Source organism: Rousettus aegyptiacus, unplaced genomic scaffold (assembly GCF_014176215.1).
Source record: "Rousettus aegyptiacus isolate mRouAeg1 unplaced genomic scaffold, mRouAeg1.p scaffold_m13_p_11, whole genome shotgun sequence".
Classification (NCBI taxonomy): domain Eukaryota; kingdom Metazoa; phylum Chordata; class Mammalia; order Chiroptera; family Pteropodidae; genus Rousettus; species Rousettus aegyptiacus.
Window position 1 is genome coordinate 24,931,061 of NW_023416286.1, and position 72,089 is coordinate 25,003,149.

Consider the following 72,089-nt stretch of genomic DNA (forward strand, 5'->3'; position numbering starts at 1 on the left):
AACACCTACTTCAGGGTGGATAGATTATCTGTTGCCATTCAAAACAATTAATAATAAACATATTGAAAAGAAAGGCTTTGTGTCCCGCAAGAAGCATATTGAACTAATTTTTCTTTTTTTTAAATATCATTTATCTATATTAGCCATGAAATATTGCAATAGTTTCAGAAATGTTGTAAGCTAAATGCTTCGCATGGTATTAGCACATACTATACTCAGTTATTTTGATTTTTTTTTCCATTTCTGGGACAAGAATGAGAATGGGGCAGGAAGGCAGACAAAAGAAAAAGAACAGTGTAAAAGGAGGTCACGTTTCTTAATTACTACAAATTATTTCCCAGGCTGGCCCTTGCTTTGGAGTCAGAAGCTGGCACACAGCTCTTATTTATCAGCTGTAGCAGCCACTTCACTTACAGAATTGATACCGTCTCTTGAGAAACGGACCCTCTAAATAAAACATTTGAGGCATAGATTAAAGGCAAACAAACTTATGTATAACAGTTTTGAGAGGATGGAAAATATATATGTATATATAAACACACACCAATATATATCTATTTTATAATGTCCAACCACTCATGTTTCAAATAAATATTGTATCCTTTATGCTTTTAATATAACTTTTTTTTCATGACTACATCTTTGGAATTCTTGAAAAAGAGAATCTAATTTTTTAATAGGTCTCTTAATAGGCTGTTTGAATAATTTTCCAAACTCATGTTATTTATTTAACCAAGCATAGGAACCAGAGAGAATTTTCATTCTGATGATGAGGTGTGAGCGCATAAACTCACCATTCTAGTCAATATTACAATTTTTATTTTTTAAAATATAAATATATTATGGACCTTTTTCTTTTGATATTATAATAATATTAACTCACAACAAGAATTTTTTTCAGTGTTCTTTACTAGATGTAAACGAATTAAAAATTATAATGGATGCCCTTCCCCCCCCCCCCTTTTACAGCACAAAGAAGTATACTGTAGTAGAAACTGGCCTACTGGATTACTGTAATACAATGACCTTGCCTAGATATTTATATCTGGTGTTCAGCAGAATAAATACATTTATTCTTAATAATTTTATTTTTCAGGGAGCTATAAATCAGACATAAACATTTCCTTAAAAATTTATTTTAGATGGAGACGTGTGTCTATGAGAACAGATGTGATTTTATAAGTTACAAAAAAAACTGTGTGAAATTATTTTACTACATTAGAAATAAAAGCATACTAGATTTAATAGCATCTCACCTTTATCCTGAAAATGTAGAACTTTTGAAATAAAAATATGCACCACGTAGACCTCAAATGTTAAATTAGCTTTTAAAAACATACTTTATTTACTATTACAGTTTAATAAGAAAGGTAATATGCTCCCTCCTAAATGCCTATTTTCCCAAAACATTTTGGTGCCAGCATTACTTTCTAATGGAAAGGGCCCACCTAATTTATCGATGGACCAGACAGTTTGTGAAGCAAGTGTGCATTTTCCTTCAATGAAACATGTGCCATTTAAAACAAATGTCTCTGTTTATCAGATATTATAGGATGTGATTTTGTTCAAGCTGTGAGACAAATCTGGCAATTCAGTTAAAATCAACATGAAAGTTTGTGAAGCAATTGTGGTCTGCAGTAAAGAGTGCTGGGTTGATCTCTAAATAAGTAAAGATGTTGTTCCCAAGGGCAAGAAGTATAGGATAATGCAAGATAAGGTTCTGTTTTTCTTCTCATTTCCCAGTGAGTGCAAATTTCAATAAATTAACCTAACACTAGTATGAATGTCACAGGTATTACAGAATTCGTATTTCTAATTTTCATTCATTAACTCATTTCTTTCTTAGCTTTGTTTATCCAACACATATATAGTTGGGCCAAGATATTATTTTAGTTTTCCAAAAGGCATGTTTTCAGTCCATTCTAACAAGATGAAAGAATTGTTTTCTCTCAATTAGTTTCCTTCTTGAGCCAACACACTCCCTACTTAGTTTGTGCAAGTCTCAGAGAGGATAATGGGGCTAGTCCTATTCATTATTGAGCTGTCCAATTAACTGCTTCTTTAAAATTGACCATGACTTTCTAAATAACAATCCTTTTAAAATTAGCTATTTATTTTCTGTACATAGTGGTGGCTTGTGCTACTATATATTTTTCTTTCACCTTTTCTTCATTTACTCACAAGACTAACAATCATCTAAAATAACACCAAAGACTTGACAAGAATAAATATCATTGTATATGATAAGATATCATAGCTGGCAAGCTAGATGGCTAGATTTCTTCAGAGGTTTGTGCATTTCACTCTAATTCTAGAAATCTAATTTAGCTAAACTTGTAATTTAGCTAATGGTGAGTTTAAATTGATAAAAAAAAAAAAACAAAAAACAAAAAACATGTACTCATTGATACTTCAAATTTATGTTTCCTTATGTGGATTGCTCATGTTAAGACAAATATGATGCTACTTACCATTTTTTAGAAAAATAAATTATGACAAAATTCAAGTTGTTCTTTTTAAATTTATATTTGTGAAGTTTAATCAATTGTTAAAAAATTGTGCTAAGATTTCAGTCTCATGAAGGATTTAGCTATAGCATGGGGATACTAACTTTTACTGTGTCCTAATTAATTTTACCAATAGAATTTGGAGAAACTAAGTTTAAGAATTTTGATCATAGTTCTCTATTCGATGATTTTTTGGAGCTGTTTCTACTCTTCTAGGAGCTAGTTTCTTATTCTTTAGCAAATATCCCCTTCTTGTAGATATGCCAGTTGGAATGTGAAAGTAAGATCCATTATCCTTTTTTGCTGACACGTTATTATAGTGTTTGATTCAAAACTCAGGCACTACGCACAGTGCAATTCACACACTCAGCAGCAGTGAGGCCTCTACAAAAATGGAGTCATGGATGATATATGTACATGGATAATGTACTGTCTGTACCCTGAAGACTACTTGTACCTCAGAGTATCTTAGCCATGAACATGTGATAAACACAACTTAAAGACACTACTATCCATAGCACATGCTACTTACATGTATTTTCTAGTTGGAAGTAGCTTCTAGTGGTGGTCCCAAATACCGCTTATTTGCAAGCCCCCCAGTAGCATTCATACTATTGGAAGATTTTTGTTTTTCTTTGCTGAAGGCGTGAAGAAATAGTATTCAACTAAACCTATCAAGTTTGATGTTGACCTAGCTACCTAGGAGAGATCTGATTTCTTAGGAAATATTATATAGTATGGTGGGTAAGAGTAAAAATTATGGAAACAGATTCCCCAGGTTTGAATCTTGGCTCCAATACTTGACCAATGATTAATTATGGAACAATAATGATTTCTCTGTGCCTTCATTTCCTTATCTGTGAAATGGAGCTAGAACTGTTGCTTAAGTCAAAGAATTACCAAAAGTATCAAACAAAATGATGTATATAAAATACTAAGCAATGATTGGCACAGAGAAACCACTCAACAAATGTTAGATGTTATTGCTGCTATTTATATTATTTTATTATTTTAATTATTATTATTACTAAAGGTTGAGGGACTTTCATTTCACAGATCCATGCAGTTTCATTTAAGCATCTTCATTTGAGTGCTTGCTCATTCCTAAACCATGAAATCACAAATTGATTTTGTGGTTATATTCTCAAACTTATGATGGCCCCTATCTGTTTAAATTGTATTACTTCTAGCATATATCCAAGGATGACGTCGTCATGGTTGAGGTGTTTTCCTGGTCCAGTCTATAACAAAGCTTTGAATCTGAGGTACATCTGAATGCTGCAGTTTAAGTCTCAAATCCTAGATAGTTGCCCCCTTTAATGTAAACTTATAGCCAGTATCTCACATGGATTAAACTTTGCAAAGAGTTCATAAAGCAGCACAGTTTAGTAGCAAAAATGTTTTTAAAGAGATATTCCAGTACTTGCATTGTGCTTCTAGGGAAAGGTCAATTAGACTGTAAGTCAAAACTTGTAACAACATTTCTCACAGTATTTTATTTGTCTTCTATTTATTCCTTTCCATCCTGAACCCTCTACTCTTTGCTTTCTCGTTCTTTATAATGTAGATTGACTTAGGTTCTCTTGCTAAGAAACCAAATTGATAACCTCCTTGGTGAGTGAGTGAATGAGTGAGTGAATGAGTGAGAGTGTGTTTGTGTGTGCGTGCGCACGCATGTATGTGTGTTGGGAGTATGGAAGTAGAAGGAATGAGAAGAGAGGCATAGGACAGTCACACATATGTTAATAAACTTGGTCCTGAAATAAACTTGGCAAATCATTAAACATAAAATATAAAACCAGAGAGCTTATGAATTGCAAATATCCATAAAATTGCTATTTTGAAACATAGGAAACACTCAGTTATTCAGGATGTTTTGAGCATTTGCTATGTGTTAAAAATTAAGAAGATTTGTTCTCCTTTTTTTTTCAATTAGATCATAATACAATGGCGGAAATACACAAGTAAAGCAACATTAATTTGATAGTGCAATTATAGTGCCATATGAGATTGTGTTCCTAATGAATGGCATTTGGAGGGGTCTATTTATTTTAGGTAGAATGACAGACAAGGGAGGAAAATCTTCCCTTAGGAGGCAACTCTAAAAGTAATATCTTTGTTATCATTTATGTCAGATGGTTATTACCTCATGTTCTTAGATATACTTCTATTTTTATTTGTTTATTTGATTGGGATTCTTTTTTTCTGTTTCAGTTTTTATGTTTGTTTGTTTATTGGTTTTGCCATTTAAATCTGTCATAGTACATTGATTGCTCACATGTTTTTAATTTTTTAATGAACTTATGTGAAAGAAGTATCTTTTCCATACACATCATGTTCATATGATTGTCTAGATATATGATACTCTTGTATACAATATTATCCAAAAGTAACATTATAGTTTAAGTGGGCTTCTCTGGGTTGACACATACATGACTCATCTGGTATGGCATTGTTTCTAAAGGAATTAAAAAAAAATTAAACTTAGAATGCAGTAGGGGAGACCCTAAGTCTGGAATTCTTAATGCATATTGTCTCCGCAAAGTGTTAATTACTCTGTGTAAGAAGCCTGTGTTTGCTTTACCTTTTGTTAAGTTTCTAACCTGTTAGTTTTATGCAAAATATACCATTGCATATTTTCTTACAACTTTCACTTAATGCATTGACATTTTTTTAAAGTGGGTGTTGTATTTGCTGCTGGTTATTACTTAGATGCTGGATTTATTTTGCCCTCTATACCGTAAGTTGTCTCTTACACTGGTTTTAAGGTTTTTTGTTGTTGTTGTTGTTGTTTTAACCAGCTGATAAGAGAAATGAATTGGTGCAGGTGAAATCTAATCAAAGATAATACAACATTTGTTGCTAATAAAAATGGCTAAATAAGCCTCAAGCAAAATAAGACTCTACCCCCCCCCCAACAAAAATGGAACTTTGAAACATTTTAAGATTAATAAGAAAAAGTGATATGAATTCATTCAAAACGTACAGCAAAGAAAATCCTAAATGTTTCCTAGAGAACATGAAAGAGATACAATTTTTGCACTTTGCCAAATTTTAAAAAATGAACACATAAGCAAATAAATGTGTAATTTCAAATTGTGATTGTTAATATGGAAATTTTTTAAAAGATTGATAAAGACCTTAAGAAAGTAACATCTCATGAAGGTCTTTCCTGATCATCTAAATTAAAATTTAATTTTTTTGTCATGATATCTCATATCAATCTTTTTTTTTGTAGTACATTTAGCTTGCATACTTATATACTTTGTTTGTTTACTTTATTAGCAGTCACTAGAATATAAGTTCCAATAGGACAGGAACTGTGTCTATTTCATTTAGCTTTTAATGTCTACCACTAGAAAATGCCTGGATTGATCAAAATTTACTGAAAGTGAATAAACAAATGTGTTATTCAATGGACACTGGTAGCACTCTAAAGGCTGCATTATAGTATCATATAAAGGATAAAAAGTGAATGTAGTAGTTTTGAATTCTGAAAGGTTAGAGGAAATCAGAGGGCCTAGACTTTGTAATGCAAAGATAGAGCGGGTGGTGGACTTCAGTGCTAGAAAACAAATCATCAGTAGAAGCCATAGAATAACATAATTTGCTAATGGAACTAGAGCCATTTACTCAATGGAAATGAGTTTAGTACCACTAAGTAGTTGATGAGTCTGCTGGAGAGAAAAGTACATTTCATTCATATTAGATTTGTATTGTAGAACCTGTAGCTTGTTTTTAGGGATGACAATGTAATTAGATTCACTTTGGGAGAAATTCCACAAAGGAAGAAATATAAATTCAACACCCATATTATCGATGAGAAATGTATATTTTTCTAAGGTTTTTATGGCGAAAAAACAGAAGGAAGCATATTACATGTCAAGCCACAACTTGTCCCAAACATGCCCATTAGCCTTTCCTTTTATTTATAAAACTTCCTCATACACTTTTAATGCTACCGCAAATTTGTTTTATCTTCGTTGACCCTCACTCTAATCCTTCTAGATTCTTCCTCTACTTCTAATTTTTACTGTCAGACTTCTTTTCCTTTCTTTCTTTCTAAAGGTGGGAAAAAAATCAGCCATTTTTTACTATTTGAGTTTTCATCTGCACCCATCATGTCGCTTAGCGAAATGGTTTCTCTCAGAATTCATCCTTCTTAAAAGATTTGAGCAAAGGAAAAAGGAATTTTAAATGGTTAGCAAAATAATTTAAATGCTTTACCCCCACATTAGAAAACCACATATATTATAGAAACTGTCCTAGACTCTAGAAGGAATATCAGCAAGTTCACCTTAAAATCTCTAGATGCTTCAAGTTCCATTGTAGGAATATAGGGCATAAGAGATTCTTTACATCGGGTCTTCTAAGAGGGCTTGGAGAATTAATAAAGAGGACTTTTGGAATAGTGGATGTGTGTTTAAGATATAAGGCTAAGATCTTTAAAAAGGAAAAAAAAAAGCAAAAAGTTGCCCCATCTTTTTGGAGAAAATTTTGATTTATTTAGGATAATCATGGTTGGTTATTAGTTGGTTATAAAAGGAGGAACAGTTTTGATTGTGATGCCGAGTAGAGTCAAATGTGATAAAAGAGGAACTGAACTGACCATAATTCTTGAAAAAGTTGATTTAATTACTAGAATGGCCAAAATACTCTTCTTTAATTTGATTTTTAAAATTGCAAGGACCTTTTCAGTTTACAATCCCTTATTTATTTATTTTTTCATGCCTATAGCACCTAGTCTTCCTAGGTGGTCTAACATTCAAGTACTAACCAGGCCCAACCCTGCTTAGCTTCCGAGATCAGACAGGATTGGGATCGTTCAGGGTGGCATGACAGTAAACAGTCAAGATACTCTTCAAGATCTTAGTAAAGAGTTTCATTCAATGCTGAGAAGACTCCATCCTCTTGCATTAACGAGAAAATGGAAAACTGCTACAGGGAGACAGACATACAACAGCAACTGTCTTAGTCTATTCAGGCTGTTGTACCAGAAAACCACGGACTGAGTAGCTTATAAACAAAAGAGTGTTCCTGCTTACAGTTCTGGAGGCTGGACGTTTGAGATCAAAGTGTTAGTTTGGCTGGGCGAGGGCCCTCTCCCAGGTGGCAAACTTCTCCTGTATCCTCACATGGCAGAAGGGGCTAGGGATCCCTCCGGAGCCTCTTTTATGAGGATACAAGTCCTGTTCCTGAGACTGGAACTATCCTCCTAATACCCCCATCTTATAACACCATCATCATGAGGGGTTAGGATTTCAACATATGGAAATGAGAGCCAGAGGCGGTGGGGAGGGAAAGACACAAACATTCAGACCACAGCCGTTCATTGAAAGTATCACAGCTAGTAATTTGCAAAGCTGCCACCTTTGCCAAACAGGTAAGTATAACAAAGTGTAAAAAACATTCATTTTCATAACCCTTGGGATTTTTCCTTAATCTGGATTAATTTATCCAAGGTCAATCTAATTTCTCACCCAACAAGAGATCTTCATTCTTCAAAAATTTTTAATATTCAGCATAGTCAAGAATGTAGTATTTAGGGTGACAGAGAGCACTCAAAGTTGTCAAAAGTCATTATGTAAAATATGTGTAGTTATTCAGATCCATTATATTAACATAATTTTTACATAGTGTGGAATTATTATTGATATTGAACTGATGCTAAGTAGATCGAAACATTTTTTTATTTTTCCAAACTTCTCCAACTTTTCAAATACCTGTAATTTTTAAGATCATGTAAAAACGTATATAGTTTTCTTCCGAAATCGGCTTTTAAATTCATTGCAGCTTAGGCAACATTTTTTACTATACCTATTTGAAATAATTTTAAAATAATAAATATGATCTAAATGGAATCAAAGTCTACTTTTTTATAAGTAAAATGCTTTTAATGAAAGCAATTTGTGACATGAATTTTGCTTGAAAGCTTCCTCTCTTTCTCTCCCCTAACCCCTTACACTTTCTTCTATATAGTTCATCATTCCACTATCTCATATGGGACAGAAGTTTGTAATGTAGTTTAGAAAACCATAATAATAACTTTTAAATGTGATTTTTACATAAAAGAGATATGCTTAGATCTCCTTAAAAAGAGATACCATTATACCCTGAATATTTTGATTGTTTATATATTCTCATTCATTCAATAAGTATTTATTGCTTATCTGTTACATACCAACTACTATTCAAGTAATTTGAGGAGGAGTAGTAGTTAATAAGGTATTCTTGAGTATGAAATTTTAATTCATTATTTTCTCAAAAGTCAAATTACATACAAGAATTAACTTTATTTCTACTACTATGTTTAAATCATAGATCAATTTATTTTAAAATAGTACATTCCTTTCAGAAGGCTTATATTACATAAAATGTTATTCTCCTGTATTTAACTACTTTAAAAATTTTAAACTTTCAATTTGTCTTTTATTTAGACATCAGATAATCATTTTATTGATTAATAGGACTCCATATATATGTATAAAACCATATATATAATGATATATATGGAATATATACATAATGCTATCATCCAAGAGGGTCATTCAATAAAACAAACATTGTGGATGAGTTATCCTTTACGTGATTAAAAAGAAACTACTCTAGTTTAAATGCACCATATTTGAATGTAGCTTATAAAGTTTGTCAGTGTATTACTTATTTATAAAATTAACAAGCCAGGATTTAATATACATTTATTTCAAAGCTTTTTTTTTATTTAGTTAAAATAACATTAATCTCTTTATTTCAGTTTAGTTCAATGTAAAAATCCATGAAAGACAGTTTGTTTCTCAAAAGTCAAATCATTCATTATTAATTGAAGTCAGATGTTTACTTTCTGTAATTATACTTTTGTTAAATGAATGAACAAGAAATTATAAAGTGTGAAACAACGTGGTTAGAAGTTCTTTAAAACAGCAGTATGTATGGTGTCAGATCGGTGCTAGACTTATTGGAGTGATCATTTTGTAAGATATATAAATGTATAATCACTATGTCGTATTCCTGAAACTAATATAATACTGTATGTCAACATTAATTGAAAAAAAATAAATAAAAATACAAAGATTAAACAAAAAACCAACATCTGTGATTTTAGAAATTATATGTAATCTTATTAGCTCACTCACTTGGACTTTTACCATTACTCTGGAGAGAGATAAATAGCTTTTTATGAAATTCATTTTGTCCTTTGCAATTTCAAGAATTTAGCAGTTAATGAAGTTTAAAAACAATGTGGAGCCTGAGGAAGAACAGAAAAAAATTTTACGTTAACCTTATTAATAAAGTTTTGATATAAGATACTGTTGTTCAAAATTACTTTCTTGTCATTATTATAGATGACTTTGCATACGATAATTTCTGAGTTTATATTAATTACATATGTACATATAAATTATCTGTACATAGAGATTTAAATGTAATTTTTCAGCTATAAAGATGTTTAAGGTATATTTAAAAACAGAAAATTACTTGTGTAAGTAATTTACATTTTAATATTTCTTAAACTATAATTTTGTTACAGAGTAGTTCATTTTTCACAAATATTTACACTTCAAGGGAAAACAGGCAATTAAAATTTTATCTATTATAATAATATTTGAGTAAGCAGAAATGCTTTTCCTTTATGTTACTGTCATTTTTACACATTTTAATGATATTAAAGTTAATGTCTCCTATGAGATTAAGATATTAATCCTGAATTCTCACTAGTTCTCTTTAATATTTTATTTGTGTTTTTCAAAATTTATTGCCATGTACTTTAAAATTTAACTTTTGTGCTTTTATAATTACTGTGATATATCAAAACAACTAGAATGTCTGTCATCCAAAACAAGGTTATGCTTACAGAATAAACTTAGAAAGTAGTGTGAAATCTTTTGGAGTATATAAAATTTAGATGCAAACGTGCAACTTGATATTTGTTTAAAGTTTTTTGGAGAAACTGTCAGAGCATTCTCCGTTTCAGGGCATATTGTTCACGGTTTGGTTTTACATCCCGATTTGTAGCCCTGTTCAATCAATTTGATTATATTGATTCTATATACGATTACCTTTTAAAAGAACATAAAGCCAGTTCTGCTTAGTGTCTAAGTAGTAATAATTTAGATGTGTAGGGAAATACATAATATCTTTCAAAGAAATAACTTACCACTGAAGAATGACTTAGGAACAAAGAGTAGCAATGTGAAGTGACTTTATACAACAAATAATTTACCCTTATTTCACATACCTATGTTGTTAAAAAGAAGTTCACCAAGTTACAAAATTAATTGTCTGCATTTATAGAACAAATTTTGATGATACCTCTTCTTTTTAAAAAGTATTCCTGTCCAAATCTCCTTTATCATTCTATATTATAGGTCTCTTTGGCACACATTGGCCAGTATATTCACATGATACGAGGATGCGCACGTCTGGGAGTTGAACACATATTGATTCCTAATATCTGGAGATGCTAAGGCATTGATGATGGGTTCTGAATTGCCACCTCAAGAAGGCTAGAGTACTAGGTTCGTATCAGTGAAAGCACAGAGGGACATCATTGCCAAACAGCACTCTCTCAACTCCTCCACCTGATCTAAGCCTCACACGATTTTATTTGATCCTCATGCATCTTTGAGGTAGAGAAAAGCAATCTACCTTTTAGAAAACACATTTTGGACATAATGAAATGTTTAAGTCTTTCTTCACTGAGCAGCATTCAAAGGTACTTTACCTTAAAGGCTAATTTTTTTTTTTCTTCACCTCGTTGAAAAGTAATTTACTTTAAAGTTTAAGTTACACCTATTTAAGCAGTCTTTAAAAATAACTATTTTTGTGTGGAAATAGGCATGTCGATTTCTCAGGTAACTAGTACACTTTACAGTTTACCAAGCACTATATTTTCAAAATGTTTGTTAACCATATTAAGAGACTTAAATGTCACATCGAGCTATTAAATTATTAATAATTTTTTATCACCAATTATTTTGATGAGGACTATGAGTCCCCCCACCCCCTCCCTTTACTTTTAAACTATGTTATAGGAACACAAGAATCTGGTTTATTACTTCATCGTCTCAGAAGTAAATACCAAGCAGGATGAAATTTGTCAGTAATTTATTGGGGAAAAGCTGTAAATGATTAAAAAAAAAAAAAGAAGAAGAAGAAGGCAGAGAGAGCCATAGAACCAAGAAGTAGGTCTGGTATTTGTGAAAGGGGAAAGAGAGAAAACAACTAGTTAGAAATAGCCTCAACTGTAGGGCATTTCTAAAAATGTCACAATCAGACCAACAAGGGTTCTCCCAGACAGTGGTCTATGGGAGAGCAGTTTCATGTATGTCCACGGTAGTAACCCCCACTGTTTTAATTACTGACAGGAGCAAACTAGGGAAAGCGTGGCCTCCGGGCGAAGGCGGTGATGGACCCAGACAGGAAGCACTGGGCTGTCAGTCAGGTGTACACCCTCCAGCAGGTTCTTTTGAAGGAGATTTGAAAAGCATACTTCCACGACTGCAATTTCTGGAAACACTATCAATGATATGTTAAGTGTAACATCCTACTACATTTTATATGCTATATTATAGTAGCTCTGGATATTAATCCTCATCACAAAGGCGTTTTGCTGCTATTTGCTTGCCTGCTTGTTTAGCAACTTGGTCAGATTATTTTAATAAAGTCTATCTCACCAGCAGTGTGAACCCTCTTACACAAATCCTCAGAGAGCACAGCCTGGGGCATGTGCATGGTCACCCTAGGCTTACAGTGGTTTTACAGGACTCTTTTTACTGTCTCAATACTCTGATGTTTCTGTTTAGCTCTCCGTCTCTGTTAGTATCACACTCAGCCCTTAGGTTCCTTTAATTTATGGCTAATTGCTGTGTTGTTTTCAAGAATGCTTTGGAGCATCCATTGTTCCACAATCTGATTCTAATAAATTTGAGCCTGTTTGCTAGGGCATTTTCTGAGATTAACTTTGGAGGTTAGTTCTGACCCCAGAAAAGCTCTTTTTAGCAGTCTCATTCCATGGAACTCTACAGTAAACTAGCTGGCCAATTGTTTATTTTATTTTTATTTATTTATTTGTTTGTTTGTTTGTTTGTTTGTTTTGCTCTCAAGGAGTCACAAGTTTTCTCTAGATTGCTTTCTGCTGGAATCTCCATTGTTTCCACCAGCAAATTTAGGCTTGAATTTACCCACACTCTGTTCTGAATAAACTAAGTCTCTTAAAGGAAAGCTCCAGAGTGCTTTATTTTATAGGCTGTCTGTCTGCCTCTCTTATTGGACAAAATCTGTGATTCATTGTTCTGAAGCGGAGGTCAGGACACTAATCTGTTTCTCTCCAAGTAAAACTCCTGATTTTTGAGTGGGGTAGTAACCTCTGGTCTCTTAAGCTTCCCTCTAGTCCCTGATCCTTTACTTTATAAAGGATCAGGGACTAGAGCAATTGGGGCTCTGAAATTCTTGGCCAATGTTGGTGTAGACTCTGCATCCTAGGAATGGGGACTAAGAGGAGGAAGGGAATCATTGACATTTTGGCTGTACTTACCTGGAATTCAGCTTTGCAATATAGAGCTGAGCAAAGGGTAGGGGTAAAAATGTTGGTGGCCTGCTTCTCCTGGGGAGATGTCAAGACCATCGACTGAGAACTAAGGGAATAGTGAGCCCTACCTTCTTGGCTACATCTTCCCGAAGTGGTTCTTCCATCATTCTGATCTGAAGATGAGGTTAAGGGGTATGAAGAAGGAGCAGATCATGGTTCAAATATATCAAACTCTAGCTGTTTTTACTGAGATTTGGCAGCTTTTTTTTTTTTGAATGAATATTTTTAATTTGTTATATGACTCTAGCACAATTTTCGTTTAAATTGTTGATTTCTTTTCTAATAATTTTCAAAAGTTATGTCTGTTTTCCTGAAGAACAGTTCTGTGAAGCTCCTCATGCATGCAAGGAATCACTAGATAAGTGGTAAATGCAAAGAAATTAGTAAGTGACCCCAAATCGATCAAAATCTCACTCATATAGTGCCCTCAATTCCTCCAGTAAAATAAAAGCATCGGAGTTGTGTACGATATTTTGACTACCTAGACTTATGTAATTGCCACAAAACAAAAAACCCAGATGATTTTAAGATCACAATTTAAAAATTAAAGCTCCTAGAGAGCTATGTAAAAAATAACTTATTAAATAACTTGTTTAATAACATTAAAACAATTTGAGAGAAAGTTTTAAAAATGTGAGAGAGGGGAGAAATGTGATCAGGTAGAAATGAAAAGAGGATTTGAACTGTATTTGATATGTTTATTAAAAAATAACCGAAGAAAATATGTAAATGTTCACATCTGGTAAAATTTCTCAATGTGTGTGTGTCCTATTTTCTCTACTTTTCTATTTGAAATATTTCATTTAAAAAATCTTACAAATAATACAAATTTTATTCTGATCTCAACACGATTAGTTCTAAATGTTCTATACATAATATATCTAACTACGATCATTGGATTAGAGGGAAAATATTTTTTATATGGACAAAATAATTGACCAGTTTCAATATTAACCTCCTGAGGACAAAAGAATGTACAATACTATTCATTTTCCCTCTGGAGAAAAAAAAATTACTTAAACTTTCTCTGAACAGATTTTAAACAATCTGACAGCAGCTTTAACTATTCCCAGAAGACCTGACATTCTGGCTTGGTGTGATGTACATTGCCTTGACGCTAAATTCCTGGCAAACTTATTGAGACGACACCTCAGATAAAATTCTCTTGCAGATAGCTGAAGACTTAATACAATCAAATAATGTATACTAAGTTTAAAAAACAAGACCATGACTATGATTATAATAAATCTCAATGGAGGAATTTGTGTTTAGCTATCCAAGAATATTTACTTCTGTTAAAGTATTGCTTTTGAAAGAGGAATCCTATTGCAATTACATTGAGAATTAAAGAAAACACTTCACTCAAAAATGTAGCTCTAAAAAGATGTCTCTGGATTCTTAGGATCCTGGGTCCTTTTAAAAAGATCTAGTGATTCCTTCAAGATAATCCTTCAAGAATAGCTAATCTCTTATAACTGAATTTCTGTAGTTCATTGGGGATTGAATTACTTTTGACTTAATTGTCAAAGATATATTTAATCTTTGTGAAGTGGAAAGATTTGTTACCTAATTGCCTCAATAGTCCCCAGGAAGAGTTTCTTTCAGGTATTAAAATGTGACCTAATTTTCAAAGATAAATACCATTCTCTGATCATATTAAATGAAGAATTCTCATATTTATCAGTTATCTAAGTATAGGAATTTAGATTCTAGATACAGGTCCTATGATATTAATACTTCTTCAAACACAGACTACTAAAATCCAAGTTGAGTCAAGTTTTATTAGATCATACCTTCAATGACACACCTAAAAGGACTATGTTCTAGCCCAGCCTTTCAGAAACTACATTTGAAACAACGTAATACATCTACTCATTAAAAGTATGTTTCCCAAACATAGCAAACAAGAAAACAATATCTTTTCCATGTTGTTGACATTGTTTTATTGATTTTAAATGGGAACAAAATGAAGAAACCTCTAAAACGTTTGAGTAAATTGTGTCAAAAACAACTGTCACTAAAATGAAATCATTACATTGTGTAAATATACTCCCACAGTAATATATAAGTAACTATTTAAAATTTTTCTATTCAGCAAATCGAGGCCATCTTGTCGTATTAAAATCAAGCCTGTGTTCCATATCTTGCCTTTTTATTAACTATATATGACTTTTATATTCCTCAGTTTTTTCATCTGTAAAGTGTTAAGTGATATAGACATGTCTGCCTTATGTGTAGTAATATAACAAGATGATATAAAGAAAGATTTTGATATGTAGGAGATATTCAGTAAATAGCTATTATTTTCATTTAATTCACAGTTGACCTGATGAAAAATTTGTCTTAAAAAGTCCTATATATAATATACAATATTAAATCTTTACTGCAAATTAAGTTCTAAAATAAACAAATAAACGAAGATGTTTTATTCGCTTGATAATGTAGTTGAAAGTGTATTTTAGGTATGAAGCTGATTGTAAAATTGTATCTGCCCATCAAAAAAAAAGAAATTCTACAGAAGCCAGATGATTTTTTAAAATTAAATTTAAATATATTTTAGGTAAATTTATCAATTTTATTTTAAATGACAATGTTCTCCATGATTTCAAGCAAATTTTTATGTCAATTGTTTGACCTTGGTTTTTATATTTTCTTCCAAGTATACATTTTTATCTGTTTTAGCTACATCTAGGAAGAAATGGACTGACCCAGACAATTCGACAAGTCTAGATCCAAAGTTTTTACATATAATGAGAAATTTTGCCAAAGGCCATTTGAAACATGTGATATTTGAGACCCTGCCAAATAAATATTTTATTAGCATTTTTGTCAAATTCCCTGAGGTCTATTCTTGTATTAAGACGTCATGAACCAAAATACTTGGACCACATTATGGTCAAAAACTTATGATGCTCAAAGAAATAATGCCTTCACTTCTTAAAGATTTAGAGTAATACCCAACATACAAATATTAATGAAAGTGGCAATAAGAAATGCTTATTTGAATTATTTATTTTTAAATCCACAACTTGTCAAGATTATTTATTCTTTTCTGATACCTCAAATATAAGTCTCTTCTTTACTATAAATCCCTCTTTGAATTCGATGGCAGTGTAAAATGTTTGTTTCTTGCAATAAGTTCATGTTTTCCCCTTCCTCCTCCTCCTTTTTCCGACTCCATTTATTTTTCTTTGAGCAATACATTCCAGGAAGATGAGAGCTAACATCAGTACCTGAAGTCACCAACTCAATGTAGACTTTCTGTAACAGTCATTCTTCTGTTCCTTTTTTCTTTATTTTTTCTAATTACTCTGTTTTCAATATTTCAATGTGTGCAAGTTGCCCAAAGACTTTTAAAGTATATGTAACATATCATCCACTAAAATCAACTGCAAAACTAATAAGTTCTTTCTATATAATACAATTCTAGAAAAGTTTTATTTCCTTCTCTTTTATAACTTCTGGTAGTCTCAGAAAATTTCTCTGCAATGTAGTTATAAATTTGCTTCACTGCAATCTAAAATATGTTTCTTTCTTTCCTACTGTCATTACATGATTTCATCTCATCATTTGAAAATACTTTTCCCCCTGATTTTAATTTCTTCTATTTCTTTCTACATGTCTCTTGATTCTAAAATAACAAGTCTATGATTTCCACTACTTTACAAATAACTCTTCAGCTGAATGATCTTGGCCATATATTTCCTTAAGAAATAGTAGCAGAGAAATACTCCCTTATCTTTCTACTCCAGTCAAATATACCTACATTGGAACCATATCTCCTGCCTTTCCTTTTATTTAATAAAAGAATGCTGATACAGAAACTAGTTTTCGCCTCTTGTTCCTATCCCCTCATCTCCTGTAAGACTTTGTGATGATAGTTATCCCCTGTGTGTCTAAGCATTGCTTTCTTTGTTGTATGTTTTCATTCATTCAACAATATTTTATTAAAACCTACTCCCCCCCCTCCCCACCCCAGACACTCTTAAAAGCACTGGGACTACAAAATGGAGCAATAAAGAAAAATTCTTTCTTCACCAAAAATTCTTATTCCAGTTGAGAGATACAGATAACAAACAAATAAATAACAAATTAATAAATGGAACTATATGTACTCTGTTGAGTAATAACACACACCACAGAGAAAACAAAGCAGAGAATAGAGCTGTTGAGTGTCTGCAGTAGTTTGAAAATTTAAATAATGTAATCAGGGAAAGTCTTTCCCTGACAAGGTGTTATTTGTTCAAAGATCTGAAAGATGACAGGAAAGCATATACCAAGCAGAAGAAACAGCAGATGCCTAGGCTTGCTGTCTGTGTTTAAGGGGGAAAAAAGAGATTTGGTTTGGCTGATGCAAAGTTAATTAGGAAGAATAGTAGGAGACAGAGAGGTAGAAAGCCAGAATGGGTAAGTCCATGAGGACAATATCATGACTTAGACTCATTCTCTGAGTATAATGGAAACACTTAGAAGAATTTTGAACACAGAAGTGATGAGATACACATTACATTTTAACAGGATCATTCTAGTTGTTCCACTTAGTATAAACTGAAGTGGAAAAATGTCGGCATTAAATAAATGTTCATGAATCTATCAAAAATGAATGGATGAGTCTTTTATAATACTAACAGAATAATTATAGATATTGATGAACAAATAGTATAATAAAATTTTAAACAAAGCATTATTGAGTTATAAGTTTCATTATAAAGTAATGGCTGTCAGCATTAATCAGCACATTCAGCATGTTATTGTTTCAGTAATGTGTAAAGATATTAGGCTTATAAAATTTTTATTTTATTTTTATTATTTCAAGGTATTTAAAATTACAATTTTTATGTGCATTGTTATTTTTATATAATTTTAAATTCATAGAAAAGTTATTTGAATAGTCAAAGAACTCCCATACACTCTTATTGAGATTTGTCAATTGCTTATATTTTGAAATGTTTACATTCTCTTTCTCTTTCTTTTCCTTTTTAGCTCTAATATTTTTTTCTAAATCATCTATAATCTATATTCAAATTTTATCGATTGTCTTATATAATTATTTTTTCCTAGTTTGACATCTAACTAAGGATAATGCATTGCATTTATTGTACTGTCTCTTTTTTCTCCTTTAATTTCACATAGTTCTTCAGCCTTTTTTGTCTTTCTTAAATGTCGGCATTTCTGAAAAATAAAATTCAGTAATTTATTTATGTTTTAGAATGTCTTTCAAAATTGATTTATCTACTGTTTCCTCATATTATCTTTAGTTTGTGTATTTTTTTCCCCTAGTGGGTTAGGTTGGGAGGGTCAGGAATGCCCCACAATGTTGTGTTCTTCTCAGTGCATAGAGAAAGCACACAAAGTCCGTTTGTCTCAATTTTAGTAGCATTAACTTTGGTCACTAGATTAAGGTGGTGGTTATCAATTTCTCCACTAGAGCATCTATTTTTCACTCTCTAATTGATAAGAAATGTATGGGATAATACCATGTAAATGTCCAGTTCCTCATCAAACTTCCGCCCACAATTTTCACTTACATTAGTAACTTCTTAAATTCCTTATTCCTGCTATATTTAATAGTTGACATTCTACTGTAAGAAAAAATTTTCCTTTATTTACCATTTACTTATTTATTTATATAAGCATAGACTGTGAATTTATATTTTATTTATTTGGTTATATTCCATTACTATTATTTATTTTCATGTTCAAATTGTCACCGATTCCGCCTGTGCAAGTCTTTAAACTGTAATTTTGACAGTTCCTGTCATTTTTTTGAGCACGTCCTTACATTCTAGAGGAATAAAATGTCCCTGGCTCATTTGGTACATTTTTTTTGCCCTACACTTAGAATCAGCTTTCTCTTTAGAAAGCCCGGAGTTCTCTCAATGGAGAATATTATTTATAAATAAAACTTTGAGCAATAAGAGGATTATTGTGTTTCAGCCCTCTGAGGGGAGAGAACTAGGAAATATATTTGTATATACAATATACATTTATTATTGTATCTATTAATTATCTTTAAAAACATTGAAATCTATACATATATATTATATATACTGTGTGTTTATATATAAACATTATATAAATTTGAGTTTCCTCTTCATAAGTCCCCCTTTTAACAGTGAAAAATCTGATTCTCAATGTTCTCAGTGAATTCATTGCTTTTTATAAGCCCGAATACATAGAAAGTAGTTTCAGAATTGTTAATAAAGACCACCAGCAAAAGCAGACTTACTAACTAAAAACAATATCTATTTGAAAGTTTTTTTTTTCTTCTTTTAAGTAAATGTATCTGTACCGAAAAGCAAAATTCACAAATTTTAAGTTCACAATTCAACAACTTTTGGCAAATGGATATCATATCCCTGTCACCCAGGGATACCATATCCCTGGGTGATATTCTATCACTCAGAAATATCCCCCATACCATTTCCCAATTTCTTCACACCCTGCCCACGCTCCCCCAGCCCCCCCCACGAGTGTATATATACATATATATATGTATGTGTGTATATATATATATATATATATAAAACTACCTTATAAGAGGCAACATATCGACAGTTGCTCTTAAATATCCTGAGTGTTAAATGATGTCTTGTACTTTGACTAATAAAAACATGAATGTCTAAAGCCACAATTGCATAATTTATAAAGTCAACATTTTTCAACAGTCTTTAACTGGGTTTTAATAATGAAATGGTATGTAATTTGTTTATTCTAGAGAAGGCCAAGTTCTAGACTGTTCAAGTGAGCTAAGAAGATTACTTCTTAGATCGATGTGCAATGTATTTAAACATACGTGGTTAATGAAGATGTCTCAGTATTTGCCAAAATGTAATTTCAATGGATGAAATTCAGTTATTTTTTCTGTAAAGAGGAGTCACTCTACAAAGCCAAGTCATGTAGCATGCTCTACATGCTGCCTGTTATGCCAGGGCGGAAGCTATTTTACATATGTGACTCTTCTCCCATTGAATATTGTAGGTGGTCTTTAACAGAAAGATCTTAGAGTACCTTCATCTTTTTTTTTTTTTTAAGAAGACCCAAACCTATTGTTTTGATATACAAGCATTCTGTAGTATCTCTCTCACTTTTTAAAATGCTTGCATGTTTCTTCTTGACCCTCTCTCTCTTATTTGCCTAATACGTGTTTTCTGTAGCACATGTGAAGCCTCTACTTTTTTCTTTTCAAAATGGTCCCACTCACAAAACTTCACAGTTCCATTCTTTTGGGAACATACTTAAAGTTGCCAGTCAAATATGTAATAGGTCAGTCAGAATAATGTGCTAATGAATGTGTCAGCCAAAGTTATGTAAATATTTGGAATAAAAATTTTAATACGGAGTGATAGAAATTTACAAAACTGTTGGAAATGCATAAGGCAAAACTTACAAAGGCTCTTTTAGAAAATTCCACACTGCTAGCACAATAGCACTAGAGTGGTCAACTCAGTACTGGGTGTTTGAGAGTCATGGATAGGACCCCATATCTGCCACCTGCTGGTGCTCACCCATGTACCTACACATATTACCGGAAGTTGTGACTTTTTCTTCTTGTGGCTTCAGATCTTATGTTAACTCACATTGCTGTACTCTAATGGCAACAACACTATAGGGAAATAGAGCTTGAAAAATGTAGTCCCAGAGCTTTACTCTCCGCTGGATATCAGGGGAGAGCTTAGAGGGCAGAGATGTTACTGAGCATGGGCAAGTCTGTCTCATATGGTGGACTTTTAAGCGCCTTCTCTCAAATAATGTTATCATTTAAAAGCAATCTTTATTATTTTAACCCGTAGAGATTTGGTCACATAATCATGTAAACCAAGGTGGGCTAATTGCCGAATATTGTTTCCTTAATGACTCAAATTAATACTTAACTAGGTTTTAACCTCCCATAGAACTTGATGCCATTATCTTTTGTATCAAAGACTTAATTAGCAGGTCTGACTATTATTTAAATTTAGATGCCATTTTAAATGCCTTTTTTTTTTCTGAGAAATAATTATTAGCAGAATGGATTAGATTAGAAAAAACAAAATGACATTTTAAAGAGAACTTCAGATTTATGTGATTGCTGTGGTATATTTAAAGGTGTGGCACATAAAAATAAACCTATAAAATGTGCTAAATGAAGAGATTAATTGATGAGTGGGAAAGAAAGTGATGGACTCAGAACCATTAGCATAAAATTTCTAATTCCATGATGCAGTTTCTAGTCAGTGGGTATCCACAAGACCAGAAATCAGCCAAAATATCCAGGTCAGTGATTTAGATCCTGGGAGGCTTGTCAGTAAACTTTACAGACACTCTCATTGAATTGTATAAGACTGGGGTTTCAGGAACAGAAGTAACAAGTCTCTATATGAAGAGGTGAAGGGGGCAGAATAAAAGATCTTGATATGACATATGTGATAAGAATATGGGGTTGGCAAATTCAAAAAAGAAACCTGAAATCAGTGATGAATTGGAGTAAATACACCAGTCTTATTTCTGAGGAAATGATTTATCAAAAACACCTTCAACAGAAGAAAATGGGACACAGTGTGACCACGACTGCAGAGAAATTACATTTCCAAAGTCAGAGCAGGTGAGAAGGAAAAAGTCACTTTGATACTGAATCACTGAACTGCAAACTTCAAGCTCTTATTAACAAAATGATAGGATTCTCTCAAAATTCCTTCTAGGATGTATAAAACTCTTGTTAAAACTGGAACGATGGTGGTCAGGAGAGGCGAATAAGATTATTACACATAGTCTATATTCAGCAAGAAAACTAAGATGTTAATTGTATAATGACAAAAGGCATGAATTTAGGGGGCAGATAGACCTAAATTCATAATTCATGTGTTAGTTAAACATTTTGCGCTGCAGACTATAACATCATTTCATAGAGTTTTCCTAAATTTAAAATGGCATGATGTACATAAAGCATTTACTATAGTACCTGGCACATAGATAATATTTAATAATTAACTCAATAATAATAATACAGTATAATAATTTTGCTAAAATAATTATGAATTGTTGAAATTATTATTTAAAATAAAAAATAGTTTATTTAAAAAATAAATTAAATAAGAATGTATCATTGAAGTTAATTATGAAACTTTTAGCTGCTATTCATTATAGCTACTTAAAACAGAAGAGTATTTATTAGAGAATATTAAAGAATTCTTGTTAGAGTAAGCAATGCCAGTAAGTAAGCCAGTTGCCACCACATTTTATTACTTTAAATATTTCTATATTTAAAGTAATAAAAAGTAAGTTTTTGCTCACATGAGTCTAACACGTGCTTACCTTATACCTTGCAGCTATGTGGTCTTTGGCTACCACAGGGAAGAAAAAGAGACCTATACGATTATTCTGGGTGTTCTGAAGCTCCAGGTCTGTGAGGGGACTACATCAATTCCTTACTCATTCCATTAGACAGAATTGAGTGACATGTCCGCAACTGAACCACAGCAGAGGCTGGGACATCGCGTCTACTAGAGTGCGGGAATGGGGTGTTGTAAACATGAACAGCCTCTGTCATAGAATCTCTGTGAGGGCCATAGAGTGATACTCAGACTGAAGCAATTTCTCATGGATAACTTCCACATTAACGATATTGCTGTTGCCACTGAGCACTAGTGATGGCAGAACTCTGCCCTCTTGAGAAACCAGGTGCCAATGCTACCGCACCTCCGAGAACATGAATTTCCACTCCCTTGTCTGCCCCCTTACATTGTCCTCTTGAAAATCTAGATCCTTTCCAGATGTGACAAATTGACAGAAGCTAGTTTCCATGACTGTCAGAGAATCTGTGGATGTGACTGGTATGGCTGAACTTATGATGTATATAGTGCCATACATAGCAAGGATGGTCACAGATTTAAGTAGTTGCAAATAACATATCCACTAAAAATTGTTAAAGAAAATATTTTCTTAATCTTAAATGCTTCAGTGTGTATTTTCTTTAAAAAGAGGATATTCTCTTACTTAAGCACAGTACAATTACCAAAATGAGTAATTAATCTTGATGCGATAGTAGAATCTAATCTAAAGACCTTATTTTGGTCTCTTTCATTTTCCCAAGAATATTATTTTATAGCAAAAGGAAGTCCAGTGTCATGTGTCATCATGCCTCTATAGCGTCCCTTGATCTAAAATGATTCCTTGGCCCTTCTTTAGGTTTATAACAATGATGTTTTAAAGAATGCAGAGAAGGTATTTGTAAAATGTCCCTCAATTTGGGCTTACGTAATGTTTCCTCATGATCAGAAATAGATTAGGCATTTTTTTGACAGGAATGTCATTGAATGATATCGTGTTTTTCTAAGTGCATGATATCAAGAGGCTCATGGTATTCATTTTTCCCATTACTCATTATGTAAACTTTGATCACTTGGTGAAGGTGGTAGACATCTGCCAGATCTCATCACTGTAGTTATCATTTTTGTTGTGAGGAGATACTCTAAACCAGTGGTCCCCAAACTTTTTGGCACCAGGCAATGGTTTCATAAAAGATAATTTTCCACAAATCAAAGAAGAGGAGAATGGTTTTGGAATGATTCAAGTGCATTACATTTATTGTACACTTTATTTCCATTATTATTACATTGTAATGTATAATTAAATAATTATACGACTCATCATAATTCAGAATCAGATGACACCAGATGCAGCTGCATAATTGAAGTACATCAACTTGCTTGCCACTGTAAAGCCTGCCGTCATAGGGAACTCACAATCTGGACCCTTTGCATATGCAGTTCACAGTAGGGTTTGTGCTCCTGTAAGAATCTAATACTTGATGATGTGAGGCAGAGCTGAGACATTGATGTTAGTGCTTGGAAGCGGCTGCAAATACAGATGAAGCTTTGCTAGCTCTTCAGATGCTCACCTCCTGCTGTGCAGCCCAGTTCCTAATAGGCCACAGACCCGTATCAATTCATAACCGAGGGATCGGAGAACCCTGCTCTAAATTATGTTAGTATCCTGTCATTCCTGGAACTTCCACCTGCTGATGTCAGCTTCCTTTGGTGATTGTGACACAAATCAATTTTATTATGATGTTGGTCAATTGATGATTTCTAAAACCATCATTTAAAATAAGAAAACACTTTAAGAATTTGTGTGTCATTCCTGTGCACGAGTCATGTCAATCTTTTCTGTATTTTTCTAGTTTTAGTACATGAACTTGTCCCCAAAGCAAGTTCACTAAAAAACATATTTTAAAAAGAGAGAGTGGCATTCATAATCTCTTAATCCTTACATAACTCTTCATTTCATCACATGTTCTTCCAGTTGTTGTGTGTATATATGCATGAATCATGTAATCTGTGAACATAATAAATTTTCCACTCAAAAATATATGACTTTTTACAGAATTTTCAATATATTCTTCTATAGTTCTTCAATTTAATTCTTTATAACAGGTATTAGCATTCATCTTTCACTCTATTTTACAAACTTTTCCTCTTCTGGATTCTTCAAAAATAATCCTCTTTTGTGAAGGAAAAATAACCCTCATGCACTGCTGGTAGGACTGCCAATTTGTACAGCCATTATGCAAAACAGTATAGAGGATCCTCAAAGATCTAAGAATTGATCTACCATATGATCCAGCAATCCCTCTACTAGGTATTTACCCCAAAGACTTGAAAACCGTATATCTGAAAAGATATTTGTACACTGATGATCATAGTAACATTATTCACAGTGGCCAGGACATGGAAGCAACCAAAGTGCCCTACAATAGATAATTGGCTAAAGAAGCTGTGGTACATATATAATGGTATATTACTCAGCCATGAGAAGACATGAAATACTGCCATTTGTGACAACATGGATGGATCACGAGATAATCATGCTAAGTGAAATAAACCAGACAGAAAAGTTGAAAATCACATAATATCACTTATATGTGGGATATAAACTTAAAAGCAACAAACAAACAGGAAAAACAGAGACCCATGGACATGGACATTTGACTAGTGGTTACCAGAGCACAGAGGAGGAGGAGGGAGGTAGATGGGGTAAAAGGGGTCAAATATGAGGTGACAGAAAGAAATCTAACTATAGATGGTGAACATACAATGCAATATATATATACCTCACTGTTGAATCGAAACTTTGGATTTCTTTAACCAATGTCGCCATAAAAAACAAAAAACAAAAAACAAAAAACAAAATTTAAAAAAATCATCCTCTTTTACCTCTGTCTGTCTGGTGGGCTAGTTCTTGACCATGAAATGAACCCCAACCCCCAACCCCTTAGTCTATATTTCAATGTAAACCATGTCATTTGTGATATATTTTTATGTATTCTTCAAATTATTTTTCAAATAATTATCACAATTTATAAGTATATATTTCATTAAACTATCATAAAAATGTCTCCCTGACTAGACTGCAAGTTCCCTGAGGCCGAGGCCCCTGGTACCTAGGACAATACTAACACGATCCTTAGATTCTTGGTGCGATCCTTAGATCCTGGTGAGTAGAGATGGAATGACTGAGTGCCCTGTTGCTAAACATTTTAATTGTTTCTATTTTGTACTGATAAACATAGTCACACATATAACTCCTTTCAGCAGTAACATATTTCAAAACTTTAATTGAATTAATCTTAATGAGCCAAAGATACATTTACTTCATTTTATCCTTGGTGCAGCTCAGACTTCAGTAGTCACACCTGATGGGGTTCTCAGCAGTACTGATTTCAACAAACCTTAATTTTGTCTTGGATGCAAGTTCTTTTAATAGTTTGATCGAAATAAAGTCTTCTTCAGTTTAACTAATTAAAGATGCTGCCTCCCTAATGCCTGTTCTTCCTAATCTTAATTGCCTTTTTATCAGAAATAATTCACCTCTTATCAAAAAACTGTCATGTTATTCTGAATTCTAGAACTTTGTTATGTTGCATCCTTAAATTGAAAGAAACCTAGAGATATCTCCTCAGAAAACCTCTTTACATTTAAACATCTTCATAGCTATTTATGTCTCACAGATGTGGCAACCGTGACCCAGACATATTAAGCAACCCTGGGAAATCTGACAGGGAGACCTTATTTTTTTATCTACTATTTCTTTTTAGAGGTCCCATAACTTAGCTTTCCAAAACCATTTCTCTTTGGAAGTGGCCTGTAGTGCTTAGTGTCCTTTAGTACTTTCACTCCATATATATTTTTCTTTTTTTTACGAAGCTTCTCAGCAAATACCATTTCTCTTATGCCGCTTCCCAGCAACTGTGAGCCAAAACCAGAATTGTTAAAGCCAAAAATGTTAAAGCGCAAAGCATCTAGGTTTTACATTTACATGCTGAACCTCGGAACCAAGGATTTTTCTCTCTGTTATTATTTTTCATATGCAACTTCATTTGTAATAAAGACTACGCGTGTACCTAGTGCTTATTCCTTCTCTAATCTCTTGTGCATAAACAATAAAGAATTTACCTAGTTTCAAGCTTTACATTTCAACTATTTTCCTCCCAGTGTTATTCAGGGAATCAAAATATGTAGGCTTGATTTTTTGAAAATGGCCACAACTTCTTTCCTTGACTTGTTTTGATCACTGCAACTATGTTATTTGAGAGCAAAGGTACCTTGAAGAGAAGCTATTGTCTGCTTATCTCTGTGGGATTACACTAATCAATGGGTGAAGTGGTAACATGAGCTTTTTTTTTACTTAATGAAAATTAATTAAGTAATGATTACATGATTTAAATATCTTGTGAACCTTTTTACAATCTCCTACCATCTCCATACTATGTCTACTGAAATACTTGAGCATGAGATTCACTGGTTATGAACAAGTACTCTGAAGATTTTATATTAATTTGATTGTGTCATTTAGTCCCACTGGTTAGGGTTTCCTCAATTAAGGTTTCTTCTAATTCATATCACTAAAAAGTGAAATTCAGTTTTACCAATACCAAAATGCCTACCCTACATCATTTTTATTAAAGCAATAGTTTTGGTTCTTACATATAGTTATCATGAATGTTTAAATGATCTTAATTTATGATCGCTATAATTAGCAATATTTACAGAATTACCTTATGTGATTAATTTGTATTTTTATGTCTGTTTCAAGCTGAAAAGATGATGCGATATTTCTTTTCAAATCATTCATTTATTTTAAAATTATTTTAAATATTCTCTTTCGGGCTAAGCCTGATTTCAAATGTGGTAATAAATGAGTCTCAACTCAATTGAGTCAATGTTTCTTTGAGTAGTCCACAAATATACTATTGCATGTTTACCTGTAGAAGGCAAAACTATCTAGATTTTATTTAAAAGTTTCGCTTAGGTCTCTTAAAAGTTTTGAGGGCAAAGTTTTGAGTGTGTAAGAAAAAGGATAGCTCTGAACCAAGGCAATTAATATTAGTAACAACACAGATCTTTTCACCAATTAAGAATTCCAAATCATTTAAAGCTAAAAGTTTCTGTTATTTATGTTATATTTCTTAATGCTGTAATATGATTTCATGGAACATACACTTGATAATTAATTAAACAGCACAGTTTTTTTGTTTGTTTGTTTTTAGGTTTTGCATTTTCTCATAAAACAAAACAAATACAATCAAAAGCTGAAACATCAATAACACTGTTTCAACAATAACAACAAACATCCATTGCTGTGTTACAAATAATAAGCTTTCAGGGGAGAAGAAACTATGCTACTATGTTGATGACATGAAAATCAAGTTCAGACTCTAGGTGAGGGTTCAACTTTTTTGAGTGAGGATCTTCTTATTAGGTTGAAAATACTTCATTTGTCAATTTAAGGAATATGGCGGTTGCACAGTTCAATTTCATTAGTTTTTTTAAAGGGAGTATTAGTTTACATTTAGAATAAAGCCATAGAACATATGCCATATAAAAACTCTTTTTAGAGCATAAGCATAAAACACAGGTTTGTTATGCATGCTTTAATTTCAGACAGTCATCTTTTTTTTTTTTTTTTTTTTTTTTTTTTTTTACAAATTTAAAAGAAATTCCCTAAAGCACGAAAACCTAAAGGCACCTTTATTGGAGGAGTTTTTTAAAAAAACTTTTCAGGAACCTCTACAATAATTTTTACCAATATTTATAAACCAGTTGAGAGGTTCAGTTACTTAGGATTGTTTTATTTAAACTAGAGCACATAGCTAATCTCCCCAGGACATCTTGATGACTCTGTTTCAGAGGCCCTTCAATAAAAATTAATGCAAAATGGTATTGAGGGTGGTGGTCGTAGGAGGGAAATCAAAGTTATCACCTTGAGGATTTCTAATTGCTGCATAAGCGTGAAGGCAGAATAGTGTGTGTTAGGTAAAGTAGGGCCAAGATATACAATTGTATCCGTAGTGAGTGAAATGCAGCAACTGTGAAGGCAAATCTGTTGATGCCTGAAAGACCACACACGTGGAGAGGTGGTGAACTTTTCAGAAGGCTTTGTTATTCCAGCTGTGCACCAAGAATAGTGTAAGCCCTCTCATATAGCAATTTACTTCATTGAACCTGTAATTTCTAAACTATAAAATAGTCGATCTTTTTAATACAGCAACTATGAGAGATCACTGTTCAGAAATCACTTGGATTATGCAATACTGGTCTTAAACTGTATTAGAACCTATAGGAATTTTGTTGACTAAGAGAGTGAATATGGCATTAGTTGCCTGAGTCAATAGTGCCAGAACTAAGGCAAACTGGAAGAAGGACCCTGTGCAGCACTAAAGTCAGCCCAGCTGCATAAAACACTCAGTATCCTGAAAATGTGTGCAATAGCTTATTCTTTATAAGTAAAATTGCTTTTGATCACCTTCTTTCAATGAATTTCATATTAAAGCAAAAAGAGATTTACTTTCTTCTTGTAGAAATAAATCTTGCAAATTTGGAGTTTGATAGACTTTGATTTGCTTAACTAAGGTTAGTACAAGCTCAGAATTCTTTATCTAATACCCTTGAGACCAATGTCTTTTAGATTTCAGAGATTTTCATATACTAAGAAGGTAATACTGTGTATATGTCATATATTAAGTGATACCTCCAGGGTCTGGGGCAAGACCCTATTCCAAATGCATCAATATTTATGTAGTGAAATGTATGAGTAGTCACAGTAAGTGAGATGAAGACCAAGAATAGTTAAATGTTAGATTGAAATGGGTTTTGCTGTCATAATTTGCCACAAACTTATTATGATATTTATGACTTAGAGAGCTTATAGATATTGGAATTACAGGTCTGTAATGATTCTAATTAGTCACGTTGGGGCCCACAGTTTCTCCACTTTCTATTACTAAAGCATCACAGAGGGAATGTAATGTAGCTTCATGAACTTGGAAAGACTCCTTGCAAAGGAAAATTCTTATCCTCAAGTGACCATAGAGATGGCTTAAAAATAAAACATCTTTGGGAAAGATATAAGATTGATTTAAATTCCCTCCACACTATAATTAATTAACTCTAAGAGAGAGTTTCCTGAGAATGTTTTGATAATATTCAGATGTTGTAAGGGTATCAGAATGAGGAAAAGTAAAGATAAATTTTCTTTAAAATTTGGAATACCCTAAGTTCCCCTATCTTCTTGCCCGAACCCATTCTAATATTTACCCCTCAAATTTTTGCTTTATAAATCCTGTCAAGGAATTTGAATTTCATCCTACTCATAATGGAAATTCGTGCGAAGCTTAAGCAATAATGCGGTCATGTCAGATCCACATTTTTACAAAAAGCTCTGGCATCACTGGAGGGAAAAGAGGCAGACAAAGATTGGAGGGCAGGAAGCTAATTAAGAGGTCATTGCAAAAATGTAAGTAAGGTTCGATGGTCTAAAACTGCCAAATACTAAAATTCAAAAATAATCTATGAAGCGGAACTAACACAGCTTAATGCTTGTTTGGATGTGGGGAATGACACAGAAGCCAAAAATGGCCGCAAGAGTTCTCATTGAATGGTGAAATCTTTTATTGAAACAGAAAGAAGTTAAGCAATTGTGTGCGTAGAGAGGGGAGGGAAGAATCAAGATAATGAGCTCAGTATTAAACATACTAAATTCGAGGTTGTTTTTTTTATGTGGTATTTGAATGGAAATATTGACCAGGCAGATAGTTGAAAGTTCAAGGGAAGTGTATAGACTAGTGTATGGATTAAAAATATAAATATATTTCTCAAGAATATACCAATGTTAAAGATAGTGCAGAGGAAAGTAAAGTGAGAATTGAACCCTAAGGCCACTATTCATTACAATTTGGATTCAGGAAGAGGCACCCACATAGCAGACTATAAAGAATGAATCAGATTTTTAGAAGGAAAACCCAAAATTCAGAGTGGCTTAGAAAGTAAGAAACTGTTTCAAAAAAAGATTATATTGTTAAATGAAGAAATTGACTAGTTATCTGTAAAAAAGAATGAAACTTGTTTACTGGATGTAATTGCAAGGAAGTTCATTAACAGCCACAGTGCAGCAGCTTCAAGGAGTCATGGGGTGGAGGACAGACTGCATAAGGTTTCAGATGAAACGGTAAATAATTTTGGTGTGAGAATGAGAAGAGAGGTAGGATAGTAGCTGTTTCAAAAAAGAAAACATGGAGAGATGAACTTGTTTAAGAAAAGAATATATTGAAAATATAGTAAAGTAGAGAAAGTTCCCTTGGGAGAGAAAGGATTCAGAAAATTTTACAGATTTCATCGCAAAGAATTCTATTTATGGCTTCTCTTTTCCCCCAAGAAATTAGGAGTCGACAGAGAAAGGAAGTGGTGGATGTATGAACGTTGAGGTGAAAAGAGAACATTTGAAATGGCAATGGTGAAAAATAATAGTGAACTGACTAGGGAAACTTAAAATCTCAATGTTGAATTTTCAGTGGAAGTTGTAGCTGAATTGTAGTGGTCTAGCTTAGCATATTGAACTGCACAATTAATAAATTTTTATTTAGCAATACAACAAAGAAAGAATAATGACAATTGCTATATGTGGTAGATGACAAGAGATGCCCAAATAGTCAAAATAAGAAAGTATATATTGGTGAAATTTATATTGATTTTTATTTTTTAAAAAACTCCAGAAATTGTTATTGAACAGAATTTTATGGAAGAAAAGAATTGAGTAAGCATATGTCATATTAAATTAACCTCTCTCCTTTAGTAGTGTCATCAAACTAGTTGAGGAAATAAATGCTATAATGTATATCATAGAGGATGAGGCATTTATTTGCTGACATTATATAAACTCCACAAGATATCAGTCTGTTTTTTTTTATGTTGCTACAAAAAACAACTATGACCACCATTGGCATTAATTCATTCACAATAAATACTGTTGAATGAGTTAATGAATTACTTTGTGATCAAAGAAGTGACTTAGACAATCATTCAGGTTAATTGATACTAAGAGAGTTGGTTATTAGATCAATGTGAGGCTGGAGCAAAATGCCCAGTCATGTATCCTCTTTGATCTTGTCTAGTATAGTCTGGATGAGAAAAAGATAGCATGGTTATACAATTTTTATTTGATATACAAACAAGATGACCTTGAATTAGAATAGATAAGAGAATCCTAGATTTCCATTTAAATTTAACTACACAAGTATAGGGTGCAGGAAGTTAACAAAAGATAGGCTTATCGTGATGCCAAAGGCATACCTATAGAAAATTAATCCAATTATGATTCTATGCCAAAAAAAACACAATGATGCTCTTATTTAGTGTGGCAACACTGTCCTGTGCATTGGTGTGAACACATTTGAAATATTGTTCTCAGTTTTGTGTGACATTCTGGGAAATTAAATAGAGATTATCTAGAAATAGTAACGAAAAGCTCCAAAGCTCTGAAGGAAATGGGGATGCTGAGCATGAAGAATGTGAGGCATATGGAGAAAGTTATAACATGCTCAAATATTAAAAAAAAAAAAAAATCATTGTCTGGTAGACTGTAGAACTTCCCATCCTATGGAGGAGGTTGGACTCACTGACCTTTAAGATATTGTCATACTCTGAGATTCTCTGCATCATTTCTCCTAAAGGAAACCTAGAGGGTTTAAAAAAAAAAGATACAAGTCATAAAATATACATAGCGAACTTGGATCTTACTAATAGGAGAATCATAAAAGCAATCAGTTTCTCTTCAATTGAATCTTTTCAAAAAATATTTTAGTTTCTCAATCCTGTTGAGCCAAATATATTTTTTCTTATAAATTTTTGTTTACCTTGCAATTGAAAGAGTGTCACAGTTAATAGATCCAAATTCACTATGTGAAATCTTGTCTTACCTAGATTTATGGGCTATGAATATTTTCCCAGAAGATAAATTGCTTTCGATCAAAATATTTGATGAAGCATTGTATTCTAAACTTTTCAGGTTTGGTTTTCGGAGTTCTAAAATGAAAATGTAAGTGATATTTCTGTCTGAATTAATTTGAAACATTCACTACTTAATGAGGGATATTTGTGTGTGTGTGTATCTATATATATACACACATATATATAGATACACACACACACATGCATATATACATATATGTATCAATTCAACTCACAAAAATGGTTCAGATATTCAGGTTAGAATAAATATTACTAAAACTATGAAACAATTATTGTGTTTATTTTATATATTTTTAATGATCTTTCTTCGTATAAGCATATAACATAAAAATGAATTAAGCCAGAGTTGATACACATGTCTGACAAGTATTTCTTTTTGATGCTCAAAACTGCACCAATAATAAATCAAATAAAATCTCTATAGATACTTTGTTTCTGATGTTTTTTCAAACAAATTATGTAGCTTATACCTTTAAAGAAAAATCCATCTAACTGGAATTAATGTTAGAAAACAAGAACATTTTGATTTCTATGTTTATAATTACATTTTATTTTTTAACGATTTTTATTTTATGATACATAGTGAGATTTTGTTAAACTGATTATAGACATGTTTTTGTGTCTTAAGTCACTTACTCTGTTTGCATGATTTTAAGCTTAATTATAAATATCTAGTTAGCTATCACCATCTACATACCTGAACTTTGATAGCTTGGAAATAATATGAAGTAAAAATCCAAACTTAAATTTACTTTCGATATATATTGACTAAAGAAATACCTTCGCGTTTACACAGCACTATAAATAATGTGGGCCTAGACAATTAAAATTACATAAGTCGCAATTTAAAAAATATTTCAAGTTAAATTGTATATGTATACACAAAATTTATATATATATATATGTATACACATACACATCCAAGAAGTTTTATTTATATATATGTATATATACATATATACATATATACATATAAATAAATTCTGTCTGAAACACTGAGAACCAAATGCAAAATGAGTTTGGATGAACTTAAGGGAAAATATAAACCATAACTTGGAAAATAGTCCAGATCGATTTCACACATATTATTTGACTTTCCAATGTCATTAAATTTGTCTTTTATATTTTTATTTCTCCTAAATGTGTAATTACACAGGTGCAGTAGAATGAAAATTCACACAGAGAAATCAGTCTAGTGTTTTTCTCTAAATCTAGCTAGATTAACTTCTCTGATTTAAAATATAATTAACTGGGTAAACGATAGCTATTGTGAAAAGCAATGTAGTGAAAATAGTACTAGGTTAAAAGGCAAAACAGTTAAGTTCTCTCGTGCCTTCCATTTTCTAGCTCTCGTATCCTCAATTAGTCTCTTACTTTAAGACTTAAGATTCTTTCATCTCTATAAGAGATAATAGTGTGATCTTAGTTTATCTTTCAGGGTTATTATGGTAAGGTGGACTTATAAAGCAACTGCAATGCTTTAAAACGTTGTGAATATAAATACTTCTGTGCTAAGCACCATCTCTCTTTGTACATGCACCTATGTGTTTTCCTCCAATCTGTAAACTCATAGACAGTATTTTCTGAAACTACTTTGCTCCAGATTTCCTTCCTGTGTCAAAGGAAGTTTCTCATCATATGCATACAATTTTCTTCTAAAGTAATGCAAATAATAGCATGGAATTAGATAAAGCCATTAGAGGCCATGTCTTTTGGACAATGATTTAACTATTGAGTATATTTTTATTTTTTTTAAATAAATGAAGTAACATTGTTTATTCAATAAGAGGGAAATAGCACTTCCACGATTCATTTTTCATGTGACACACAGTATTATTATATGTATTGGCAGTATGTATTGGCAGCTTAATTAAGAAGTCTACTAATAATGTTAAAAAGCTGGCACATTTTCAATTCCAATAGATACTAATAAAGACAAAGACATGTCAATTATTGTCTCATATGTGCCAAAATGGGTCACAGACACTTCATTAAATGTGTTGTGTCTAAAGTGATATTGGTGTCTTAAAACTGGAAAAATCATGACCTATTATTTTTAAAATAAAGATTAAAATTGTTCGTGGAAAAATATTTTGTCTCTTCGCCACCCTGTATATTATTAATGAATGACTGTGGCATTGTCTATGGAGTTACTTATGCCAAGGCTAGCTGGATTTCGATATAGCATTTTCTCTGGCAGATTTTGGAATTGCCACAGGCAATTGCTACAGGAAGAAATGTCAGTACTCCACAGGGTGTGTGGTCTCCCAATGAGCTATTACAGTCTTTCATGAATTCCAACACTCTTGCTAACAACTGATTTTAACATCTAGGCAAAATTCATATCCTCTGTAGTTCAATGGAATTATCTACAGAACATATGAATAAGTCATAAAGACATTTCTACCAATAAAAGTTGGAGCGGAGGGTATGGATTCTTATTTCACTAAACTTCGACATTTACTGCCTTATACACAGAATGGTATAGTGAAACAAGTTCTGGATTTGGAGTTCAAGCTAAAAACTAGGTTCAGAATAAAAATTTTATATGGGCCATTTCAAGTAAGTTACATCTCTGTACCTCAATTTTATAAGTATAGAAACTATATAGTATAGAACTATATAATTTGTAGGTTTCTTCTAAAACTAATAATTCCATGATTCAAATATTCCAGATAAATTTTGACTTTGGAAAACATTTTGTTGAAATCAATGCAAGTGAATTTTTAGTATCTTAATTTCAGCATATATGACTGAGGTTCTGGAATTGGCATTGAGTCATTGTTCGAAATTGCTATTATTTAGGTAGCCTCCTAAATTGAAATATGACTCTTATTATAATGTATCATGCCAAAAAAAAAGAGAAGAATTATGCAAGTTTCTATGCTGTATGATTAAAACAGCTGTTGTTATAAGCATCTTAGAGAAAAAGAGAGATTATATATGTTGTGCTTTTCATGGAGAAAGGGTAATTTGCAACTTAGCTTACTTACTTAATCATCATGCTCAGCATGTAACTTAAAAATGTACTATTCAGATAAATAAATGCTATGAAGTATTCAAAGAAAATTTAAAATACTGCATTTTGGTGTTTAAATAAATATATATTTCTATGAATATATTTATTTATATTCATAAATAAACTATTTCAAAACAATTTTACAAAATATGAATATTCTCAAATTCTTCTCCTTCCATTAAATAAGGATGATAGAATATTTTGTTATCACTTTGACCATAATGCTATTTTTTGTGTGTGTGTATCATTACTCTTTACACCTACTGCACAATCTAAAGTCTTTGTTGGTCTTTCAAGCTGCTCAATTGTCTGGCCTTATTTAATCTACACAGTCTTTTCCTTATTGCTTACCTACATCTACCTGCTTTTCTAGTCAGTCCTCTCTTCCCTTTTCTTTGTCTATTTCTTTCTTAATTCTCACTTCCATGTCTTTGCCAAAAATGTGCTTCCCTGTCTAAAATTATCTTCATCTTCTTTATTCCCATACAAATTATAGTTATCTTTTTTTTAGAATAATCACTTTATTGTTTTTTAATTACACATGCCCATTACAAAAAATTCAGGCAATATACAAACACTAAAGAAACAACAAATTACTCTAGATCTTACCACTCACAAGTAATAAGTATTGACATTCTGTGAGCATTATTTTAGACATGTCTCTATACATCCATGTGTGTGTATATATACATATATACATACATATACATATACATATACATAGTATATGTACATGCACACACACACACTCACACACACACACACACACACACACACACACACTCTGAATAAAAATGTCCTGAATAAATATTTCTCTACAATTAAAAAAAAAACTAAAGTCTTTAAAAAGACAGACTCAGTTTTTCAGCCACGTAGTTCAACTTTATACACTATGTATTGTTTCAATGTATTTTAAGAAGCGTGCTCTCTTTCAGCCCACTATGATGTCTTTTTTTAAATCTCTCATTACTCTACAACGTCTAAGTGTTTAGAACTTGCTGTGCTCTCATTTTTATGTATGTTTTTTTTTATCTGTTATTAAAATTGAACTAGATTTTAGCTGTCTTAAAATAAGGGCTTTGTTGTATTTCTTTGTATTTCTCTCAGTCTCCTGACAGCCACTTAGACATTCAATAAATATTTGCTTGCTGAGTAATGAATAGAATTAGAGCATATGTAAATTTGTATTACACATTGATTTTTGTCATCTCTATATCCCTTCTCCCCCTTTTCTTTGTGCAACAGCCATTCAGTCCATTAATGGCCTAATTTGTTAATATAATATAATCCCTTGTGCCCATTAATTGGTTCCAAAATAGATATATGAACTCTGTTGCTCCAATTAGACTAATGTTTACAACTTTACTTTGATAATTAAGGAAAAGGAAGCCATCTCTTCTGAATGCTCTGATATATGGTGATTCGGCTTGAAAACGCTACAGCCTTTTGTCAGATTGTCAGATTGAAGAAGATGCCAAATGAAAAAGGAGGTTTGGAATAAGAAAATAGAGAAACTAAGCAACAGGAAACTAGATTAATTCACATAGGAAGACGAAATTCATACTACCTTTGAATGTGTTTATTTCCTGAGTCAATAAATTCAATATATTCTTTGTGACATTGAGTTAATTTTTCATGTTATTTGAAAATGCTTTCATCCTAATTGATTCTTACATCCCCATTAATACTTAGCAAAAACTTTGACTTAGATAATTTCTAGGACACATAATAGAGAAGCACACATTCCATATATTTATATATGCATTTATATATGTTTTTTTTGAGGGCCAGAGTAAGAAAATATTATATAATTTATTCTATTGAAAGTTTCCCATGGTACAATGACTACGGAAAACTCAGTTTCTTATTAAGTATATATCTACTCTATGTTCCTGCAGTACTATACCTAGATATTAATCCCAAAGAAATTAAAACATAAATCACCAAAAAGAATTGTTCAAGACTGTTTATAGCAGGTCCATGTGCACACACACACACACACACACACACACACACACACACACACGGAACTGACCAAATACATAATGGAGAAAAACTAAAAAATAATGGTATTTTCATACAGTAGAATACTATTTAGAAATACTGAGAAACAACATAAGAATGCCTTTCAAAAACATTGGGTTAAATACATAATGTTTATTGAACAAAGGTAAAGATAAAAAAAACAAATATGTGGTGACAAAAATCAAAACAGTGGTTGCCTTTGTGCCATAAAAATTGAAGAGAAGAGATATGAAGGCGCTTTCTAGGATAATGAAATTGTTCTAGATCTTGATTAAGATGGTGGCTACCTGAGTTTATGTATTAAGCAAAACTCCTTGAAATATACACTAAAGATCTATGCATACCATATATGTAAATTTTACCTCAATAAAAAAAAAAAATTAAAAACTAAACAAACTAAATTGTAAATTTTATGTTACTTTTCCCTAAAATGTATATGTACTGGCAATAATAAAATACTAACTAAGTTTAGAAATAAAACTATTCATTTTTATTAATCTATTTCTCTCTATTCTTTAGCCTAAAATTACAAGTTAAAATAACAGCATTAAACGTTAATGTACTGTTTTACTGTATCAATTCTGCATTTCACATTTTTATGTTAGAAGCAGTATTTTCAAGGGCATCAAAATATATTCAATTTTAATAGAGCTTTTGGTAAATACTGTTATAAAAATAATAAATTATTAAATAAAATTATAACTATCATGAATATTATAAATGCTATAACAAACAATACTTACTAATTTTTTACTTATTAATACAGAAGTAGAACAACATATATTATTATATTTATTTTTCTATGATTTTAAAATGTAAATTTAAATAATAAAATATACCACATCGATATTTCCTTTTAAGTAGTGATGTCATTATATTTTTTCAGTTGTACTTAAAACAATCCACACTCTTAATTTGGTCCCCATTATAATTGCAACCAATATTTAAAATTTTAGGATAAGTGATTGAGACCAAAGACAATGTTTCTTAAACTTATAAAACGAATTAAAATTACCAGAAAGGAAAATAATAATTTCACTTTACTGGCACCATATTCTCATCTACACTCTACCATTGCCCACAAATAAAGTCTGGTTGGTAGAAACATTTATCAGGGAATACTGATTAACTTTTTGTAAATATAACATGAGGTTCCAAGACATTACTTTACATTAAACAGACATAATACTCACAGCAACATCTATAATATGAAAGAGGAAGAAATTTTTTGAATTATTTTGAGTATTAATAATAATAAAATTATATTTTTATTAATTATTTAATATATTATTTTAATTTCCCAAGTAAGTTTTAATTATACATTTCTAAGATATTCAAATAGAATAATTAGGCAAGAAATTAAAAGAAAATAAACAAAAACATAAAAAGAAGAAGCTATATAGAGAGAGGCAAGACAGGGAAAATAAGCAAGATTTTTTTCAATTGTAGATTTCACAATATTTAAATATATATATACATATATTATATACATATGTATATACATACGTATGTGTATATAATAACTAACTTGTAAGCAGTGAAAGAAAATAACTCTTAAAAGCAAGTTATGATCGTAGTTGCATTCTCTAAAAATTTAGTATGAGTTCTATGCCATAAAATACTATTATGATCATTCCAAATTTCTTAGTTTTAGAAAGCATATCATAAATTCTGTGATAATTTCAAAAAAATTTATTTCTACATTTATTTGTCACATTTAAAGAAAATTTTCTTTAGCTTTAATACTGATATTACTAACCATTTTTTCTTTACTAAAGAGCATCCAAAATTAATTGAAAAAGCCAACAGTCAAATATGTTTGGATGATTTTGGCACTCCCATATCTGGTGAGTTTTCTTTAAACTAAATGACATGTTTTTAACAAGGTTTGTGTTCCCAAACGAGACCAAAGTATGTGCCTTATTTACATTTAAATTGCATATACATTTGATTTTCTACAGTTCTAGCAACTATTATCATCTTTAAATCCTGAGTATTTCATCTTGTTAGAAACTGATATTTCCAGTGAATAATTTTGTCTGAGAATCTTGTTTATAGTTTCTTACCCTTTACCGTTAAATAGCCCCAATGTATAAAATAATACTGACTTTGGGAGACCATTATGCATTGTTTACTGCAAATATCTTCTCATTTTATGCTACTATTAAATAACATGAAGAAAAGAAAACTAAAAATAAGGTAGTAGGCATGGAAATCACATTTATTGACAAATTTTTAACCTAGCTTGTTAATGTCAATGTGAGACAAATAATTCTCATTACAAATATTACATTACCACCTGAGTGCATTGTCTTCCTGATAAACATTTGGAAGCATTAATAATAACATTGATTAGTTGCAGATGAGGCTTCTTTACTGAAAACAGGTTGTCCAGAGTCCAGTCACAAATCTCATATAAAAGACAGCTCCTCAGATGACCAGTGTGACCCACCCTTGAAACTCAGAGAGTCTGTTTCAGCATTTCCAAACATTTTCTTAAAGGTGGTGTCCTTAATAATGCTGTGATTTTGTGCCATACAAAATAAATGTAACTTTCCAAATATCAGTGAAAATTTTAACTTATTTTTTTAATGATTTTTATTTTACTTGTATGCCTACTAGAGGACAGATGTTGGGGGTAAAAAAAAAAAAAGAGAGAGATTACAATCTAAGTCTGTCCCTCAAGCTTCTCTTGAAAAATTAAAGTAACTGTGTCATTTTAGAGGATATTTGAATTTGACATCATTCACTTTTTAAGGATGTTAGTGTAGAATACGGTATTTTTATTTTTCAGTAGTTTAGGGAAAATTATGATTGTTTAACAGTTCAATCATATTGTAGTCAATAGTGTTATTGCAGCTGAATCATTAAAAGATTTGTAAGCAATTTTAATATCACGGAAGTAAAAAAAATATTAATGGTATGTAAAGTAAACAAATATTAATGTTATGTGAAGTAAAAAAAAATTAATGATATGTAAATGCAGTGCTAACGACTCATTAAATAACAGACCATTGACTATGAATACACACAACTGTTTTCAGTGATATATTATGATGTAAAGTGAGACAATGGAGAAATGATTAAGAATATGAACTTTGAAATAAAATGGTCTAATCTATGTTCTAAAGGTAATACCTCTTAGCCATGAAACTTTGATCAAGCACCCTATCCTCTTTGCCTCAATGTGTTCATTTATAAAATAAATAATTGTAGCCAATGTTTAAGGTTGTTACAAGGACTAAAACAAATGATGGTGAATTATGATATAAAGCACAATAGCCAGTATCTATAAGAACTTATTAAATAAATGTCATATATTCTTTTATCCTTGATATTTTAAAAGGTTAAACTTTGTACCCATTTATCTTGATAACTTTTAACATATATTAAGTAAATAGTACACATACCTTTTTTCCTAATAGTTAAAAACAAATTTCATATCTATTTATCATTATAATTTTTAGACAAATATATAAATTAGATTAACTCTAATAACATGTTTCTATAAATTATGTTCTTAACAATTAAATTATGTTTTAAGAATGCCTTTAGAAAGAATTTATCCTTTCAAGATTCCTGGAAACATCCGTGTAAGAAAAGTAAGAATAAGTCTACCCTTTTTCTCCCTAATTTCCTCTTTCCTAGCACTACTACCACATTATAAGTTATACATACATTTATCTGTTTATCATTGCATTTTAGCAGTGCTTTTGTAAAAATGTAGATATATATTTAGGTGCTGCTTTATTTAAAGCATTAATTACATGATTTAAATTGTTTAACTTAACTATTTAAATAGAATTATTTATTTTATTTATTTAATGATTTAAATTGTTACTTAAAGCATGATTAAATTTTCTACATGTTTACACAAATGCTGATAAAGTATAATGATATTAACTTTCTCCATGTGTACAATTGGGTATTGAGAAGGCCCAGTAACTTTAACAGCAAATTTACCTGTCTTGGATAAATTTGCTAAAATTTGGTTCTTTAAAAGACTTTTATTAACTGGAAGGTGAGTCCTTAAGATTGGGCCCAGAAGAGGCACCTCCAGAAGGAATTCTCTCCCCAAGGAAACTGATAGGTATCCTTCTTGGCATATCCCTTGAACTTGAAACTGCTTGATAATAAAACATTTGCAGATCTTTACCAAGTCATTCTTTTGATGTTCCAATTCATTCTTCATCTTTCCTAAGGTCTGATTTCAGTCTAGCCTATTGATAATTTAGCGCACTTGTCAAACACCATTTTCTGAGTTTCATCGTTAACCTTTCCTTGAGGTTTCTCATCTCCTGTGGCCTTCACATTGAATATATAAGGCTTAATTTAGAACTTTAAAGACATCTTGTCTCTGTGCTTCTCATCTTTAGTGGCTGTATTTTTCAAACTCCTCAACTGTCTGCTTAATATTGTCCTTCCTGAAACAGGTTTGGTCAATGAAATTTGGCTCAGTGATAATTCCAGTCACAAGGAAACCAGAAACTGTGCAGGTATCTTCATGACACTGGGAATCATTAAAGTAAGTGATTCTGTGACAACGATGATAGGCCACTGAAGTTTTCCTTATCTTTGTCAAATCCATTAAGGTTATCTCCTCTGGAGAGATGCTTTAGTTCTCTTCTTATCCTCCACCTTGAATTGGTTATATTGCTTATCAATCATCACAGCAAATGGCTAGTGCTTCTAATTTAAATGGGAGATTGCTTAACCAAATCTACATAGATTGAATCATATGCTTGGTATCAGAAACTCTGTTGGTGGAGTCATTACATGTTTCTTTTCAGCAATACCCATCATCATTCTGTGTCAGCAAGGCAATATGACTTAGAATTATTTTATTTTCCTACTCATTGGCAATGATACTTTTCCATGCTGGAAAACACCTATCTAAGAATAGATGATATCAAGATTGTTGTTAACAGCTGGCATCTTTCACATATTTGCTAGGGAAGATAAATGGCTCACAGAAGAGAGATGTAGAGAAGGTATTAGAGCTAATGTCATGTTCAATATATTGGAGATATTTTTAAAAACGAAATGTAAAAGAAACTTAAGAACAATAATCTTTTCAAACTGTCATCAGATTCTTGAACTATACTGAATCCTACTTTTAAAAAGGTGCTAAAGGCTGTTGTTTCTACCAGGCTAGGGAGAGAGATGGAGGTAAGAGTAGCTCTTCCCCATAGCCATGGCCCAAAGGACCTAGGGTTAAGTAAAAAAGTCATGCTTCAACACCATTGTGGGTCAAAATTAGAGAAAAAGAATGTCTTAAGTGAAATGAAGCAAGGGACAATGCTTGGTCACATTGGAAATGGGGAATCAGAGAGTATAAAGAACAGATCAAAAGTGGTAAAGAAAGAAATAGTGTGAGCGAGTTTTAGAAATGTAGAGATGATAGCTCTGTGTGATTCTACACATATTTGTAGTATAGTTGAATCTATGGATTGGACCCAATGACAGATCTGTCATTCAACTGGTACTATGAAAATTTCTGTTACTGGAAATCAGTTCCCTTTGAGGCATTCTATTCCATCTTTATAACCTTTCTCAAATGACTTGGGTTAAAGCACTCTCATCAGCTAATTTGTTCTATAAATTTGAGCCTTTATAATGAAATATCCAAAATTAAGCTACTGTAGGAATTCTCTACCCAATGTATTGTAGATGACTAGTCTCAACTCATTCCTAATTATACTTCGAATAAATTGCAACAAATTTCAGGTTTTTTCAGCAGTTACTTCACAGCCTGGTATTCATGTTGAATTTCCTACCAATTCTATTACTTATCTTTTTTCACTCTGCTAAGCTATAGACATGTCCTTAGTTTGTAGTTATAATCATTTTTAATTTCTCCTATTTCTTAGTTTTAATTTTATAAAATATAATTTGCATATTTATCCAATAGTGAATGAATAATTTTACAAAAGGGGTACCAAAGTTTGATTTTATGGTCAGAAATACATAAAATGAAAAACACTTTTGTATTTCAGATTTAACAGATTTTTAAATTGTTACTCTCTAAAAGCTGAGAGTGATATTTCCAAATGTAATGAATGTGAATACTTATATTAACAGAGCATCTAGTTGGACAAGTATTTTTTAGGAGGACACCCTAAGAAATTTTGTTCTATCCTGTCAAATATACTTTGAATTTGGATTATATCATTCAACATCTTTAAATTCCACTCTAAGTTTGTGAAAATGACACATAAACTTACTATACTGCTAGAACTCCTTATGAATTGACAGCAATTTGGGGGGAACTTATTACCAACCTTCCTAATTGCACTAGTATCCATCTCATATACTTCCTGCAAGGTATTATTAGTGATTCTGTCAAATATCTTATGTGAGTCCTGTTGAATTATTTTAGCATCCTTGTCAAATAAATAAATGCCACTGGTTTAATAAAATAATTATCAGAATAATTCCAGATATTAAAGCTAACTTTAGATTTTTAATTCATTGAATTAACTTTCACACAATCTTTTTCTTAAAAGTTTTTGAAGTTGTAGCTAATTCTTAATTCTGAGCAGTTTATTTATTTGATAATTTCTGGAGATATAAAAAAAAGTCACATACTCATGGACACTTTTTCCATTGAGATTGGAGAGTCTATGCTTCCCGTCCTTGAATCTGAGAGGGCTGGCGACTGTTTCAACCAACAGAATACAGCAGAAGTTACCTTAAGTCACTCTGAGGGTGGTTTTAAAAGCCATGCTATTCCCTTCTGTTTCCCTGGGAATGCCCACTTGAGGAAAATCAATTGCTATATTAAAAGTTCAACTGCTCTGAGATCAACAAGTCTGCAGAGAACACATGTAAGTGGTCTGATTAAAAATCTCCATCTGTAATCACTATTCCAGCTGTCTTTACCAAGGTGCCAGACATCTGAGTTGGAGTCATCTTGAACATTCTAGACAATCTCATTCACCAGCTAAGTACCCCTGAGGGGCTTCATTTGAGGCCATAGCAAAAGAATCATGTCAATCCCCGAGTTACAGAACCCATGTGATACAAAAATGCTTATTGTGTTAAGCTGCTAAATCTTGGGGTGATTTGTTATACAGTAAGAGTAACTGAAAGAAAGAGGATGCTATTTTACTCTTCTATTAAAGTAACAAATGTATCAGTGGTCAGTTTGAAGGCAGACTATAAGTACTATTAATTGAAAAATGATTTCCTTCCACCTAAATTTCTATCGTTTTATATGATGTCACTGTAGCAATTTTTTATTCTTATTTTTGTATATAATGTAAAGATTAAAAATTATAACCAAGCTGAATTTTGAAATTTTCTGTATTTATATACATTATAAAGCATTGTATCAAGAAACAATACTTTCAATTTTACAGATTTAATATATCAGTATTAATATTTTCTAGTTGAAAGATAAAAATTAAAAAATAATAAACTAAAAATAAAATCACATAACAATGGATATCCTGTGTGAAATTAATAAAGTATTAACTGGTATGTTACAGTTATAAATATTTTAATTGGTAATATTTATCAATCTTATAGAGGTGACCAAATTGACATTTGAGAGATTTTATTTTATTTTATTTTATTTATTTATTTATTTATTTTGGTCAAGAAAGATGAGTCTCCTTGAAATGTATTTGAGTTACTTAGTCAAATATTCAGAATTATTGCCTGGCAACTGAGATACCCATAACATGTAAATGCAATCTGACAGCCTGGTCATATTTTATGCCTATTGATAAACTTCACAGACCATTGAGATATCAGAGCAGTACGTGTATCAGCTAAGAGTTTTATTTAAAGTAAATACATTTAGGTAAATCATAATTTGTAATTTACAAAAAAAAATCTATTTTTTTTCTCCCTCACAGTTTAAGTACTGGCCAGAGTTTAAAACTCATGATGTTCAATATGATCTTATCCAAGCCAACTTTTCCCATATTTGTTAGATTCATAAATCCTTACCTACTCAAAAGACATGTTTTAACAATTGTTTCTTCCCCTGAAATTTAATCTTTCCCTTTTCTCCTGAATCATCTAACTAACATACAATAGAAGAAAAATTTCCCATTATGAAAATGAACACTCTCCTTTTATTCCACACTTTTGCTTGGCTACTTTCCATTTTTCTACTCCCTTTTAATGCAGTTCTCTCTGCCCCAAACTGCCCTCCTTTTATTCTCTTTGAAGATTCTGCAATCAGCTGAGTATGTTCTCCACTCCACTGAAACTGTCATCAAGATCACCAATAGGCTTTACATTGCTAAAGTCAGGATCAATTTTCAGTCTTCATGTCACTCTTCTTTTCAGCAGCATATGATGTACTTGATTGCTTTTTCCTATGGAGTCTTCTTCTTCTTTTTTTTTAACTTGCCTTTATGGAATCCACAACCTCTTGGTTTTCCAGCCACTCTTTGGCTACCTGTTTTCAGCCTCCTTTGCTGGTTCGTATTTTCTCCTTTAATTTCTAATGGTTACACTTCTGTCTTCCAACATCTTCCCTTCCCAGATGATCTCATGGCTTCTGATGTGACTTATGTATTCACAAACCCAAATTTTATACCTTCAAATTGAATCTTTCCTATGAACTCCATAGTTGTATATCTGCTTATATATTCAATATTTTAAGCAGATGTCCCTAACAAATCTCAACATACCTAAAAGTCAACCCTTGCCTCACTTCCCTTTAATTTCTTCAGTTTGTGTATATCAATCACTTTTATTTTATTGGAGATAATTTATCTTTGAGTGCTATTTATGGATTTGGAAATTTGTAAAGATCTAATGATTTTACCTCGTAAATGCCAATGTTCTATTTAACCAATTACCATTTTGTGTTGTAATTCTTAATTTTCCTGTTTATAGAAGACAGAAAAAATTCATCTAAAAATATTACATTAATACATTATTTTATAAATTGTGGAAGACTTTTGCATTTTATTTGATCCTTCCTAAAATATTTGATTGGGAAAAAAAGAGACTTTTTAAAATTATTCTCATTTTTCAGTAACACTAGGAGACTAAAAAGTTACATTACTTATCCAGGGTCACTAGAATCCTTTTTCTTAAAATGTCAGTAGGAAGACTAGAATCTTTTTTCTTTAAATTCTAATTCTATGCTTTTCCAAAAATAGACAATTTTATCTATTTGACCTTTGAATTACCAATGCATGGAAATTTCAGGGGCTTCACAAAATTCTCCTAAACTTTTAAATACAAAATTATTATGTATGTTGAACCTATTTCTCTACTTTTAAATTCTATTGCTTTGATCTATTTGTATATTTGTGCATCTAAACTGACTGCTTCAATTATTGGAATAAGATCTGAAAACATGTAGGGTCATTAGTCACTCACTGGATTGCTTTAAAAATTATTAGTTCTTGTTGCACATTTTCTTTTCTGAATAAATGTTAGAAACATCTTGTCAAATTCCATAAAAAAATCCTGTTGGGACTTCAGTTGGGTTTTGCACTGAATTTCTATTTTAATTTGCAGAGATCTGATAACTTCTTCTCAACCATAACATGGTCCGTTTCTTCATTTATCCAAGAATTTGGATTTGTCTTTAGGTAGTTTTTATAACTTTTATAATTTTATTGTTCATATATATTCTTCTTTAAATTGCCTGGCATATTTTATATTAGACTTAGTACACACCCCCTCCTCTTTTTGGAATCTTGATTGTTGAAGTGAATAGGATTATGTTTTATCTTATTATGGATTCTTTTCTCTACTGGAGGAAATTATTAAGTTGTACATGTTGATCTAATATTTGACCATTTTCTTAAACTGAAATATTATAATTTTTTTCATTTAATTACCTTAAAATTTTTAAGTAGATAATTTTAACACAAAACAAATATGGTTTTGTCTCCTCCCTTGTTTTATTTTTTATTTGTCTTATTGCATTGTCTTAATTGTCTAGAACAGTGACGTGGTACTAATAGCATCTTTGTCTATCCAGATTTTAATTGAAAAGTTTAAAGTATTGCATCATTATCCATGATAGTTCATGAATTTCTGGTAGATAACCATTCTCAAGTTAAATACAATCCCTCTATATCTTTCTCTCATAATTTTCATGTCATTTTCATTATTACTGCATTCTAGTCTCCTTCGGCTCAATTTCATAGTTTATTAATTTGATTTTCAAATGTGTTTAATTTCTTCTGCTCTGTTCATTTTGTTTTTTATTTTATAAATAATTATTTTATCCAAGAAATCTTTATTCTCTCTCTTTTTTTTTAACAGCAATCTGAACCTAATTTTTAAATAAATATATTTCCTGGAGTCTCAGCATGCATTCTAATTATACTTATATTAATAATTTCATTTATTTTTTAACATCTTCTTTTACTTTGGATTCTTACTTTTTTTTGAGTGTGGTACCTTTTTTCTTTCTTACAATATTAGTTTTACCCAAATGTTGATTAAATTGCTGTTATCTTTATCATTAAGTACATAGCTGATAAATAGTATTTACTCAGACTCAGTAAAATGTCTTTATGAGAGTGATTGCAGCTTTTTATTATGAGAGCATCTTTGATTGATTCTTTCAGTATCAATAGTGCATACCTTCTCTGCTCTTTGTGATGTTGAGTTAGCAGCATACTTCTCTGGGATTCATTTTTCTAACCGGTAAAATAAAAATAACACCTATCTATCAATAAACAAGTGAAACAATGAATATAATTAAGTAAATATGGAGATAAGCACCTAATATATGGAGGGAAAAAAAAGAAAAATCGAATTCTAGTTTTTAAAAACACCGGAACAACTGAATAAGTGGAATAAATAATGAAAAGTATTTTCTCCGTTTAGGAAATAGCATGAGTTCTATGACCATATATGACCATAATGCGAAACAGCTTTTTCAAACAGTCTTAGGTTTCACACCTATGATTTTAAGGCTTACCATACAACAACACTCAAGAAAGTGTATGTTTTTGTTTATTTATTTGATTTATTTTGTTTTGTTTTGGTGAACATTTATTACATGGTTACGCTGTATTAAGCATTATCCTAAATACCTTAAATGTATTAACTTTTGTAATCATTATAATAACCATATGATATAGGAACTGTAGCTTACAAGTGAGAAAACTGAGGCAGAGAAACATTAAATTACTTGACCATAGTTACATTTTAGTGAGAGTATGATGTTATCCACTGTATCATTTAGCCAGATTATGAAATGAGATATGTATAAATCATTTAAGCTGAATAACTAATTATTTAGTTATTTAGTTACATGAATATCTTCCCCTTAGACTCTGCCAACTGTACATATACCATATTTATCATAGTATCCCCAAAATATGATTCAATGCATGGTAGCAAATATTCTTTGAAAAAAATGGTTATTCTGATGAGGAATCTGTAGTAAAGACCATAGACAGATCTCACACATTACATTCAAAATCTCAGAGGAGCCTCATTAAAAGCATAGGTACAATGTAAAAAATAACCTTACCAACAGAGAGAATGAGAAAATAGAAAATAAAATGCAAAAAATAAAAATAATAATTGTAAACACTAACTTATTTGGCATGCCAGAAAAAAATGAAAGCTAACATCATTCAGGTGAGCAAAAAGGAAAGGGAGATGGAAAATCAGGAGGCTAGCCAATGTCCATCATAGATCTCAAGTATATCTTAGAAAATAGAAAAATCGACATATTGGACACAGGATGGTTGATAGTTTTAAAAAGTTGGACACATTGAAAGTTTCTAAAAGTTAGGCCTCTAGATCTCTAAGCCACCCTCATACTCAGATAACTAAAACTGAACTACATCTAGAGAAGATTGGATAATCACTCTCTGAAGGGTTTGAACCAGAGAAATTTGAGATTAAGAGAGGATTTAGTTGGTCAGTGAGTATCAGAAGGAAGACTTACAGCCCCATCTTGGAGATAAAGGATTTTTCTTTGGTAAATTAGACAATACAAAGAGATACTGCCAGCTGTGATTCCCAAAAAGTAATAGTTTAAAATTTGCCCAACAATTTTATAAAGAGGGCAATCATTCTATAAGCCTCTCTTTTAAATAGATCCAGAAGTTCACATTTATTTTTTTGTTGTTGTTACTTCATTCTTAAATATAAAGTGAGAACCAAGAAGTGTCACATTTTGAGGAAAGTTTTAAACGTGAAAGACAGAGACCAAACCAAAACAAACTAACAAACAGAAAGTACTCAATAAAAATTGTGATATTTCAAGGAAAGGCAGTAAACTTAAAAAATAAATAACTGATACATTCAGAGATACTGCAAGAAAAAAAATATTGTCCATAAAATTAAAACAGCATTTGCATTTTATAAAAGAAGCATTCGTATAATTAGATTCATATGTATATGTACATATGTATATATACATATATAAATACAACTGTGATAGTAGAACCATCAATAGAAGATTTAGATAATAAATTTAAGAAAAACTCACTGGAATTGAACAAAAAGAAAATTAAAAGTGTACCGAAAAGATAGGTAAATAGGAAGATCTATATGAAGCATCAATATCTTAAAGCAGGAATTTCCACAAGAAACAACAAATTTATAAAAAGGTGATCCAACAGTATGTTGCTTACAAGAAACACATTTTAGATTCAAATACACTGACAGGCTTAAAATAATAAGATACAAAAACATATATTATGCAAACTGTATCTAAAACAGAGCTAAAGTGATTATATTGACAAAGACAAGATAACTTTAAAACAAAAATAATTGCTAAAGATAAGAAAGACATATCAAATAATAATGAGTCAATTATCTGATGATGTAATAATTAGAAATATATATAAATTTAACTGATCTAACTGATGATATAACAATTAGAAATATATATATTTCTCTCTATATATTTATTTATACATATAAATTTACTTATATGTATAAATATATATAAACAATAAAATTTATTTATATGTATATATAAATATGTATTTATTTATATGTGTATATATATAAATATATATATAAATATATAAATATGTAAAAACAATAAAGCCTCAAAATATATAAATAAAAAACTGACAGAATTGAAGGGAGAAACAGATAATTTAACAATAATAGAGGTGACAATACTCCTTTATCAATAATAGATGAGACAGTCAGGACTTCCACCAGGAAATAGAAGTCTTAAATATAATGTAAATCTAATAAATATCTGTAGGAGACTCTATCCCAAAACAACAGAACATGCATTTATCTCAAGTGTACAGGAAATATTCTCCAGGATAAACAAGCCTTAATAAATTAAAAAAAAAGAAAATGCAGTGATACAAAGATTGTTTTCTGACCATAAAGTAATTTAATTAGAAATCAAAGAGAAGGGAATTTAGAGAATTCACAAACATGTGGAAATTAAATAAGATATTTCTAATTAACCAATGTATCAATGGATCCAAGGAGATATCACAAGAAAATCATAAAATATTTTGGGATGACTTAAAGTAAAAAATACTGTCCAAAACTTATAAAATGCACCAAAAATCAATGCTTAGAAGGAAAGTAATAATTAACACCTGTGTTAAAAAGAAGAAAACTCTCAGTCAATCTAACTTTCCACCTTAAGGAACTAGAAAAAAAGCAAGGTAAACACAAAGCAAGCAAATAAAAAGAAATAATACATATTTGAGTGGAAATAAATTAAACAGAGTAAAGAAAAGTAATAGAGAAAATCAACAAACCAAAAGTTCTTTGAAAAGATCAACTAAGTTGACAAAATTTGGGGTAGACTGATTAAAAGAATAAGAGAGAAGTCTCAAATTACTAAATTCAGGAATGAAAGAGGAGACATTACTACTGACTTTACAGAAATAAAAAGGATCTTAAGAAAACCCCTATTTTGTATATTAAAAAAATAGAAAACCCATGTGAAATGAACATATTCCTAGGAAGATGTAAGGTACTTAATTGAGTCAAGAAGAAATAGATAATTTGAACAGATCTATAAACAAATAAAGTAATTGAATTCATTATTTAGGAATTTCCCACAAAAGAAAATGCAGGACTAAATGGCTTCAGCAATGAATTCCACAAAACATTTAAAAAAGAATTAATACCAATCTTTCATAAACTCTGCCAAAATATAGAACACTTCTAACTAATTCCATGAGTCCAGTACAGCCCTAATACAAAAATAAGATAAAGATATCACAAGAAAATAGAATTATAGAAAAATGTCCCTTATGAAAATAGACACAAAACTCAATAAAATACTAGCAAACTGATCGACACATAAAAAGAATTATATGTGATGACCACATGTGATTATCCCAGTAATGCAACATTGGTTAAAGTCTACATGTCAATCAATATAATGCACCATACTAATAGAGTATAGGACACAAATAACATCATTATCTGGGTTTATATAGGACAGGGTTTGCAAAGTGACTACTAAGGAATATTGAATTTCTCGGATGATGAAAATATTTTAAAATCTATTATGATGATAATTGCACAGCTTTTTAAAATTCATTGATTATATGCTTTAAATAGGTAAATTTTATATCTGTAAATTATATCTTGATAAAGGTATTTTTTTTAACTTTCAGGAGAAAATAAATAAAATAACTCTTATTCCAGAGCTTATAATTTATTTTCATAATGTGGCATCTCTAGCCGATATGGCCACTAAGTTGCTATTAGCAATGGCATAAAGAGCCACTCTTCACAATAAGATGTTAACACCTTTTAAAAACACGTAATAAAATAGAATACTTCAGTATCACATTAGTGCTCTACATAAGTCATAGCAGCGCCTTCTCCAAAAATCATTTTTCATCACAGAATGGCTCACTGAGTAGTTACTGATGCAAATGACTATCATTGATTTAACATACAGGCTTCCCTGTAAAATCAACTTTCAGATGTTTACAAGGCGTGAAATGTCTTTCGCATTATCATATTCTCCTTCATTAGGTGCATTTGAGAAAATGCAATAGGGCATGCCAAATCATCAGGTTGTGCTGCATTTTTCTGTGCCATAATCCATGTTGTTTCCTTCGCTATTGAAAGTTACTGAATGTCATTTCTTTATCACATGTAAGGCACAATTTGAAGAAGGCTGAAATGTTATTACATAATGAATTATATTGCTGATTTGAGAAATTCTATCCTCTCTACTGACCATCTGATAAATAATAATTGTAACAGCAAATCTTTATTGAGTGCTTACTGTATGCCAGGAACTCCTCTAAATATTTTATAGCAATTTACTGAATTAATTCTCATACAAAAGTATGAGTCAGTATTATATCCAATGTTTTAGAAGTGAGAAATTAGTGACACAGAGAGGTTAAATAAGTAGTTTAAAAAAATTGAAAATTTTATAGTTATAGGTGATACAGACATAAAGATAAAGATATAGACATATTTTTAAGCACTATATGACTTCTGATATGGTTGAAAATGTGTTTATTATGAAAGTCTATGATGTGTTACTTATCGTATATTTATTCTACAGCTGAACTTCTGCATTTTTCTACATTTATTCAAGTTAATAGCTTTAGGTAAGCAATGTTAAATTTTTTAAATGAAAAGATTAATTTTAAACTAATATATTTATTAGCACATAAATGTGTCCTTGGGGTCTTGCAAACTACTACACTACTTGAATAAATTTCAATATGATTTTGCAAACTAAAATATTATTTAAAAATGAAGATTAAGTTTCATCCGAGCTACTAATATGAACATATAATTTGTTTTAAAAGAGCTAGTAGTTATTTATGGAAATATGAATGAGACCAATTGTAACAAGATCATCCTTCAGAAGTAAAAGGTAACAATTTCAAATATTTATGTTTACCTTTTCAGTTTAGTGCTTTTAAATTTAACAGAGTTTTTTAAGTCTGAAGAAATTTCTCTTATAATAAAAATTGCTACTTTATAAAAAAACTCAAAATGGTTGATAACAAATAATATTATATTGGTAATTTAAACAGTAAAATAATAATTTTCAAAATGATATACTTTTAATATTTTTCTAAATGTTTATGTTTCTAAATAAATTCTTACATTTTTCTTTCACATATAAGTAGTTTTTTGTTGATGTTTACTCATTTCAGGAAAATTTAGCACTTACATATTTTTTTATGCCAAAGTAAAGTTCAATCCTTTTTGATCAATTTTTGAAAAAAAATTTAAAAAGGTAATAAAAGCTCTTGGTTGACTACATTTTGAAGCATTTACAGAAGCAAGGTTAGTGGCAATACTCTAAGAAGTAATATATAATACATATTAAATGGTACTGAAGTTGCTGAATTTGTAAGATATCAAGGAAGAATAATTCATGAAGAAGTCAGTTGGATTATGACTCTCTAGAAATGGACAAAAATAAGAGTCTGAAACACTATGTCTAGGAGTTCATCGATCTTATGGCATATAGCAAAGAAGAAAGATTTAACAAAGACTTCCCACAATGGAAACATCAACTTACATATTATTCCTCAGTTTACAATTAATAAAAAAAAATTACTGGATTATCTAAAAGACTCCTCTGTATGAATAACAGCTCCCAAAACAGAATTTTAACAACAAAAATAGCAGCAGCAACAAATGAATTACCTATTTCACAAAAGTCTGTACATCAGATAGGAGTAAGACTGGATTTTGTGAATGTTCTCAGTTCATCGCTTTATTGGGATATTTATTGAAAGAAAAGTGTGCTTTTTTTTTTTATTGACATCTGAGGAAAAAAAAGTTTTCCCCCTTTTATTTCCCCTTTATATTCTCTTAATTCTTTTCTCCAATATCAATTTTCAAAGCTAAACATTAAAATTCCATTTATACCAAAAAGAAAAACAATGACCTAAAAAGGTAGAAACAAAATATAAATGATAAAAAGAACGTAAGATAATTCTAACAAATGAGATTTGAGGTTGAAGTTTGGTTTACAAAAATCCATTTTAATTAAGTCCATGGACATTTTTCTCAAGTCAAACCACCAATTCCAAAGTTAAATTTTTTATTTTGATTATTTATGAGGTTGATATTAGTTGATTTGTTATTGAGATTTATATCTAAGGATTGTTTTAAATGGTGATTGCATTTAATTTTATTAAAGTTATTTTACTAATACAACCCATCTTAGTAGAAAATTCTTTACCTTTCTAATCTGATGTAGATAAAATATACATCTCAAATCACAACCCCTTCCCAGATTTGGCTCCTCAGACAGGAAAGTTTGTTCTAAGGGGACTCACCTTAACCAAAAGGAGCCTCCCAGAGCACCTCTGAGATGTTTGGGTTTGATACTCAGTGTTTTATATTAGTCTCATGGTATCTTTTGAAATCATAAGATCTAATATTCATCGACCGTGTGTACTAATATTTTGGCTATGTACAGAAAGTTAATCTAAAGAGAAAGACAAGAATGAAGTGAAAGAGTGGAAAGGAGCAGTTCCATTGAATCCCGATGTCCAGCAGCATCAACACTTTTTACATACTTTGCTACTCTGCAAGTTCGCTTCTTATTTCACCAATAAAAGCCCATTTTTTTGTGAGCGAATTAAAGTTGCTTTTTATCACATGCAAATAATTCTATTACAGAATCAGTAAATACTTACTTTAGTTTACATGTAAAAAATTTATAATTTTGTAGTTTGAAAACTTTAGGGAATTATAGTATTATTAGCCCTTAAAAATAAGTATTGAGGTAGTGAACTGTTTCTTATTTTCAATACAATTAACTACAAGAAGGGGTGCATTTTCAAGGACTCTACTCAATGTAGGTTTTGATTAATTCAGATTAACTGGTAGTTACTCATCAGAGAAATGGCTATTCAGTTTAATTGTGGATAAAAATAAACATCACCTTAGAAAGCTATATAATTTTGTAAGCTATATGATATAATGAGCAACATGGCAAAATGGAGTGTAAAAACAATCATTCCAGAGTCTATTCTATTGAAGTTAAGTTATGGCTTTGATATCTCACAGAATGTATTGTTTAATTTGCTAAGCTCAGTTGTAAATCAGCATAAATCTGGGGCCGTGTAGACAGCCCCAGATTTTAACCAGTGACAGACATTGGGCAGATGATTTAATCTTTTAAAATTGTGATTTTAACCAGTGACAGACATTGGGCAGATGATTTAATCTTTTCTGTATCGGTGTCTATATCTGTTAATCAAAAAAGATTCTCAAGAGTCATTTTTAGAATATTTCATCTAAGTAACTTTGAGTATATTTAGAAAAAGTACTTTTCGATATTTTTATATTAGCTGATTATCAGCTAAAATATTTGGGGCTATGTCACTTTCTCACCATTGAGTTTACATTGGACATTTTCTCTCTTTTTTCCCTCCCTTTGAACTTCTCTTTCTATGCTCAATGACATAAGCATCTGTAAAATGTCATATCTTCATAGACATAGATCTACCTTTTAGATTTTATCACTAGAGTTGTTAATAAAGGAATTAATCTATGGTCTCAGACAAGGGAATTATTAATAAGAAACCAAATTAATAAAATAATGTAAAGTAGAAATTTTTTATATATATATAAAACCTATCTGAATTAATATTGGTTGACTTGATCATAAAGTTCAATTTATGAATTGGTCTCATAAATATCATACTAAGGAGTGGGAAGTTGAATGGACAAGTTCAAATGACTTTCTGCCTTGGCTCTTTGGAGATTTTTTTAGTTGCTTTTATGACTTTGGAAAATATACTGAAATAAAAGTTGTCAGATCTAGCACAATAAGATCCGTTTATAATTGTTTGAAATTGACTGCTTTTGAGTCTTCAAGGACTACGCAGAAAAGAAAGATTAAGATGTAAGACATAATCAATAGATATGATTTTTAAAGGTACTTTTAAGCTTTTTGAAAAAGGCTACAATAACTACACCTAGAAAAAATAAGCCTAATCATATCCTTAAACTACATTTCATGACATATTTCAAATACTGCATTATTAAATGTGAATAATTTTGAAAATAGTATCATCACAAAAATAACATTTTATTTATTTAGTATTAACCTGTTGTGCACTGACAATTTTAAAAAGAGAGATTGTAAATTATTATTATTTCTACGAGGGGCTTAGTAAGCTATGCTGTGATCTATGATGTTTTTAATAAGTCCTATTTAAACCTTTTTAAAGTGTTTCAACATAAAAATGTTAAAAATGTACAATATACAAAGTAACAATTTAAGGTCAGTTTAATGATGTAAATAAAACTTTTATCTTAGTAAATAGTTCTGTCTTCAGTAACTAACACATCCTATGCAATAAAAATATCAGTTGAACAAATATTTTTAAAAATAAAGAAAATTTCGCAACTTTATAAGAATGTGGAATCTGGGATATTCACCTGCAAAACCTGGAATATTAATGAGGGAAAAACAAATAAATGAAGAGACCATTCTAAAAATAGCTGATGTAATATCTAAAATTGAATACTAAAAAAAAATTTCAGAGATGTAAAGGATCGTGCATTCGCAGTGATGTGAAGACAGATACTATGAACTATGAAATTCTAAAAAAGCAGACCTGGGCTAGAATACAATAGTAATTTCTCAAATGGTTTTTGTGAGATTATAATGCTTGAGCACAGTTCTTCTCTACCAGTCTTCTTTTCTGTGTAATTTGGTTTCTAATGCTTAGTACGTAAGAAATTAATTTGGCTTGCCCTTCTTAGCTCATTTAATTAAACAATGAGATAGTTGGCTCATTTATTCATTCAATAAATGTTTATTGAGAAACTAGGTTCTATATTCTTTAGTGGCATTAAGATAAAGTTCCCGCAGAAAAATAGAACATTTGTCAAAAGTAGAAACTGTTACCTGATCCTAGAAGCCCCGAAATAGTAGACACATATTAGAAAAAGTCACACAATCTTCAGAGATAAAGTGATGTTGTTTTTCTTTTACCCAAATTGATTCAAAGGAGGTTTCTTTCCATAAATGTATACTACCCTAACCAGTCACAAATTAGGAATTATGAACTGGAAAACTGGGCTAAAAAACTGCTACAATTTTAAGAGCATATTTTTCCAGAAATGTATAGTTGTCAGTCATGGAATTACCATACATGTGAGAGGTCTTTATGTCAGCTTATACTACTGAACTTTATTCTCTTTTAAGACACTGGCTTTAAGGACTATTTAGGGAAAATTCGATGACTGTAGTAAAAAATGTTTTCTAAGTTGCATGACTTTCTCACATGTCCACTATAAAATGGTCTCCAAAACTACTTTTATACAAGTCAATGCTTCTGCCCTGCAAGTACAACATGGATGATGTTTAAAGGGTCGAGTTATTCCAATTGTATATATGACCTTTTCGCTGCCATTCGACACAAAGGTCAGCGCAAAATTGATCTGATTTTCCTCTTCGGTGTCCTAGGATACATTTTAATACTTTTTATCTCCAATAATTCAATCAAGCAACAAGCTGTAGCTCTAGGAGAGAAGGGGTGGGGGGAAGTGTTAGAATAGCACATTGATCTAAGTTTCCCGTTAAATAATATCCCATGTTTCTAGAATTGTAATTTTAATGAAAACTTTAACTCATTATTATATCTATGAACACAGGACAAACTATTTATTAAACTTCTTGTCTCTTACTCCTGTCTAGGGCCTTATTTTTTAATTTAATTTTATTTTTTTACATACAATATAAATGCTTTAGTAAGAGTGGAAGATCATCCCCATGGACCAAGACCCAGATATCCAGGACCCAGACACAAATATAGTGCTGCTTCCAAGCACCAGACCGCTTGTGTGCCGCCATCATGGACAGCAGCCCTGTGCAACATATCAGGCTAACCAGAGTCACCAAGATGCTGGGCAGAACCGGCTTCCGGGGCAGTGCATGCAGGTGTGTGTGGAGTTCACAGATGACAAGAGCTACTCCATCATCTAGGGCCTTATTTCCACATTTTTTTAAAGCCATGATTTCCACATCTTCATTCATGATACACTACTACTAATGTGCTGTTAATAACTTTTCCAATTCTTTCTGCTAAAATCTAGTTTTAAAAAAATGCAGAATTTTCAGATGAACGATAACTTAATTACATAGCTATACTTTTATTGAGTGTGTTAATTTTATCTGCTGGAAATATAAGATACTAGAGTAAAATTTTTATTTGAAATATTTTGTATTAAAATAAAGAATACTATTATTGATTACAATAAAAGCCATAATTCTATAGGAAAGTAAGCAAATGATATAAATAATTTAAAAAATAAACGATTCTAATTTGTATTACATTTTTTAAAGGATACTCAAGTGTAATCATAGCTATCATCCTTATCTATTATATTAGACAACATTAAATAGAAAAATATAACCTACTTCTAATGAGGACTGAAAATGAATTCTCTTTTTTTGAGAAATGGGCATCATACCAGCTATTTTGGAATGTAATTATGGAATGCCTAGTAAAATTTAAAAATATATATATCTTTTGATTTAACATTTTCACTTTTGGGGATTTACAACACAGAAATAAAGTACCATTTTTTAAGGCTATATGTACAAAAATATGTAATGCAGCATTATTCGTAGGGTTGAAAAGGTGAAATTATATAAATGCCCTTTAGCAGAAAGACAGTTGTGATGTATATACATCATGAAATATGCAACCACCAAAAGAATGAGTTAAAACTATACATGATGATGAAGAAGACTTTCTATATTGTATTCTCAAGTGAGAAGGGTGAAATGCAGAAAAATCAGTATAAAAAGTATTATCTCTTTTAAAAAGCAAACAGTGACAAGAGTTCCGGTTAAGATGGCAGAGTGGGTAAATGCTGTGCTTGCCTCCTCTCCTGACCACATCAAAACTACGACGAAACTACAGAACAATCATCATTGAGAATCACCTGGAATCTAGCTGAACAGAAGTCCTATAACAAAGAATATGCAGAAGCCACATCAAAACTGCTAGGGGAGGCAGAGACATGTAACAGGGAGTTAAAAATTAGAAGGGCTATCTTGGCTGCAGAGGTTCCCTCTGAGGAGTGAAAAGTCCCAACCCTACACCAAACTCCCCAGGCCAGGGCTCCAGGGCCAAGAAGAGAAGCCCCACAACTTCTGTCTGTGAAAACCAGCAGGTATTGTGGCTAAGTGAGACAAAGAGTGGCCAGAGTCCCCGGTATTCCTCTTAAGGGGCCCCTTCACAGACTTACTCACTGACAGATTCGCTCGTTCTGAGCTCCAGCAGTGAGCAGCAGCTCGAAAGATGGAAAGAATGTATGGAGAGAAATGGAATTGTTTGATGTCGGGGTAAGGGCTGGATGGGCAGCTTTCTCCCAGGCAGAAACACTGGCAGAAGCCATTGTTCCTTTGCCTTTACCCTACCCAATCTGCAAGCACCATAGCTGAGTCTTCATCAATCTGGCTAACACCATTGGCTCTGCCCTGATAATTTCTTGAGACCCCACCTTATCCAACTTTCAGACCTACCTAAGCCACTTCTCATGGATTCTCAATGAAAATGGCCTGTCTTAGCCAATGCTGTAGATTTCCTAAAATCTTTCAAAAATCACAGACACCAAACAAACATTATCTGATTTGGGTATGTCCTCTAGCTCTTGCTAGCAGTCCTAAGCCCAGCACTAGCAGCAGCCAGCCTTGGTTCATAGCTTAGCTTCTCCCAGGCACCTGCAAACTCAGCACAGGAGGCAATCATCTTCAGATCACATTAACTTTTACCAAGTGCCTCTGGGCAAGGCACAGTCAGCAGTTGACCTTGGTTTGCAACAGAGCCCTTATCAAGAGGCCCCAGAACTAATATGCCTGGTGGCCAGTTTCAGACCACACCAAAGGACCTCCACGAAAGACACATTCAAAGGGCAGACTGGGAGACACCAGAGTCCTGCTAAAGCAAATCCTGCTCCTTAGGGTCAGCCCCTAAACAACAGCTCCTCCACTGTAGTCACAGCCAATTCTTATAACCCATCAGCCTGAGGAGCAATCCCTCCCATTGATATGCCAACAACAATCAAGGCTCAACAACAGTAAGAGATCGCATACAACCCACACATGGGACACACATGCAACACCTGGCTCAGGTGACCAGGGAGACTGCCCCACTAAGATTCAGACGCCTACTATGTAAGGTTATTCTAACAAGACTGGAAGACACAGCAGGTCTACCTAATAGATAGAAACGAACACAGAAAGACAGATAAAGTGGGGAGACAAAGAAACATGTCCCAAATGAAAAGACATAGCAAAGCTCCAGAAAAACAAACAAAAAAATAGCTAAACAAAATGGAGACAAGCAATTTACCAGATGCGGAATTTAAAACACTGGTCATAAAAATGTTCAATGATCTCAGTGAAAACTTCAAAAAAGTGATAGGACATATGTAAATGAAGATAGAAAACATGAAAAAGAACCAATCATAAATAAAAAAATACAATTACTGAAATAAAGAATATATTAGAGCAAATCAATAGTAGAGTAGATGATGCGAGGATCAAATCAACAATTTGGAAAACAAGGTAGCAGAAAACACCCAATCAGAATAACAAGAAAAAAAATTTTAAAAATGGGAATAGTTTAAGGGGTCTCTGGGACAACATCAGAAATACCAATATTCACATCATAGGGATACCAGAAGGAGAAGAGAAAGATCAAAGAATTAAAAACCTATTTGACTGAAAAATTCCTTAACCTGGTGAAAGAAATAGACATATAAGCAAGCCCAGGAAGTGCAGAGAGTTCTAAATAAGATGAATTCAAGAGGCCCACATCAAGACATGTCATAATCAAATTCCAAAAGCTAAAGACAAAGAGAGAATCTTAAAAGCAGTGAAAGAAAAGCAGTTAGTTACCTACAAAGGAGGCCCTGTAAGACTGTCAGCTGATTGCTCAACAGAAACTCTGCAGGCCAGAAGGGATTCGCATGATATATTCAAAGTGATAAAAAATAAGGACCTACAGCCAAGATTACTCTACCCAATAAAACCATCATTTAGAATTGAAGGTAGATAAAGACCAACTTAGACAAGAAAAGATAAAGAAGTTCATCGTCTATTACAAGAATCGTTAAAGGGACTTCTTTAAGAAGAAGAAAAAGATAAAAAATATGAATAATAAAATGGCAATATTTACATGTCTATCATCAATTACTTTAAACATAAGTAGATTAAGCGCTCCAATCAAAAGATATAAGGTGACCGAATGGATAAGAAAACAAAACCCTTACATACGCTACCTATAAGAGACTCACTTAACATTGGAACACACAGAGAGTGGAAGTAATAGGATGGAAAAAGATATTTCATGAAAATGGAAACAAACAAACAAAAAGATAGGGTAGCAATACCTATACCAGACAAAATAGACTTTAAAACAAAGGTTATAACAAGAAACAAAAAAGGACCCACTAATCCCATTTCTGGATATTTATGGGAAGAAACTTAAAAGATTACTTTGAAGAGACATGTGCATCCATATGTTCATTGCAGCATTATTTACAATAGCTAGATATGGAGGCAATGTGGTGTTCATCAATAGATGAATGGATAAAGAATTGGTACATACATACAATGGAATATTACTCAGCCATAAAAAAAAAGAAATCTTGCCATCTGCATCAACATAGAGGGACCTAGAGAATATTTGTGCTAAATGAAGCAAGTCAATCAGAGAAAGACACATGTCATATGATTTCACTTATATGTGGAATCTAGAGAACGGGATAATTGGACAAACAAAATGGAAAATCATACCTACAGAAAACATTTTGATGTTTGACAAATTGGGGAGTGGATAGGTGAAGGGGGTAGGGGATTAAGAGGACAAACTGATGATTAGAAAATAGTCATATAGATGAGGAATATAGTCAATAGTACTGTAATGTCCATGCATAGTGTCAGGTGGGTACTGGATTTATCGAAGTGATCACTTCATAAGTTATGCAGATGTGTAATCACTGTGCTGTACATCTGAAACTAATATAATATTGTATGTCAACCCTTATTGAAATATATATTAAAAAAATAAATTAAGAAAAAATGAAAAAAGCAAAATGACAGTAAATGTGTGTGTGCTCTGTTTTGCATTTGATTATATAGGAATGGTGAAAGATACAAAACAATCGAGCCAAGTTGGTAACACTGGCTACCTTGTAAAGTTATTGCCTGAAGAAAAAAGATAAAAGAGAAAGGTAGTGGGGATATAAAAAAAAAAAAAATAAAAAAGTATTTTTTTAAAAAGTAATAAAGTTTACAAAAATAAATAAAAGTACACAGAGTTAACACTATTCATAGTTATCTCATGCATCTAAAGTTTGTGTTTTTTCTAAGATTTGTCTAAAAATAAGAATTAAATAAAGAGCTTTAGGAAAGAATAGTCACCTAAAATGTTATCATTAACTTTGTTATTTTTATTTCCTTATTTATTAAAAAAAATAAAAGACTTGCTCTATAATAACAAATAAATTAGGGATAATAAAATGAATCAAAATTATTATTTTTAAATTATAAAGATAGAGGAAGTTTAAACTCCATTGCTTTAGCTTCAGTAATTTTCAGATATCACTAAATCCTCAAAGCAAAATTAATTTTAAAATATATGATGCAATTTAAATACATCTGCTATTTTTGATAGCCTGGAGGAACTAAAAAATGAAGCCCTGGTAAGGTATCTCAGATCATTGCCTTAAATTTCTAGTCTTACAAACATACTTCTGAGGAACCCTAGGTGAAAGTATACAACTATAAAAGCTAAATAATAAGGTAGTTTCTAAATTTACAAATACATTATGACAGTTTCTTCACCCATTTTTTTTTCTATCAAATATTTGAGATTTGAGTGAGACATAACAAAACAAGGGAAATCTTAATGCAAAAACTAGAAAACTATTGCTCTCTTAATTTGTCTAAATTCTTAGTGGACATATATATTAAATGATCTTTTAAAATTGTATCCTCAACCCCAAGGAATAGGTCATGGGAACCTGATGTACAGCCAGTTGGTCAGAAATACAGGTGATAACCTGGGACTTGTGATTGGTATCTGAAGTAGGGGCAGTTTTATGAGACTAAATCCTTAACCTGTGGGATCTGATGCTAAATACAAATAGATAGTGTCAGCAATGCATTGAATTATAAGACACCTAGATGATGTCGAAGAATTGCTTGATGTGTAGAAAAATCCATCTTGATAAGTGGAAAACCCACTTAAAAATGTGGAAGCAGTATGAGAATAACAACAAAAAATAGAAAGTGTTTTTGTTTTGTTTTCCTTTATAACATTACCAGTGTCCCCACCTCAGTGCAGGGCAAAAAGCAATTATTTGTCACATTTATCACTAATCATGTGTTTAACCACTATAGTACGCATGAGAGACTTGCTCTTAAGTCGCTGAACTAACAACTCCCAAGTTGAAGCCCGTGGTGTGACCAGATTGCTGCTTTCCTTTTCCATCTGGAACAAAGGATTACAGAGGGAAGTAGATTGACACCGCATACCAGGGTGTCCTGAAAAATGTGAGCAATAATATGAAGTGACAAACAATTTCTCACTAATAATATTTAAAGTGCCAAAATCTGTAAGCAAACAAAGTATTCAAATCTACAAATGCTTTACTTTAAAAATTATTAAATAATTAACAATGCATCTTCCACATGTTAATACCATATATTTTATGTATGATCAGGTAAAAAATAAAAAAGTCTGAGAGTCGCTGATTCAAAGGAAAATAGATTTTATAACTTTTAAAATTAGCTTTTGTTCAAAGTTTAAGTTGGGTTATTCCCTTCGTTGTATGTTCTCAAGGATAGTAAAATGAGCTCGTTTAAGAAGAAAGAGGAGGGTCATGAGTATGGTTTCTGTGCACCTGGATACTATCAAGGGCTTCCTAGATAACCACCACTCCCCGCATCCCCCCCGCCACACACACACACCCTGACAGTGGCAGAATTTAGTATGTGGCTCCCTGGTTGTCCTGGTGACCAAACCAGGACAGCTAACAGAATGACTCCTTCACTTCAGAGAACAATAAAATTCTCAGAAGATGGCCCCACATATGAAAAACTATTAAAGCATAATTTAACATCAAGTACTTAGAGAACTAGAAGCAATGACTTTGAATTGTTAAAGAATACATAACGACAAAATGAGTTTTAAATGGATAAAAGAAGTAAAAGGGCATTGCCAGCTGCATGGTAATAGACAGATGTTATACATTTCTATTCTCACCCATTTCTAAGAGCTGTAATGAAGAACAAATAAAAGAACAGACTTAGAGTTACTTTGTAAACTCAAAATGTATTGTACGAATAATAATTAACATAAGATACCTTGCCCTTAGATTGCTTTAAACCAGAGAGAAATATAACTTTGCAATAATTTTTCTTCAATTAATAATATTGAAACTGTTCCTTTTAAGTTGAGAATTCTATGAAATCATTTTTCATATAAATAAAGGAAAATACATTTAATATCTATTAAAAGTTATAGTCTATTACTTGGCTGTTGTGAATTAGGCCATTGGTTTCCAAATAGGCCGAACAAAATTGTCTGGAAAGGTTTTTAAGATACAAATTTCTAAGCCCACCTCAGACTAGTAAATCAGAATATCTGTGGTTAGAGCCTGGACATCTCTGAACTTTTTGCCAGCTGCTCATTTGAGTCTGAGGAAGCCCTCTCTGCACTGTGCTGGAGTCTGTGTTTGGAAACCACTGAATGACACTGTGGTAGCTAAGGATATATTACAGAGGAGTTTCGGGCCTTGCTGATATTTTTTGAAAATGTGTCCTTTGATAGCCTTAGTCCTAGGTCTTGTCATTACCACATCTTATCTCCTCCCTCTTGAACTATGGCCATTATCTATGATTCTACTTTTTAAAAATTCAAAGACTTGGTTGATAAATAAGGTTATAAAACAGTAACAAAGTAGGAAGTAAGAAGTAAAATAATTAGAAAAGAGGAAGTATGAACTTCATGTTTAAAATTATTTGAAGATAATATTGTTGTTTACTTAGAAATAAAAAAAAAAAAGAATTAATAGGAAAGCTATCTATAACCAGGGAGAATATATTTTGTCTAACATAATCCTGGCCACAAAAATTGAATTTTAGTACTCTTTCATTTTTAAAAATCAGATTATGGGCTGTTATAGGAGGAGAGAGAAATTTAGTAAAAATAAATATTTTTATCTGCCAGGTACTATGCCAATGACTTAAGGCATAAGGAAATCAAGACTCAGAGAGGCTGAGTGTTTTTCCAAAGGTCACAAAGCTAATGAGTGGCAGAGTCATGATCGAAACCCAGGTCTGACTGACTCCAAGGTCACATGGGAAACAATTAATTATAAATCAATTACAAGAAGTTTAAGTTTTTTTAGAAAGTAAATTTTCCATTCTTCAACTGCTTTCTGTATTAGTTCCAATTTTTTTAAATGTGTTATTCAAACCAAGAAAATGGCTATTGTAAGGTCTAGTAAAAAATGAACAAAAAAAAGTTTACGAGACTGGGAAAATTCTCATAATGCAACTGAAATCTTTCTGCCAAAATTTTAACCCAAATATTTGTCAATAATGAATAAATTAAAAAATGCTGTATATATATGTATATATACATATATATACATACACACACACGCACACACACATATATATATATGCAATGGAATATTATGCAGCATGAGAAAGAAGGAAGTAGTCATTTGAGACAATATATGTGAGACTGAGGGTATTATGCTAAGTAAGATTACTCAAAGACAAATACTGTATGATCTCACTTATATATGGAATCCAAAAAGCTGAACTCATGAAAATAGAGAGTGGAATAGTGGTTACCAGGGGTTGGGGGAGGGGAATAATTATGGAAAAGTTGGTTTAAGGGTACAAACTTGTAACTAGTAGATAAAAAAAGCCCGAGATCTAATACATAGCACAGTGATTATAATCATTAGTACTATATCATAAACTTTAAAGTTGCTAAGATACTAGAATTTAATTGTTTTTATCACAAAAAAGAAATGATAACTATGTGATACAATAGAGGTATTAGGTAACCCTATGGTGGTAATTATATTGCAATATATAAATTAGCAAGTCAACACATTTTATACCTTAAACTTACATAATGCTTTATTTCAATTATATCTCATACTAACAAATAAGGTCATTGCTATACTCCCTGTATTATTATTAAAAAAGGAGTTTATTGTTCTCTTTATGGACATAAGAGAAGAAAGGAAAAGAGAGGCAAGAACAGGCAGCCAGTACAGAGTGGGAGAAAAGAGAAGAGAAATCAGGATGTTGGGTGACCGAGTTATGTACAATACAACGCCTTCTATAACTGCCAAATATTAATCTTCGAAAAGTATACTATTTTTACTAAATGCTTGTTGAAAGTGGATTTTTAAATCAGTCATCATAAAACATTCTCATTAGTATTGGATGAGATATAACAGAAACAGCTACCCACAGACATAGGAGTTCAATGAAATGGACTATAAGAACATTAAATTCACAATAAATGACATAGATTAGGATGAGGGCTAGGGTTTACATGGGCTGCGGAATTGGATGTTACAAGCTAAATTTACCTGTTTTCCAAAGGGCAGGGATTTAGCAGCTGACTGCTAGATTACATCCAAACAAAGCAAAGATTCTTTTGATTGCTTTGTGATCAAATCTCAAACAATCGATTCAGTTAAACGAGAGGCTATAACTTCAATTTCCTTTTTAAGTTAAATTCACAATTGCTTTTATTAGAAAACAAATGCTATAAACTGTCTGAATCATAGTTCTGTTAGCCAGAACTGAAAAGAAAGATGCAGCTTAGAAAACGATTCAATCTGATAAACTTCAGAAGACCAGATGCCCACGTATAACACTTATTCTGCTGAAATTTGTGGTTGTCACTGTTACTAAGACAAGTCTCACTCACTGGCTGATGCTGAGTTACAGAGCAATGAGGCTTGCAACATAAGGCAAATACAAGTTTTATTGGTACAAAGAGAGTAACACTGCAAACTAATGACTTCTGTCCTTTTAAATTACGGCTGCAAGGATTTAGTATCACAAAGCGATCTTTTTCAAATAGCCCATCAACATCATCTCAGCTGCCATCAACCTGAGCATCACTTCACACTCTGCCCTTTAGCTGGACCATTCCCTCTGGAGGCCTTCAAATTGTGACTAAGTTTTAACGTTGAAATATTACAAGGTTTACAATGGATTAGAGATTTCTTATCTTTTTAGTGGATTTTGTTTTTAGTTAAAATTTGTGAAATTTTTTCAAAAACTAATTGTTAATGTAAATTTTGAATGGACAGAGACAAAATGTTGCAAATAAAATTTATACTTAGAGCAGCTTCTGTCCCCATCCTTGGCCTTCCCCCTTCCAGGCACCCTAATTTTTACAATGACCCTCGGTGGTGAGAAGTGACCACTGGATTGCACTGATTTCCATTCTTTTACGTTTTCCTGCTTCTTCCAATATAATTGGTTATTTTTCTCCTTCATTGGGAGTTCTCCTAGGTTATATACCAACTAAACTGTTAAATGTTTTTAAACAATATATTCATGACTAATGTTGACCTGATGTCAATTTTTAAAATAAACTTTAACTCTGTATTTAACTCTGACATGACATTCACATTTAAAAGAAACCTTCCAAGTATTTACCCGAATGAACAAGGGACCGGAAACTCTGCCTTCATTCATGTAGAAAAAAAGGTCCAATTTATATTCATGTCAGTAATATGACATCTACCAGCAAGCCCCCAGCTTCCCTCACTGGAATTTCTGAAAGTGCCCAGGTTTGTGCGTCACATGTTCTTGGCAGAGGTCCCTTGTTACTCTCCTCCTCTGGCTTCCTCTTTTTGCTATCCAGTTCTCATGAAGGTGTTCAACAGACATAACTTCAGAGATGTTTCTGCAGACAGTAGCCCTTGTGAGAATGCCATTGCTAGTTCCTGTGCCCATGATGCTGCCCCTCCTTGGACCTTTCCTTTCATTACCAGGGCCGGGCCCAGTACCATGCATAACAGTCTCACTGTCATCCATAAAGAGAGCCTTCTTCTTCAGGTCCTCTGCTCCTAGTTGATTAAAAGCAACTGAAAAAAAAAAAAAAGAAAAGAAAAAAAGAAAAAAGAAAAGAAAAAAAGAAAAAAGGAAGGGAGGGGGAAATACACATCCTTAAAAATGAGCAACAGTTTTTAAACATAGAGCAATTCCAGTCTTAATGAGGAAATAATAACTCTCTATGGAGAACAAAACAAAAAGCAGCTCAACATGATACCCAGACACCGCTTTCCCTTATTATGTAGAGGAATTTCTTCCTTGGTACCAGAGAGTTTTGAAGAGATTTTTCTACTGTGGTCTCTAAAGTGTTTTTGCATAACTGGAGATGTGGCCAGGGTAGTGCTTTCCTCTACTGCATTGAAGACTATCTTCAAACTGTTTTGAAGCCTTTCCTTCTGGTAAGACAAGACTTCTCATTTTTTATCTTCTATATCAATCTTTCAAAATGTTAAGGCTGTTAAGAGATAAACTGAGGCATAGTAAATATTTTTAAAGATTATTTGAGCAAAAATTATTTAGAATCTGCCAAACCAGAAATAGTTTGCACTATTTCAATAGGAGCACTCTACTGACAGGAGTTCTGGGAGAGACTTTTATGGAGAAAAGGTTGAAACGAACTAAGGAAATTATTGACTGGCTATAGCTTAAAGCCATTTATAATTGGTTCTCCTTAGTGTGTCGACTTCATAATTTTGAGGCATTCACAAACTCAGATTTTGGTTTGCTTAATTAGGTCACCGTGTAAAGGCCAAGTTTCAGTTGAGACTCAAGCTCAATGAACTGGGAGTGAAATTCTGTTTTTGGTAACATCTGCAATGAAGAAGCACGTTTCCAAGAAACGGAGACAGTCTAGAGAGAACAGTGCAATGCATAGCATTAAGAGGATTCTCTTCACATTTGCATTTTCCCAAGAACCACAGAAGGCAAACTCTGGACCACAGTCTGCTGATGAGTACTAGGACAGAGTCAGTTTTCATAATTTGAAAAAAGATGTCATTTAGATAATGTGCAATCCTTTTCCATCTTCACTTCTAAGAACAACTTTAGCATTCTTCTTTTCTTCTACCAGCTTCTCTCTGGCTATTGTCTGGGCTTTGTCAGCTCTAAAACCTCCTTACTACTCTCTGGGGCCAAGAAAGTGCAGTAATTTGTTCTTAGTAGCTGGCACTAGTCACTACTCTCTGGCCTAAGCTCTCGCCTTTCTGCGGTGCTTAGTTCAGTTAATGAAATTAACTCTGGCTTAAGGGGGAATTGATTATCTTTTGTTCAAACACAGGCGTATGGAAAGTATGAACTTCTGTTTATTCTCATGGAAACTCTCAAAGATTCAACTAAGATATTTAGCTAAATGGTCACACAAATAATTTAAATAACATTTTGTTATGTTCTTTCTCATTGGCTTTAAAACAGTTATGCTATTGAGCACTTTCAAATTAATGCATTAAAGTATTATATTCAGAGAAAAGGCTTTACTTTCTTTATGCTTCTCTTTGTCAGTCTTTTTTCATGCTACTCAGACACATAGGCCAAAGACAGTAAGGTATTTTAGAGTCAAAGGAGGTGAAGCTAAGAAACTAATGCTTTATAGCCCGTGAGATACTCAGCTATCAGAGGACAGAACATTTGATAGAATTCAGTATAACTAAGCACCTCCTTTTTTTACATTCCTTTAATGACTAAAGAAACAGAAAGAAAAACAAGGTAAAAAAAAAAAAAAGAACAAATCTACATGTCATCAACCAAAAGCAGAAGGTTTAATATATTTCTAAGGGCTTGAAATGCTTCTTTTAACTTATATGTATTTTTTTTCCCCCTCTCCTGGTCTACATCTAACTCTAAAATCAGTATTCATTGATGAGTATGCTTTTTAATGAATACTAATTTTACATATTGATTTATGTAGACCCAATGTAGATTAGGTGATGACTTATGGAAAAAGGAACATCAGCTTATATTTTTTTACAAATTCAAAAGCTGTATTTTTATGAAAATGGTCTAAATATTAGTCATATTTATTTCTCTTATAGATGTAGTGCAGAGATAAAATTCATTTTGTCTATTTTCTTTAGTTCTGGAGACAAGTGAGTTTCAGTTTCAATTTTCTCTACTAACAGCTCACAGCCACAACTAAATGTTTTCAAATGCATCTTTAAAAGTGAATCATATTTTAAGAATACAAACTTTATTAAAGATTTCAGTATTGTATCTTTGCTGAGATTAGGGTCTAACTTCTAAGAACACTCTGGGAACTCTGGGATTTTCAAACCAGCAATATGAGAACAAAGAAAGTCTTAACAAATAATTTAAAAAGAAAGGTTTTTTTATTTATAACATGATTCAAGTCCGATAAAAAAAAAAGTTGACTTAAGACCCAACTTATCTTCCTTACAGCAAGATGTTGAATGACAGTTAGTAAATGGGTAGGAAGTGCTGGAACTTGAAAATCATCATTTTGCAATCATCATAGCAATTATTAGTTCAAGCAAGAATCATCAATGAATATTCAGACCAGGGCAATATTTTGATGAAAAGTAGAATATTTGAAAAGTCTTATAGTTTCTCCAAATGGATCATTTGTTAGTTGCATGGGAAATATAATAACTACACAGTGGAGAATTGAAAAACATTTTGACAGAGTGATCAAAATTAATATTGACAACAGGTGGGCATCATGTGTCCCCAGAGATGACATGGCAAGAAATTCATAACCGAAATCTAAATATCATAAAACATTGGACAAACCCCAAAAGACTATTCTTTAAAAGACAAAGAATTCTGTGGAAATATTCTAGATTATTTTAGATTGAAGAATAAAGAGATATGAAAACTAAGTATGATATCTGATCTTAAACTTGGTTCTATGCCAAAGGAGATAAAACATTATAAAGAACATTAGTACAATTGGTAGGTCATTTGAAAAAATTAAAACACAGACAGTAGATTAGATTAAAAAATTTTATGAATGCTAATTTCACCGAAGTTGATAACTGTACCGTGGTTCTGTTAGATTCTTATGAAATACACATAGATGTATTTAGGGAGAAAGAGAAACTGAATGGAAAACACGAATGGATATATTGTTAAAAAATGACGAATGTGAGTAAAAGATATATGTATTATTCTTATTTTTAAACTTTTCTATAAGTTTTGATCATTTTCAAGTGAAATGTGATTACTGCCTACAAGTCGCATATATTGGGGTAAATACACACACCCCACCACACACACATATACAGATACACATACATATGTGTATTCACACACATGCACACATATTTAGTTCTATATTTTTATTTTCTCTCAGTATGGAATCAGTGTTGTACAGATTACAGTAACTACAGATGTGCCTGTTTCAATTTAGGTTAGACAAATCTTGCTAAGAGATAACACATCCTAAGGGCATGAAAACCTTGAAGGAATACAAAATCTTAGCAAGTGAAAATGTGTGGATTCTGAAGAAAACATGGTGTCTGATACTGGAAGTCTAAGTGGGTGGGGAGGTGCTAGGAACAAAAATCTAAAGCAGCCCTTCCATGACTCTGGCAACCTAGCCATCCTCCTTTGGGACTGCTTTGACAGTGGAGCACAGGGAAGAACTGCAACGTCCTTCTTCACCATTTCTAAACACGGGGACATGTCGCAGCTTAAGCGATTT

At 31.8% G+C, this 72,089-nt stretch overlaps 1 non-coding gene and 1 pseudogene across 1 annotated transcript; both read right to left on the reverse strand.

The window, feature by feature from the left end:
- Nucleotides 1–7,235: 7,235 nt before the first annotated feature.
- On the reverse strand, nucleotides 7,236–7,354 carry LOC118609829 (annotated as a pseudogene).
- A 16,825-nt stretch (nucleotides 7,355–24,179) lies between these two features.
- Nucleotides 24,180–24,290, reverse strand: LOC118609467. The gene has a single exon (XR_004953447.1). It is a non-coding gene; the product is annotated as a U6 spliceosomal RNA (small nuclear RNA).
- Between the last annotated feature and the right edge of the window lie 47,799 nt (nucleotides 24,291–72,089).